Source organism: Lethenteron reissneri, chromosome 36 (assembly GCF_015708825.2).
Source record: "Lethenteron reissneri isolate LAM-NWPU_2019-01 chromosome 36, ASM1570882v1, whole genome shotgun sequence".
Lineage (NCBI taxonomy): Eukaryota > Metazoa > Chordata > Hyperoartia > Petromyzontiformes > Petromyzontidae > Lethenteron > Lethenteron reissneri.
In genome coordinates this window covers 6669475-6733032 of record NC_083814.1, presented here as the reverse complement: position 1 = coordinate 6733032, position 63558 = coordinate 6669475, and the positions used below count along the sequence as shown (strand labels likewise).

The window sequence follows — 63558 nt, the reverse complement described above, 5'->3', positions numbered from 1 at the left end:
GCATGAACTGCGTTGCGACGTCATGTTATGTCTGTTGAAGGCGAACGACACGGGGATCTGTTCCTCTCGACGAGCTCTACACGATGCGCTTATCGAAGTTTCAAATTTCGATGAAAAGCTTTCGTGACTGCAGGTGATTCATCGTCTTGGTTCTTTCAGTAAAGTCACGTAGAAGGGAAATAATAATAAAATAATAAAAATAAAACAATAAAATACAAAATAATACAAATAAAAGATCATAAAATACATTTTATAATGTTTAATTTTTATCATTTTATTAATTTCCTTCTACGTGACTTTACCGAAAGAACCAAGAAGATGAAGTGTCAAAGTTTTGTTTCTTCTGCGCATTCGTCCTCGCTGCTGCGCTTGGACGACACGACACGACAACAACAGAATGACCTGGGCGTGTATGTGCGCCGTGGGACGGAGTCGCCAAAAATAAATGAACTCATTTCGATTTTGACTTCCGTTTATTCGGGACCCCGGGGTCCCACCATGAGGTTCATTTGTTCGCCGTCGGCAAAGCGCGATCGGGAGTGGCTCCGTGATTTGTCTTCACAGGAACGCAACGTGACTTTACCGAAAGAACCAAGTATAATCTAAAGTTCAAGTTCATTTATTAGGTATAGCCCTGTGAGCCATTCGGCTCTTGAATCAGGTGCAACCGCAACAAAAAAAAAACATGAACAAGAAAACATCTTAAAGTGAAGTAAAACAATTGTTTTATTATGTTTTATTTTTATTATTTTATTACTTCCCTTCTACGTGACTTTACCGAAAGAACCAAGAAGATGAATCCCTGCAGTCACGAAAGCTTTAAATCGAAATCTTAAAGTGACTATGTGCAAACAGAAAATCCAAGAAAAGACAGCAAAATATTGCAGAAAAAGCACCGTACACCAACACTGTGTGCAAAAATCCCAGTGGGATGCAAGTCAAACAACAACCACAAGACAACTTAGATTAAGGCCATCAGTCTAACTCTGTGCTACAACAAACAAACATGGCCAAACCAAAAAAACTTTTCGAAAATCACCAAAATAAAGCCATAAAAGCAATGAAACAGTGGTCATAGGAACTGTGACCGAATTTTCACAATAAACGACGTAAACAACATGTACTACCAAACTCTGCAGCCATAGCTGGCTGCATGAGTCACTCCACAATAAGAAGAGCGCAGCATGCGAATTTCGAAAAAGAACACGGCGCGATGAAGGGTGGTGGCCTCGTGGTTGCATCGTGAATGTTTCGCATTGAAAACGTTGAAGCTTTACCCCACTGCAACATCCTGGCCTTTCCGAATGCTGGAGAGGACGTCTCGTGGTGAGCTACCATTTGTGGCCAGGTAGCTTCTGAGACAGAGCTATGGTGGGCCTTACCTGGTCAAATACAACATTTTAGTTTCGTTTCAATGATTATGAGCCTTTATAATGCTGTAAACAACATAACAGTTGCTCAAGAGAGATGTGAGTGGCCTTTGAAAAAGAGCCGTTTATCTCAGTGGGCTTTACTTCATAAACTGACGATTCAATCGTTGCACAGGTAAAGCGTGCAAGCGCAGCAGCCTTACAATATTAAGACCCAACTATTTTCACGATGCATTTACACGCTCCTTGAATGTTCAATACATCGCAGATCTTTTCAAATGTTTACAAAGGCTATGCCTGATCCGTGCAATGCACAGTCGCGACGTGGAACGGGTTTGGCAAGCTGTTCGTATGTTTTGCGGCGACACGCACGTGTGACACATGTTGAAAGTGGATGTTGGAAAGAGACTCCATTGCCAAGTGAGAGGAGCTTCTTGAGCAACACATCGGGGCCGTGATATTTGTTTTTAACCTCAGCATGGGTCCGAAGGTCCATTTAGAAAAATTGCAATAAATTCCTATGTTTTTTTTTAAGTGACTTGGGACTAATTAGAATCTCTCTCTGACGGCGTAATAGGAGTAGTAGTGGGCATAAACAATGTTTGTACCTTTGTATAAAGTCAGGCGGTCAAGCATGTTGCGTTCAGTTTGTTGTCTTTCTCCCACTCCTCCGATTAGCGTGGGTGGCTACGTACGGTGCAAAAGAAATTCAACATGCATCCTGTAAAAACGTAATTTGGCGTTTTCGTGACTGCAGGAATTACTCTTTGGTTCTTTCGGTAAAGTGACGTATAAAGAGAAAATAATAAATCATATGCTAGCATTTAATTTATTATTTTCTCTTTGTACGTGACTTTACCGAAAGAATCGAAGAGTAGATGCATCATGTACTGGACTTTCTGTGCACCCATCTCTCTTTGCTCCCCTGCCTTCAACCAGCACCTACCAGCGTGGTGAAGTATGGTCAAAACAACCAGCACGACCAGCATCGCATTGGGGGGAGGCCTTCATCCAGTGATGGATTGACACAGATGGCTGTACCTGTTACTAATATTACACGTGCTGGCACAGGGTGGGAATATTAGTTCACACATTAGCTGGGTGACCTCTCGTCACCACAACCAGCAGACTCGGCTCGATAGAAAGCTGGCAATGGCGGAGTCAGGATTTTCAGGTAGGGGGGGGGGGCAACCCCTCCAGCAATGAAAAATGATAGAGGAGTTGTTAGTAAGTAAGGAGTTGTTAGTGAGTAAGGAGTTGTTAGTAAGGACTCGTCCCTTGCTTTTTATTTGACGCGTGTGCGGCGATGGCGCAGCCATCGATCGAGGATCGAATTCGAACCGCGTCGTGTGATCGGCATCGCGCTCGCTGAAGGTGTTGATGCCTTCAGGGAAGTCGTGTACTGAATACGATTATGTGAGTCACTTATAACTGCTTTGCCGTTACTTATTGCCAATTATGGACTCAGACTATTGTCCTATCATCTCATAGAGTCTCTGGCACGTAATAATATGCTACACAGTGGCAGTGGGGGTCACAAAATGCCGATTAATTACTAATAAACCCCAATGATCCGATCGAAATTAGGTATTTCGATCGGATCATTGGGGGGGCACGTGCTCCCCCCCCCCCCACACTGGCTCCGCTAGTGGTCTCTGGTGTGGGCCAATCAGTTTCAAAGGCAATGGCAATATATTATCAGAGTATGTATTTTGTTTGCATTCTGACCACAAGCATTGTGGTTGGTGCAGACATGATTCCTTGTAAAGGGTTTCAGTTTGGTGTTTTAACATCTTAACACCTAAATTTTGATTTAAAGATTTCGTGACTGCAGGGATTCATATTCTTGGTTCTTTCGGTAAAGTCACGTAGAAGGGAATTAATAAAATAATAAAAATATAAAACAATAAAAATTCTCACGACGTTTCGACTGCAACACAAGCAATCATGCTGTGAATTTCACACCTGATGATGATTGCTTGTGTTGCAGTCGAAACGTCGTGAGAATTTGTATTGTTTTATATTTTTTATTATTTTATTATTTCCCTTCTACGTGACTTTACTGAAAGAACCAAGAATATCTTAACACCTGTTTTATTGCCAGAAAAAAAGGGGAAAACGCATATTCTCAGCAGGGGGTTTGTTCCTTATGCAACATGAAAATAGTGCTGGACCCAAATGTAATACGCCAATGTATGAATCGCGTGCACAAGGTAACTAACTGTGTTGTCCTGCAATGTATTGCTTACATCACGACAGGCAAATGGGCCTCTATGTATGTATGTTGAACTTCTTTCGCACTGTACGTAGCCGACCGTGCCAATCGGATGAACTAGAAGGCGTTATAAAGGGTGTTTTGGCCTACTCTTCCACGCTGGCCTTGGAAGAGGTGTGAGTAGCCACGCTTGACCCCGCCATACGCGACCTTCCCATCGACTGACTGTGGTGAGCACGTTTATAGTGCGGGGAGGCGGACAGACGTGGGGATGGGGGAGGGGGGGTTAAGAAACCTGCCGTGCCGTGAGAGCGAACCGGTCGACCTTTGGAATTCAAGTCCAGTTACCCACGGCAGCGTTCCGCATCCAAGATGCCGAGGCAATATTCCAATAATTCTAGATTTGAAGCTTTCGTGACTGTAAGGATGAATATTCTTAGGTTTTTTTTTCTCTTCGGTAAAGTCACGTAGGTAAAACATTTTAATTAATAAAAGTTAAATAAAAATTAAAAAAAATTATTTTATTTTACTTTTATTAATTTTAATAAAAGTAAAATAAAAATAAAATTTTATTTTTATTTAACTTGTATTAATTTAAATTTTTTTACCGACGTGACTTTACCGAAAAAAAAAACCTAAGAATATAATATTCCAATAGTCCGTGGCATTCATTGTGGAAACTGCGATCAGCGCTTTCCAGCAACGGGGTTAAGCTGACCCAAGAATGACAAAATATAATTTCGAATGTCGTAGATTGTGGTCTGCAGACGTCGCTTTTTTACTTTCATCTGTAATGTTGGATGATAAGAATAGATCATCCATTTTCTATGCTCGGCTACGGGACGCGTAACACATCACCGTAATGTCCATAATACACCATAGCATGTTGTTGTTCATTCGTAACTTGCACACGCGCTTTATTAGCTCGTGTATAAAAAGTATTTTTTTTTAAACCTGTCGTTTACAGCACTTTCACAATCCCTTTGCCGGATAAAGGCCTCCCCATGCCGTGTCCATCACAGGATATTTTAAGCCATGCTGGTCAGTGAGAGTTTGTTAAGACGAGTTGAGCCAGTACCAGTCTGTATGTGTCGATGTTGAAGTTCTTAGGGGCCGTCCATAAATGACGTCACGCGATTTTGGACAATTTTGACCTCCCCCCCCCCCTCGTCACACGGCGTCACGAAAAGTCAGACCCCCCTCAAATATGACGACACAAAGCTCTGCCCCCGCCAAAAAAAACATATTTCCATTTTGAAAATAAAACATGCTTCAAATCGCTTTAAACTATTGTCATTGTAGTGCGTATTTAATGTGGCACTGCACTCTGATGTTGTAGGAGAAAACATTTATTAAAACGTCTATTTGATTAAATAGAACGTGTTGTCTATTTTTAATTAGAAGTTGCGCATTTTGATGTGACGTCATATTTCTCAAACCCCCACCCCCCTCGTCACACATCGTCACAAATGTCTGACCCCCCTCCCCCATAGGTGCGTGACGTCATTTATGGACGGCCCCTTAAGCGCCGTAGGTAGTTAATCGTGCTAATCAAAGGTGCGGGGGAAGGACAACAACTTAGCAGTGGTCACGGTTGTCAGCTGTGACTGTGAACTGAACACAGGCTGCCAGAGTTCAACTAATCTAAACTATTTATTTTACCAGGTAAGGCCCACTAAACTGTACAGCTCTTTTTTTTACGAAGCGACTATGCCACAAATGAGAGCTCGACTAAGTGGCTTATCACGTGGAAATGTCTCGCAGCCAAATAACTCGAAACGCGTGTTTTATAAATGTGGAGGGGAAAATCGGAGGACCCGGAGAAAAATCCACGCGACCACGAGTAGAGAGCATGCAAACTCCAAATATACAGCAGCAGGCGTCAGGGTCGGGGTCGAACCCACGACCTCCTGTATACCAGGCGAGGTAGTTAACATTTCCTCGCCACGGTGAGATGTGTGGTGGGCAAACCCACCGCGTGGTGGCGTCCTCTGTTGTCAATGGTCCACTGATCCACTGCCGGATGAAGGCCTCCCCAAAACTGTCGCCATCTCTCGTGGAAACTGTGACGTGGACATCCGTCTAGCGCCTGCGATCCATCCTTTCATCGCTCCATCTCCACGGTGGAGGTGCACTGGGGCACGTTTTTCCCTCCTTTGACTGTCACTCCGTGGTAAGTCTCGGCCACCGCTCATTCTTCCCTTTCGAGCGACGCGCCCCGCTCACTCGCGAAGCTCCGCGTCCTGTGTAAGTTCTCTTGTACATCATACAGGGTGCTGCGAAATGTTTTTAACATTTATATGTGACTATCGTTGTTAATGGAAAAAGAACGGATAGTAATACACTGTAAGATGACAACACATGTTTGTTAATAGCTTCAAAAAGTCATAGAGTCTCTGCTTGTTCGCCATCGTTGTCAACGCGTGCCTGGAATCTTCTCCAGGTGGTCTCCAGAGCCCGGAGGCACATTTTTTCAGGATTTGAAGCTTTCGTGACTGCAAGGATTCATACTCTTAGGTTTTTTCGGTAAAGTCACGTAGGTAAAAAAATAATAATAAAATAATAATACATGAAAATAACTAAATTAAATCACCGAATAAAATTTAGTTATTTTCATTTAATATAATTTTATTTTATTATTATTCTTATTTTACTTACGTAACTTTACCGAAAAAAACTAAGATTACATTTCTTCAGGTTTCAAGTTTCAAGTTTATTTATTAGGTAAAGCCCTGTGAGCCATGTGGCTCTTGACTCGGGAGCAACCGCAACAAACAAGAACACGAACACAGTGCATCCTAAAGTGACGACACGCAACAGAAACATTCAGTAAAAAACAGCAACATCTTCCAGAAAAAAAACCCACCGTATATTCAGTTGTTGCACATTCTCAGAAGTATTGACATTTTTTTTAATCACCCTGTATATTTTACAATTGTTAAAGAACCCAGAATATAATGTGGATTTAAAAAAAGGGGAGAGAGAGAGAAAAAAAGGCCAAAATAATTTGTAACAAGCTTGACGTTATAAACATACCATCAGCATTAGGGATCGACGGAGGGCGTCAGAACTCGCTGCCCTACCGCGGTAGGGTTAACGAGCGGGGTCAATGTATTAAAGGTGGAGCGGTCAGTTACCTTGCCTGGAGAGTTGCAAAACATGTTGAATGGAGAGTTCTCTTTTCCGTGTGCACCTCTTCCTGGAGAAACGTGCTGAGTCGGCGGTATCACACGAGCGCATTTTTTTGGAGACGCTGCGTTCGTTGGCAGTGGTGCACGCAGCACAATGGACAATGAACTCAGCGCTCTCGTCAATAGCACTATGGCCTCAAGAGGCAACGTAGATGATAAGCGACGTTTCGGGCAATGGCCCTTCTTCGCAGAGAGACAGTGGATAATACGAGTTGGAGGCTGATTGCGCTTTGCGCTGTGGGGCATGCTGAGAATACAACGTTTGAGATATTTCCCGATTAACAGTTTTTTTTTAATTGGCACGTGAATAGTCACCTTTTGGCAGCAATTCAGTTACAGACAAATCATTTAGCAATACAAAAAAATCCGTGACTAAGTCAATTTATTTGGAGTAACACATTCCTGCGGAGGGAGCTGGTAGGAACGTTGGGTTGCTCGGTCAATGGCCAGGGTCAACGGCGGCGTGGTGTATTCCGCAAATATGCCCGACTGTGAGGGCGGGCACAAGCCGGCGTGAGTAGGTTAAACGTTGAGTTTTATAAGGGCAGCACAGGGTGACCAGCCCCTCCCCACCCAACCCCACCCCTCCCACCCCCACCCAGCCCCACCCTCCTCACCCAGCCCCTCCCCATCCTCCCCACCCAGCCCCTCCCCACCTTCCCACCCAGCCCCTCCCCATCCTGCCCACCCAGCCCCTCCCCACCCTCCCCACCCAGCCCCTCCCCATCCTCCCCACCCAGCCCCTCCCCACCCTCCCCTCACCACCCAGCCCCTCTTCCACCCTCCCCTCCTCCCACAGCCCCTCCCTCGCCACTCAGCCCATCCCTCCACACCCAGCCCCTCCCTGCACGACGGACACAATAATCCCCTGTGGGCTGGTGTAACCAGGAGGTTCCTACCAGTAAAAGTAACACTGTCAAATGTTGCTGGCACATTTGCCTGAGAATTAACAACACCGTTGTGGCATCAACACGGTAGAGGGTGCTCCTTTGTTCGTATTTATTTTCTTGTCCTTCCCCGCACCTCAGATTAGCAAGGTTGGCTCGACGTAGGGTGCGAAAACAGCTCAACATACATACATACGTCATGCGGTTTGACACATATGTAGAATGGACAATGGGAACATTTAAAAAGTTGAGTTGTTCGGAAAAATCGAAGCAAGCGGAGAGAGAGGAAGACCTAACAGAGCACGTTAGGCTTGGTGCCAGAAAGTTGTGGCCGCGACTTGAGCATTTTGACGAGACGTGACGGTGGAAACTTTACGAGGCAATCTGCCCACATGGATCGTGACGACGACGACGACACCAGAGATTGATGCCAGAAAGACGCGCGCAGTACCTGAGCATGTTGGTCACTTCCGAGACAAGAGGGGGAAAGTGAAGACAAACGGCGAGTAATGTGGACCAGCGGACACATTCGGGGCAATCTTCCCACATGGATCGTGACAACGATGACGACGACACCAGAGATTGATGCCAGAAAGGCGCACACAGTACCTGAGCATATTGGTCACTCCGAGACAAGAGGGGGACAGTGAAGACAAACGGCGAGTAATGCGGACCAGTGGACACATTCGGGGCAATCTTACCATATGGATCGTGATGATGATGGTGGTGACGATGCCGACGACATTATTCATAGCGGAGTTACGGTGAATTGAGCCGTCAATCAGCGCCGCCTTCTCACGCTCACGATGCCCGCATCACTTTCCGTGAATAAGAATGTGTTTGTTATACAGGGAGGAACAATGTTCCACACTGCCCACCAGGGATTATTTAGCTGTCTGTCTGTCTGACTGTCTGTTTGTCTGTCGTACATCTAACCTATATAATTCATTTTTTGTCCGTCCGTCCGTCCGTCAGTCCGTCCGTCCGTGTACGCTCCCTACCGGCGGATTTAGCTCTCGGACCGTGGGGTTCGGCGAGATTAAATTTTGCAGATGGGCACGCCCCCGGCCCCGCGGTAAACTTAGGCATTTCCGATTTTTCGTCTCTAAACTTTAAATCGGACCGATTATCGATTTAGTGCGATTTATCGTTATTTATTTATTTAACGCTTTACTTATTTATTTACTCTTGCCGGCCGGCGCGGACCACGGCGGTTGCCCCTGGCAACTGGTAGAGACGCGCGTTCGCTGCGGGGTGGACGCCATTTTGAATTCCCGTTAAAATATGCGCACGCATTAACACGCGATTCTGAGGTAAATTCATCAAAGTTTCACGTCCTCTTCACTCCCCTTCCACCCCAATGTGTGCAATTACTATTATAGGGTCGGTAGATAATAAAATTATAGCGATTAGACAGTATTATTGTTGCGCGGGGGGGGGGGTATTGGCCCCAGTACACACCCTCAGCCGGGTAGGCAATCTAGGCAAGGCCGGAGGCTCTGCACGGTACTAGGCCTCGACACCCCACCCGTGTCAAGCGACGACTTTGTGGTATAAACTCGATATATCCGGCGTTGCCCGGGGGGAAAATACATTTAAAATCTTCTGAAAACTTTAAAACATTACATACCAATGAAAATACAAGTGTGTAATTACTTTTAAACCCGACGCGCCAAGAATCGATTCTCTGAATCGCGAAAAGGAATCGAAGGTTGTAGATTCCTTTAGATTCGGACGATTCCCGTTTACTATAGGTTGGTTAAAGCGTGTTTAAAAAAAAAGTATTTTTAAATATTACTTATTTTTTAAGATAGCCCCCTCGAGGCTTCCAGGCCCGACAGGCCGCTACTTTCATCCGCAACACAGATCTCCTTCAAAGTAGCCGCTCCACACCGTAGCGGGATGTGATGTATCTTATATTATTACTCGGCTATTACCCGTCCAAGGATGGGTGTATTGCGGTAAATCTGAAACTTGCAAGCGAAAAGCAGACCGCGACGTGATATTCACTGCATCAATTCGTGTGCAATTTGTAAGGGCGCTGTGACACAGACTTATTTCGTTTTAAGGTGATAATCCCTTAAATTTTGATTTAAAGCTTTCGTGACTGCAGGGATTCATATTCTTGTTTTTTTCGGTAAAGTCACATAGAAGGGAAATAATAAAATAATAGAAAGAATAAATAATGTCTTCTTGGTTCTTTCGGTAAAGTCACGTAGAATGGAAATAATAAAATAATAAAAATGAAACATAATAAAATAATTCTCACGACGTTTCGGCCACAACGCAAGCAGCCGTCCTCAGGTGAAGAACAGGTCTGTCGAGAAGACAGAGACTGAATGTTCCCGACAGACCTGTTCTTCACCTGAGGACGGCTGCTTGCGTTGTGGCCGAAACGTCGTGAGAATTATTTTATTAGTTTTATTTTTATTATTTGCATTCTACGTGACTTTACCGAAAGAACCAAGAAGATGAATCCCTGCAGTCACGAAAGCTTTAAATCGAAAAATAAATAACTTTTATATTTTTATTATTTTATTATTCCCTTCTAAGTGACAATACCGAAAGAACCAATATTATAATCCCTTGTTCATCACGGCGTCCTTTTTACTTCGATGTCTCAACAGCGTGACGGAGATCGCGTGACGTGAGGGTTCTGCCTTTGTAGTGAGGGTTGTGAGGTGACGCCGAGGAGGGGGGAGGAGGCGCCTCGCCCCCCCCCCCCCCATGTGGAGTGACGTCACCCGCTCATGATTATTAATGAGGAGGGGTTGGGTGGGTGTCTATTTTGAGTACGGCACCTGCTCATGAATATTAATGAGGGGGGCTGGTCGATGTGAAGTGACGTCACGAGCGTTAAGGACATTCCTGGGTGATTATAGTATTATTGAGCGCCTTTGAACAAGGCGCTTAACATGATGAAAATAAAAATGGATGAGGAATGAGGTGAGCGCGAGAGAGGAGGGTAAGTATGGGTTAAGGGGCCGTCCATAAATGACGTCACGCACCTTGTATTTAAGAGCTTGTCTCTTGGATTTTTTCCTCACTTGATACAGTAAATCTGGCTGTGACGGTCCCACCTGATGACGGAGACTTGTGTTGCATCCGAAACGTCGTTATTTATTATTTTATTTCTATTGTTATTTATATGATTTTTATTATTTATTTTTATTTTTTACCTACGTGACTTTACCGAAAAAACCTAAGAGTATGAATCCTCGCAGTCACGAAAGCTTCAAATCTAGAAAGAAGGGGGGTGGGGGGTGAGAAATGTGACGTCACATCAAAATGCGCAACTTTAAATAAATATAGTCAACACGTTCTACTTAAATATACTTTTTAATAAATGTTTTCTACAACATCAGAGTGCATCGCCACATTAAATACGCACTACAATGACAATAGTTTAAAGCGATTTGAAGCATGTTTTATTTTTGGGGGTGGGGGGGTCAGAGCTTTGTGATGTCATATCTAAAGGGGGGGGGGTCTGACTTTTTGTAACGCCGTGTGACGATGGGGGAGAGGGGGGGTGGTCAAAAATCGTCCAAAATCGTGTGACGTCATTTATGGACGGCCCCTTACGCAGCACGTGGCAGGTCACGCGACCTCTCCGGCCCGCGTGTGATGACCGATGCGAGGATGAGGTTCCAGGCCTCCTCAATGGTTTCGCTCCATCGACCAGCCCCCCCCCCCACGTGACGACTTCGCTTCCCAGAATTGTCTCGCGGGCACTCCTCCCCCTCCCCCCTCCCCACTCACTACCTGCACGGTGGGGGGGGGGGGGTTGGGGTAGCGAGTTCCTTCACTTTTGGGTAATCGCTCACGTGCCGCTTCATCCTCGCCACGCACGTGCCTTCCTTTTTTTGTAACCAAAAGACAAAGATCCCCCGTATACCCTCAGCGGACTTTGGGGTCAAGTGCCTTTAAACGAGGGGGAGAGGGGGGGTGGCCAGGACTGCGCCCGACCGCCTTTGTCTTCCCAGTGGCGATGTTTACACACCGCGCCAGGGACTCGTTTGGCCGTGAGTCGGGTTCGTAGCGCGGCGCGCTAACCACCGCGCCACCGCTCATTTCATACCAAAAACAAAGGTCCCCCATATAGCCTTATAGCAGACGGTTGCGGCAAGTGCTGTTATCGAGCACCTATTTCGGGCTAACGAGCACCTATGCGCACTAACCGCTGCGCCACCGCTCCTTTCATAGCGCGCGCACACGCACGCACGCACGTGCACTGGCCATTCACGTGCGCAAAGGCATTGTTCTGGTCATCGTGGTCCGTGAGCCCAGGACCAGACAATTCACTTCGTCGAGTAACCACGTGGCAGAGGTGGCGTGACTTTGCCGGCTCCGATAACTTTAAGGGCCGTCCATAAATGACGTCACGCCATTTTTGACGATTTTTTTACCCCCCACCCTCTCCCTCGTCACACGGCGTCACAAACAGTCAGACCCCCCCTCCTCTCAAATATGACGTCACAAAGCTCTGCCCCCCCCCCAACATAAGACATGCTTCAAATCGCTTTAAACTATTGTCATTGTAGTGCGTATTTAATGTGGTGCTGCACTCTGATGTTGTAGGAGAAAACATTTATTTAAACATATATTTAATTAAGTAGAACGTGTTGTCTATATTCATTTAAAGTTGCGCATTTTTATGTGACGTCACATTTCTCACCCCCCCCCCCCCTCGTCACACATCGTGCGTGACGTCATTTATGTACGGTCCCTTACGTAGTCAATCACCATGATTTACGTGATTGTTCAACGTATTGGTATTTGACACATTCAACGAATAAGGGAATGATAAAAGGGCAGAGCCGATATATAAATTTATATATTTTAATTCGTACGAGCTGAATTCGCGCGTTCGCAAAAGTTCAGGGTTCCGATCCGGCAGGCTACCCTGGATAATACTGCGGGCGTAATAACCTTGATGATACTACGCGCCGTCTGTTTCAAAGCTGGACGTTCAAGACCCCGTGACGTCGTTTGCAGAAGTCGGCAATTGTGCCCCGGTGTGATAGTCCCAATTAGTCGTGTTTGAAATAAGAAAACATGACCATCAAATTAGTACAATTGGAGATTGCATCTCAACCATTGCCCCCCTACTGCACAAACTTGGCAGGAGCCTCCTTAATATAGAGTCGTGAGACTTAGTGAGGCTTTAACTGGGTCAACAATTTCGATTTAAAGCTTTCGTGACTGCAGGGATTCATCTTCTTGGTTATTTCGGTAAAGTCACGTAGAAGGGAAATAATAATAAAATAATAAACATAATTAAATTAAATTCTCACGACGTTTCGGCCACAACGCAAGCAGCCGTCCTCATGTGTAAGAACAGGGCTGTCGGAAAGACAGCGTCTGAATGAACACCACCAAGCTTGGCAGCGTAATATATAAAGAACCATGAAGATGGGTCAACAAACATAAGATATAATAGATAATCACTCATCCCATATCGAATGAAGGCGAGTTGTGACGCTAGGAACCTGATGTCTCTGGCTCCTACGGCTGGGAATCGAACTCGGGAACCTGGAATGTATCTTCACCTCTCTGGTGTGTGTGTGTGGGTGTTTTACGGGTTGTCCCGTGGTATTCCAGCACGTTGAGCGAAACGTCGGACATCATTCCGAGCAACACGTGACGTGGTACAACCCGAGGACACATCTGAGAACTACCCTACGCATCTGCGATCTCTTTCACAAACCCACACTCACCAACGTGGTGAAGTATTGTCAAACAACCTCAACGATCAGCACGTGGTGGGAGGGATCCTTCATCCGGCAGTAGCCTGACACACATATACTACGTATTATTGTATAATATAAAAATAAAAAAGCATGATGTATGTTCAACTTGATAATTGTTTTTTTACCCTTCTATCTGGCAACAAAACTGACACCTTTTTTACAAGGAGTCATGTTTGCATAGACCACAATACCTGCAGCCATAATGCAAACAAAAACATAACTCTGATAATATATGCACTGTCCTTGAAGTTGATTGGTCCACACCCGAGACAGCTTTCCTTAGAGCCTAGTCTCACATGGTGTTGGACCAGATGACGCCAAAAGGAGCACAACTCAAAGACAATGCACCATCAGAGTATGAGAGCTCGGGGTAAGCATTTACACCATTGGAACCTCATTTGCCAGTAAAAAATATGATAATTGGTTTTTTACCCTTCTATCTGGTAACGAAACTTACACCTTTTTTACAAGGAGTCATGTCATGTTGACAAATGAGGTTCCAATGGCGTGTTGAACTTCTTTAGCACCGCACGGAGCCACCCACGCTCACCGGAGGTGTGGGGGGGAAGGGCAACGAACGATCATCCGCCGCCTCTAAATGACCCTGCGATGTAAATTTATCTTCCACGTGAACCGCATTTGATGTCGCTCCGATGGAATACCTCTCGGTTTTGTTCAAATAGCCGCCGTTGAACGAACAAGAAAAACGTGAAGCATCATCGTTGCGGAGAATGTTGATAACAACAACAACAACAACAGGCGCGACTTTGTCGATGATATGTTGATGATTCGTTGATGTGTCGATGATACGTCGATGATACGTTGATGATACGTTGATTTGTCGATATGTTGATGATTCGTTGATGTGTCGATGATTCGTTGATGTGTCGATGATACGTTGATGATATGTTAATGATTCGTTGATGATACGTTGATGATACGCTGCCGAAGAGAGATACACCCCCTCGAGATGGATCCCCTCGAAAGCCGCGTCACCGATGTGCTCTCCTCAAACTATCATTTCACGCAGAGACGCAATTGTGTGGAAAGAGGCGTTGCTCACTTTGTTCAATTCTCAGAAGCGCTCGACCACTCCCCACGCCTGCATTCCTATATCTACATGCACACGCCATGCTAAATTACTCAACATCCCAAGTCGCCTGGTGTGTTTACACAGCGGACCCCGCGCCCTGTCTTAATTAATTAGTCGCTTTAATCAATACATTTCGATATTAGAAAGTCACTGGGAGCTATGCCCTTTTCAATCGATATTTATATTTTTTCCTTCATAACTGCTTCTTGTGTTTAGTCCGTTAAACCTTCTCCCGCACCTCCGATCAGCACGCTTTGCTACGTACGGCGCGAAAGAAGTTCAACAAACGCGCACACAAATATAAAGATAAAGACAAAGATCCCCCGTATAGCCTTAACAGACTGTTGGGGCAAGTGCTGTTAGTGAGCACCTATGAAGGCCGGCACGGCGCACGAGGGGGTGGGTGGCCAGCACCACGCCCGACCGCCTTTGTTTCCCTAGCGGCGATGTTTACACACCGCGCCAGGTACTCATTTGAGGCTGAGTCGACCTAGGGGAGGCCCAGGACCGGTTCAGATAATCGTCACTGGTGTTTGCCGTGAGCGGGAATCGAACCCGGGTCGCCAAGTTCGTAGTGCAGCGCGCTAACCGCTACACCACCGCTCCCCACACACACGCACACACACACACGCACACACACACACGCACACACACGCACGCACACGCACGCACACACACACGCACACACACAATCACGCACACACACGCACACACACACACGCACACACGCACGCGCGCACACACGCACACACACACACGCACACACACACGCACACACACACGCACGCACACACACACGCACACACACACGCGCACACACGCGCACACACACACACGCGCACACACGCGCACACACACGCACACACACACACACACACGCGCACACACACGCACACACACACACGCGCACACACGCGCACACACACGCACACACGCACACACACACGCACACACGCACGAACACACACGCACGCACACACGCACACACAATCACGGGACGTGCGGCGTCTATTTAACTAACCAAGTCGCCCGCGTTGTGCGCGCGATTGGATCACGATTTCCCAGCACGGAACAAGTCGGCCCGAGCCGCGTGCGCGAGCCACGTCACTTACAAGAAGACCCGAGACACGTTGTCCCTCAGCTGACCCCCCCCCACCACCAACACCCCCCCACCAACACCCCCCCCCCCTATACCTCCCCACCAACACACCCCCCCACCAACACCCACCCCCCCCATACCTCCCCACCAACACAAACCCTACCAACAACCCCCCACCAACACCCCCCCCCCCTGCACCTCCCCACCAACACACCCCCTACCAACACCCCCCCCCACCAACACCCCCCCCCCACCAACACCCTCCACCAACACCCCCCTCCTGCACCTCCCCACCAACACCCCCCCCCCCACCAACACCCCCCCCCCACCAACACCCCCCCACCAACACCCCCCCCCTATACCTCCCCACCAACACACCCCCCCCCACCAACACCCACCCCCCCTATACCTTTCCACAAACACACCCCCTACCAACACACCCCCCACCAACACCCCCCCACCAACACCCCCCCCCCCCATACCTCCCCACCAACACACCCCCTACCAACACATCCCCCCACCAACACCCCCCCCCTATACCTCCCCACCAACACCCCCCGCCACCAACACCCCCCCCCCCCTATACCTCCCCACCAACACCCCCCTACCAACACCCCCCCTATACCTTCACTCAAAACTGCTCTAGAGGAGTTGTACACCCCTAGCTGCCACTGCTATTCAGAATGGCCTGAAATCAAATGTATCCTTCCGGATGACCGCTGCAAAGTAGGATCTCGAGTTTTGATTATAGTGTGCTGATCTTTAAAGGTATATTGAATTTTTTTTTATACTGCTACTGATACTCCTGCTGTTATGGAGTGACTCATGCAGCCAGCTATGGCTGCAAAGTTTGGTCGTACCTGTTTATGTATATCGTTTATTGTTAAATTGAATCACAGTTCCTATGATCACTGTTACATTGTTTTTATAGCTTTATTTTGGTGATTTTGAAAACGTTTTGGTTTAGCCATGCTTGTTTGTTGTAGTACCGCGTTAGCCTGATAACTTTTATCAAAATTGTCTTATGGTTGTTATTGTTTGACTTGCATCCCACTGGGATTTTTGCACACAGCGTTGAAATACGGTGCTTTTTTCTGGAAGACTTTGCTGTTTTTTCCTGGATTTTTCTGTTGCGTGTTCATATTTTTGTTTTGTTGCGGTTGCACCCGAGTCAAGAGCCGCATGGCTCACAGGGTTATACCTCATAAATGAAACTGAAACTGAACTGAAACCTCCCCACCAACACCACCCCCACCAACACCCCCCCACCAACACCCCCCCACCAACACCCCCCACCACCAACACCCCCCCACCAACACCCCCCCACCAACATTCCCCGCCACCAACACCCCCCCAACACCCCCCCCACCAACACCCCCCCACCAACACCCCCCCATCACACCCCCCCTCCACCAACCCCCCCCACCAACACCCCCCCCCACCAACACCCCCCCACCAACACCCGCCCACTAACACCCCCCCATCAACACCCCCCTCCACCAACCCCCCCCACCAACACCCCCCCCACCAACACCCTCCCCACCAACACCCCCACCAACACCCTCCCCACCAACACCCTCCCCACCAACACCCCCCCCACCAACACTACACTTTCCCCACAAACACCCGCCCACCAACACCCCCCCCCCCCTGCATCTCCCCACCAATTGTGTGTGCCCATTACCCTCTCCGTTGTGTGGCGCACTGGAGATTCGCCTCCTTCCCCCTCCACAGCTCGCACCTCCACTGAGTATTATAATAATAATCATCATAATAATAATACCAACGGCAGATCACCGCTCTTCCTTCTCATTCATGTCAACCACAGCCGCATATTCCAATGTGATTATATTTTTTGTCCACAATCGCTGTTGTTATTTTTTTTTACGCGTGCATTCTGTTGTTCACTTTGGGGTTATGTACGATGCTTTCCTGTACCGACCTGTCTGGCTTCCTCTGTAATGTTCCATCATTGTCGACCCCAGCTTGGGCTGGACACCCGTGAGGGTACTTGCCTTGGAGTGCGCCTGTGATGTGGTGGCTCTACCTCTGTGGTGGCTGCGCACACGTGGCCTGTGATCCGGTACTGTGGAGGCAGCGAGGCGTTGGTGGGTCACACACGTGTTGGAAAACTCCCTTCCCGTGGCAGCCGAAGCGGTGCCATACCCCTGGCTTGCCAAGAGAATGCGGTCGCGGAAATGTGGTCTTTAAAGTTACAAACTGTGTCAAAAATAAGAATAGGGTCTACCCTTTTCTGGCAATAAAACAGGTGTTGAGTTGTTTAAACAACAAAGTAGAAACCTTCGCAAGGAATCAAGTCTGCGTTAACCACACGTGCTTGTGGTGAGCATTTCTTCATAGTTACAAAACTTTGTTGTCTCTGTTTGCGCGGGTCTTCCTCAACGGCTTGCGGCTTTGGCAACCGGATATAATGGATGTTGAGAAGATCATCCAGACCTTGACAACAACCAGCTGTCGTCTGGATGCAGGGCCCAACGTGGGTGGATAAAATTAGTCTGGGACTGGCTAGACATCATCTGGCGATTATTGTCAAGGGGAATCTTTCCAGATCCCCTGAAGGAAATGTTCGTTGGATCTCTCTGGAAAAAGCCCGCCCCTTGATCCAGTTTTAACTTGAGAACGGTCTCTAACCTGCCCTTTGTGGGTAAGGGTATTGATAAGGTAGTTGCACAGCAGTTGTAATGATCACATTTATATCCACGACAATAGTCTGAACTTGAAATTTTCGTGACTGCAAGGATCCATACTCTTTGGTTCTTTCGGTAAAGTCACGTAGGTAAAAAGCCAGAAGCAGTTGTTTCTGGTTGTAGTGGTCCCACCTGATGAGGAGCGCTTGTGTTGCGCCCGAAACGTCGTGATTTTTTTTTTTTACCCACGTGACTTTACCGAAAGAACCAAAGAGTACAGACTGTATTATTCATGCAGATGTTATGCCTCGCAATAAGTGTCTGTTTTGATATTCGAACATCTTAGCATCTCTATTATTTTGATTTAAAGCTTTCGTGACTGCAGGGATTCATATTCTTGGTTCTTTGGGTAAAGTCACGTAGAAGGGAAATAATAAAAGAATACAAATATATTTTATATAATATATTGCTTAATATTTGTATTATTTTATTATTTCCCTTCTACGTGACTTTACCGAAAGAACCAAGAATATATCTCTATTATTGTTATCAGCTTTCTATGTTTTTTCGCGCTCAAGCAGGGAAAATATTATTCTCTTGTTTAACAGCTGCCTATCCGACATCCAAGGCTGCATGAGTTATCGTTTGTTCAGGTTGAACCCTGACAAGATTGAGGTGCTGGTGGTGGACCCTCATCGTCAGAGGGTGGGCGTGTTGGGGTGTCCAACTGGCCACCGATAAACCTGGGTCTTATTTTTGATGACTGCCTGGCCTTCGAATCTCAGGTGGCAGCTGCTGTCAAGACCTCGTTTTACCGCCTGAGAAAATGGCCTAGGCTAAACATTCAGGTTCGCTCTGTAGATCTTCCTCCCTTGATCCATGTTTCGGTGACCACTCGCCTTGACTACTGCAACTGTTTCTTCACCTGAGGACGGCTGCTTGCGTTGTGGCCGAAACGTCGTGATAATTTTATTTTATTATGGCGTATCGCAGTCACTGTCGGTCTCCCCTCCTACAAAGGCCCCAGACAACCAGGGCTCTCGCGACCTACTTTCCCCTCCAGGACGGCTTCGATCCACCGGCGAGAGGACTGCTCGATGTCCACAGAGCGCACTTACACACCCACGTGGGAGGCTGTACGTTGCTTATATGGCCCCGAAGCTGCGGAGTCCCCATACATCGTCAGATTGTTAGGAAGCCACTGGAGCTGTACACGTTTAAATCTAGATTTAAAAACGTTTTTTATTAGGACAGTTTTTTGGGGGATTTAGTTTGTTGTCCTTCCCACGCACCTCCGATTTGCATGGCTGGGCTACATACGGTGCGAAAAAAAGTAAATATTCATACCTTAAAAGCTAAAAATATAACTTAAAACGTTACCTGTTCCACCTCGCCTTTACAGATGAATAGTGAAATAGTGTTGCAAAATGCATGGTTTAATATTCACTTGATAATTATTCTTACTGCCTGGTTTTAAGGGTTCGATTGGACAATGATAATTTATGTACATTGCGACTAGGTTTAGGAAAATCGCTTTTAAAGCAATAATGCTTTTTCGAATGACTGATTGAAAATGAACTGGATAGCTCATGGGATTGTTCCAGTTTCAAAAAAGTGTCATCGCGTTCTTCCAGTTTAAAAAAAGTGTCTATGTCTGCGCTATTCTGTAAGAACTGTCATCCACGCACAGCATGCAATCTTCCAACTCCCCTCCAAATGTTTCTGGTCAGAAGTTTTCTTGACATTGGCAGTGGTTCAAGTGAAGTGGTCATCTATATATATATATATATTTGTATATAAATAAACATCCTGACGGTATGATATAATGTACCGGGATCAAATTTTGGTTGCATATTATGTATTTTAAATGTGTAAAAAATAAGTCGCGTCGTATAGAATGCGTGTTAAATTAACTCGAGACTCAAACATCGCACCCCCTGACTTTGAGACTCTTCGAAAATTAACGACTGTGTCCATGCAACCCAAACTAGGGACCACCCATAGAGACACAATGAGATGCACACTCACCAAGACACACAAAGACACACACAGAGACTCATACACAGAGATGCATCAAAGACAAGCCACAGTGCGACTGTGGTCATGCAATCCAGGCCATGCACCGTCGTACAGTCAACCGTTGTCGTCTGTGCTCCACCAAAGAGGAAGAACAGAACAACGCTCTTCGACATCAGCGGCGGCGAAGACGGCGCCAGCCAAGAAGGTTGGCGAGAAAAAGACTCGTTCCACCATCAACGTCCACAAGCGCATCCATGGTATTGGCTTCAAGAAGCGTGCTCCCCGCGCCATCAAGGAGATCCACAAGTTTGCCGAGAAGGAGATGGGCACTCCAGACGTGCACATCGATACTCGTCTCAACAAGGCGGTGTGGAGCAAGCGTGTGCGGGACGTGCCGTGCCGGATCCGTGTGCGGCTCTCCAGGAAGAGGAATGAGGATGAAGATCCCCCCCCCCCCAACAAGTTGTACACCCTGGTCACCTTCGTGCCCACCACCTCCTTCACAGGTCTCCAGACCGTCAATGTGGATGAACACGTAGGCTTTCGCGACCAATATTATTCATAATCAACGTTTTTGGGTTTAGATCGCGTTATTTATAAATGTGTCGTAACCCTCCACCACCCGACACGGCCAATCAGTAAAAAAAGTGTCACGTTGACAAAGGACAATAGTTCACTCTTCAACACACCGGTGGGCTAAAGCAGTGAACTAATTGTCCTTTGTCAACGTGACACATTTTTACTGATTGGCCGTGTCGGGTGGTGGAGGGTTACGACACATTTATAAATAACGCGATCTAAACCCAAAAAGCGTTGATTATGAATGTGGATGAAAGTTAAACAATTTCAAAACATAGATGAATAAACTGTCATCCCCCCCAAAAAAAACGCCACGAATTCTCTCTCTCTCTCTCTCCTAAAGCCCCCTCGTGGCAAGCAGATCTCAACATTGGCATTCATCCCCGGAACATGTTGCCGCACGCAAGAATAGAAGATAATGAACTGGAGTAACATTGTCTAGGATGCAAAGTGTTTAAAAATCTACGAGAAGTATGCAAAGTACATTACGTGCATTCGAATATATATATCATGTGAAATACATGCACTGGAATACATTGTGTGGCATATAATGTGCTAACTGCACACGAGTGCATTAAGTAGCACACAATGCATGATAAATGTACTATACTATGCGATGCGTTATACAATGCATGGTAATTGTATTACAATTCGTTATGTATTATATAACATATATTTAATGTAATATACAACTGTTACGCGATATATATATTTTTTCTGCACATACTGGCACTGCCATCAAGGTGTCAATGCATCCATGAAACAATTATTAATATACATTTGAAGGGACCTTTGCTCACGCGGTGTTCAGCAAAGGTATCTTTATTGATGACCTGCAGGTAACGCAGCCGGTCGTACAGCAGGTAACGCACGTTCCAGAAACTCCGCACTCAGAACTCCCCACACCCCCTGCTCTCACTTCCTCTTTCTCCCCCTCCCCCCTCTCGGTCTGTTCTGACAGCCAGTCAATCATTGCCCAGGGCGTTGCCCCAGGTGATGACCGACTGGCAAGGCACCTCCAAATCTCCTACACTATCCTTGTCCTCTCTGCTTGTGAGTCCATCCCTGTCCAGGGCTCTTGCCCCAGATGCAGAGGTCGCAAACGGGTTTTGATTCCTTACCCGTACCCGTACCCGGCCGCACCAGGGTCGCAAATGTTCCCTACCCGTACCTGTACCCTACCCGAAATGAGTGACAAACGGCTACTCACCAGTGACTCACGGCCTACCCGTACCCGTACCCGGCCGCACCAGGGTCGCAAACGGCTACCCGTACCCGGCCGGGTACGGGTAGCCGGGTATCGGGTAGGGTACGGGTATCGGGTACCCGGTTGCGACCTCTGCCCAGATGATGATTGACCGGCAAGGTGTCCCCATGTCTCCAACAGTTCACCGAATTGCATTCTTCCTCTTGTCAGCATGGCTGACGTAGACCGCAGAGCAACGACTGCAATTTCACGTGCCAGGTGGTCAAGCCAGACAACATCCTGCGTCAGGAGCAGCGTGGATGTGTCGCTGCAAGGGTGGCACAGTCGAGTTTTTTTTACAATCGGGTTAAATTGTCTTTTATATTAAACCCGATCATCTGAGATTGGGAGAAATCCGGTTTAATTGGTTCTAATTGCAGAACCGCACTTCGCCAACTTCTCAACGATGGGCTTCATCCGTTCCAAGCGAAGGAACTCACTGGCGCGCCCACGATTGTGGAGGAGAAGCTCGTGTTCATCAAGACCAACCTGCCCGCCGCATTCTACGACTACCCCGTGCCCGACGGCCCCGAGTACGATATCAGCACCGACGAGGAAGCAGCCTAAGCCTTGGAGCAGAGTTTCAGTATTCATTAAACCAGGTTTTAATTCCCCGAAATCGGGTTTAATTGTATTAAAAAAAAACCTGATGCCTGCATGTCGCTGTCACGACGTCTCCTTTGTATATTTGTGGTTGGGGGCATTGCGTCATTGTATGTTGTACGGCCTGTTCTGGATGACCACAGTCGCATACTGGAGAGTTTTAAAATTTCCATAGGTGCATCGGGTTTGTGCAGTGGATGCGGTTTAGGATGGACCATGTGCTTTGTGGAAGATCAAACCACTTGTAATAATCGATGTTCTTGTAATCGTTTGCTGTATAGGCAATAGGCTCATGTGTCTCCTGCAGAAACTAGTGGCCGCTAGATTCACCACATTGAATAGAATCGTGATATTGAATACTCATATGACATTCAGGAAATAAGTATTTCTGCGTGCGCCTTCCCATTCTCATCCACAATCTACAAATATAAAACATAGAACATACTATTTACAAAATACAATTGTCCGATTATTTTTTTCGATTTAAAGCTTTCGTGACTGCAGGGATTCATCTTCTTGATTCTTTCGGTAAAGTCACGTAAAAGGGAAATAATAAAATAATAAAAATTAAACATAATAAAATAATTCTCACGACGTTTCGGCCACAACGCAAGCAGCCGTCCTCAGGTGAGTAAAACGCCAAGGTGTCACGTACACCCCGACAAAGCTAAACAAATACATGAAGTCGTCAAGTGAACAAACGTGCTCATGTGTCGTGAAATGTTGTGGTTTGCTGTCCAACACGCCGGGGTGCTGAAGCAATAATAAATTGTCGCGTTTTTGTTCACGTGGCAACTTATTATTAATTTGCCTGTGTCGTCTGGAGGAGGACACACGACACGACAACGGTAGTTTTACTTAAGCGGCAGTCTGATCACCTCCCCCCCCCCCCAATAAAAAATCGATTAAAACCACGCATAAATATTGGTCGCGATAGCCTACGTATCAAATTGCGGTTGGTTTGCCGACACAGTTTGTTCGATGTTTTAACCGTCGTGTCTATATGTAACCGGTGTAGGAGCTTAATGTTAACAAATCACACGTATAATTGCGAATGGAAGATAATGATGACCATGGATTGGACCCATAGAATCACGTGCCTGCACAGAAGGCCACCTCCACCAGCTGTGAAGTCAATTCCGGGCACAGGGCACCTAATTCAGACGCTGATGGACACTGTTACAATACACGGGTTGAGCAGTGAGGCGTTGTATAACGTGGGGTTGATTGGTGTGCATCTGGCCATAATTACATATGCACGAATGCTCCTCAGAAGAACATTTTAAAATTAGAAGGTTGCCCTTCCACAACCTTCTGGTGTCCCTCGGTGGTGGAGTCACTCGATCTTCAAGAGGAGGGCAGAACACAACGCAAAGTATCCACGCTCATCGCCTCCGGACTCGTCTTATCATTGTTGTCTTTATCAACCGGCGTGTCCCATCGTTACGATCACGGGAGGAGAGGGATAAGGCAAGCACGGTCACATCTATCTACAAGAACATAAAATACAATCTTCTTGGTTCTTTCGGTAAAGTCACGTAGAATGGAAATAATAAAATAATAAAATAAAACATTATAAAATAATTCTCACGACGTTTCTCCACCTGAGGACGGCTGCTTGCGTTGTGGCCGAAACGTCGTGAGAATAATTTTATAATGTTTTATTTTTATTATTTAATTATTTACATTCTACGTGACTTTACCGAAAGAACCAAGAAGGTGAATCCCTGCAGTCACGAAAGCTTTAAATCGAAAAATTAAATACAATATTTGGCAGCAGATACCTCTCTGTGCGTCATAACCGCTTTATCAGCAGCGTTGACGATCGCCAGTAAACGGAAGTTGATTTTCAAACAGTGTCGTGACACAGTGGGGTTTTCTTCAAGACTCATGTGGAGTTAACGTGAAGCAATTGCATGTCGCAACCCTATGACTTTGCCCTGAGCATTTGTGCGATGGCGATGATGGTCTGTGGACGATTTGTCGCTTAAAAAAAAAAACTTCCTTTCTTGTAAAAAAAAAATGTAACCCGTAAAAACAAAGTTTTTCACTATAAATCCTTTATATGAGTCTGTGTGCAAAATGTCAGCTCGATTGGATCACGGGAAGTGGGTTAAAAAACGACCGAAAGATTTGCACGGTCGTAAGCGCGCAAGCAAGCAAGCAAGTGAACTTAATATAAAGGTTTTAAAAATGGTCCAACCTCGACTGAGCTTGCGAACATCTCAAAGCGCCCATCGTCACCCGAGCTTCTTCTCTCCGCAACCTTCTCGTCAACGAAGCGCACACGCGGCTCCTGTCGAGTCGATTACACACTGGTCAACACACTTTTTCTGGCATCAGGTATTCCAACGGTTTAAAGGTAATTTTGGGGGTGCTGATTCCATATCTGGTCATCAGTTTTTGTCTATCACATCAGGTTTTTGAGATATCAAATATTGCATTTTCAATAACAACTGCAGAAGAAAAATATTAAATAAATGTGGATATCTACATAAAATGATATTATAAACGCACTATCCTAAAAATACAGCGCCATATTTTAACACTGAAGCAGTCACTGACTCGCAACAACTTGCAATCATAAGTGACGGAGTTAATTTCGGGTAAAATCAATGAAAATGGGGTATGCCGATAGCATAAAATGCGATGTGATAGAGCAAATCTGAGATCAGATTTGGAATTGGCACCCTGAAATTAGTCTAAAACAGCTGCAAAAGTCCCAGGCCAGAATTTTGTTTTTTTTGTTGACCAGTGAAATTATTAAAACGAGCGTGGCCATCAGCTGCTCGCGGAGTTGCATGGCACCCAGGGCTCACGTTGTGTCGCAATAAAAAATCACAAACCGTGTCGACGCATACGGTGTTACCCCGTATTCTCGCACAGGGGAATTCAGTTTGCAGGTCCACCATACGGCGTGCAGCCGTTTCAATACGGGTAAGGACAACAACAAAATGGTCTATTTGTGTTGTGTATCTTCCCTTGTGAATGGACTTTGTAGGATGAACGTTGAGATGTATAAGGGGCACGAGGTGACCAATAAGGTCTGAATTGGTCCGTAATAAGGTAGGCACTGATAAGGGGTTGACAGGTATGCAATAAGGGGCCGTCCATAAATGACGTCACGCGATTTTGGACGATTTTTGACCCCCCCCCTCGTCACACGGCGTCACAAAAAGTCAGACCCCCCCTTAAAAATGACGTCACAAAGCTCTGCCTCCCCCACCCAAAAAATAAAACATGCTTCAAATCGCTTTAAACTATTGTCATTGTTGCACATTTAATGTGGCGCTGCACTCTGATGTTGACGGAAAAAAACATGTATTAAAAAGTCTATTTAATTAAGTAGAACGTGTCGTCTATATTTATTTAAAGTTGCGCATTTTGATGTGACGTCACATTTCTCACCCCCCCCCCTCGTCACACATCGTCACAAATGTCTGACTACCCCCCCCCCCTAGGTGCGTGACGTCATTTATGGACGGCCCCATACAACAAAATGTCCGTGTCATTAACTAATCAGAGACGACTAATAGCTATCACAATTTCTCGTTTTGCCTTTATTTGTCTATTTAAAGTGTTACGGAATGTACGGTATGGACTGTATGTTGAACTTCTTAAGCACCGTACGTAGACAACCGTGCTACTCCGAGGTACGGGGGGAACGATAACAAACTAAACACGATATCTCGTCAGCTGACTGTGAATAAGTTAAGTGTCCTTCCTTGTTTGATGCCTCTGCTGATTTGTACTTTGTTGCAGTATCGGTGCCAGGTGTGACATTTGTGTATTACCACCAAAGTTGCACACCGAGAAATTATCCACGTTTACAATATATGGGATTTTAAGACAGCGTCTCGCGTCTTGTTCATGTCATCCTCGCGTTTGTTTACCCAGGAAAGCATCACTCGTGTGTGTCATCGCGACAATCAAGCTCTTAGCCAACTCGTAGATCAAGTCGACATCACCTGGCATTGTTATGTTCTTATCTTATCTTAAATGAATGTATATAGCGCCTTAGCCAAGGCGCTTTACACATAATTAACAAGGGTACATGTGGATGTAATGGTAGAGAGGATGTGAATGAAATAGATGAGATAAAGCAATGGGGGGGGAGGGGGGGCGAATCTGTGATGCGTGAATTCGGTGAAAGCGAAATTGACGGCAGTAGATGATGGTGAATGGATTGAATGAATGAATGGGAGATGTATACTCTTAGGTTTTTTCGGTAAAGTCACGTAGGTAAAAAATAAAAAAAATAAAAAAATAAAAAAAGTTAATTAAAGTAATAATGGAAATATTATTAACTTGTATTTTTATTTTTTACCTACGTGACTTTACCGAAAAAACCTAAGAGTATGAATCCTTGCAGTCACGAAAGCTTCAAATCTCGAAAGAATGGGAGATGGGTGCGAGCCATCCATATAATGGGAGTATCAAGAGGGAACAGGAGCGGCGGTGGTGGTTACGAGGGGGAGACTGAGGGGTCGTGGGGCGAGCGAGTGGTAACGATAAGTGAGATTTGAGCGCGGAGTGGGAACTCGGTGAGCGAAGCTGACTGCTTCATGTGGAGGGGGAAGTTTGTTCCAGTGAAGGGGGGAGGGGGCGAGAGGAGAGAAAAAGAGCGAAAGTGTGGATTGAGCACAGAGAGAAGGAAGAACAGAGAGAGACAGCAAAGATTGAGAACGTAGCCTGCCATCCAAGTACTATTATATTCACAACAAAGGCTTTTTTTGGTTCGATCGTGTAAGCATATACGTGTCGTAACCCGACACAGCCAACCAGTACGGGTTGTCACCTTGCTAGCCAGGCTGGGACCTGCTTAGCATCCGACAAGTGGCCGCTACATTCACGACGATGTTGACTTTAATGAAATTCACGCGATCCCGTGCGAGCCGCAATGTTCGGCGTAATAACCGAGCAGCAGCAGCAGCAAGGGGACATCCCCGGCCCCTTCGGGATGAGAGATGAAAGAGCGAGCGACAGGTGAAGTTACTCAGGTGACGACGACAATGATGATGATATTGCGTTTTAATTGCACAAGGAGTGCAAAGGGTTGACGAAGGAGGCGTGTGTCTGTGTGTGACCGAGTTAGGTGCGTCTTCTTAGGTTATTTCGGTAAAGTCAGTTAGGTGAAAAATTCAAATTAAAATTAATAAAAGTAAAATAAAACTTAAATAAAAATCACGACGTTTCGGAGGCAACACAAGCTTCCGTCTTCAGGTGGAACCGTCACAGCACGATAGCTGTATCACTTGGGGGGGGGGGCTTGATACAGCTATCGTGCTGTGTATCTCACTTGATACAGCTATCGTGCTGTGTATCTCACTTGATACAGCTATCGTGCTGTGTATCTCACTTGATACAGCTATCGTGCTGTGTATCTCACTTGATACAGCTATCGTGCTGTGTATCTCACTTGATACAGCTATCGTGCTGTGTATCTCACTTGATACAGCTATCGTGCTGTGTATCTCACTTGATACAGCTATCGTGCTGTGTATCTCACTTGATACAGCTATCGTGCTGTGTATCTCACTTGATACAGCTATCGTGCTGTGTATCTCACTTGATACAGCTATCGTGCTGTGTATCTCACTTGATACAGCTATCGTGCTGTGTATCTCACTTGATACAGCTATCGTGCTGTGTATCTCACTTGATACAACTATCGTGCTGTGTATCTCACTTGATACAGCTATCGTGCTGTGTATCTCACTTGATACAGCTATCGTGCTGTGTATCTCACTTGATACAGCTATCGTGCTGTGTATCTCACTTGATACAGCTATCGTGCTGTGTATCTCACTTGATACAGCTATCGTGCTGTGTATCTCACTTGATACAGCTATCGTGATGTGTATCTCACTTAATACAGCTATCGTGCTGTGTATCTCACTTGATACAGCTATCGTGCTGTGTATCTCACTTGATACAGCTATCGTGCTGTGTATCTCACTTGATACAGCTGTCGTGCTGTGTATCTCACTTGATACAGCTATCGTGCTGTGTATCTCACTTGATACAGCTATCGTGCTGTGTATCTCACTTGATACAGCTATCGTGCTGTGTATCTCACTTGATACAGCTATCGTGCTGTGACGGTTCCACCTGAAGACGGAAGCTTGCGTTGCCTCCGAAACGTCGTGATTTTTATTTTATTTTTATTTTACTTTTATTTATTTTTATTTAAAATTTTCACCTACGTGACTTTACCGAAAAAACCTAAGAATATGAATCCTTGCAGTCACGAAAGCTTCAAATCTAGAACGAGTTAGGTGCGGGCAGCGGTAGCCGCGCATTTGTGTTGTTGTTGTTGTTATTGTTGTTGCTGTTGTTGTGATACTGTCGTTGGCAGTGGTCCATGAGCACAAATGACAAATAACGCAGTCGTTAGTAACACTGCCCTGAAATGAAAATCATAGCCCATGACTGGAGGTAGAACCCCCCCCCCCACCCCCTCGTGCGTGACAACCCCCCAGCCCCCACCCCCCGTTCGTAGAATACGATATGAAGACAACGCGTGCAAAAGTCGATTTCTAAAGCCCGCAGTCAAACGTCACCAACTAACGGTCGTTATTACCTCGATGCGCTTCGAGAAATAGAAGGACACTTAGAAACTGCTCGCGATACCTTTGAAGAGTGAGTCAAAACGATCCGCAGTGAACGATTTCGAAAAGGGGAAAAGAAACGACGTGACGGGCAAAGAGCGCGTGAGAATTAAAGCATGGCGAGAGATGGAGAGAGAGACGCACGCGTGGAATTATGACACCGATGGACTGAAATAGACATTCGCGAAGTAACTTTACATCATCGGCTCATGGGGGATGTGGGAAACGATCAGGTGGGGGGGCCCCAATGTTTGATTTGAGCGATTTGCGGAAGCCAAACGTGACCGCTCTGATTAAATACAAATAGAACAACGCGTGCACGTTAATGAAAGTATTTTCGCAACACCAAAAAAAACATTGAAACCGCGTTTGAAATAAGTTTTCGTTCTTCGACACTGTTGTTGAAAACTTATCTCACGCGGTGGTTGTCAAGGGGGCCCCAACTCGCAGCTTTGCCCATCAGACACCCCCTGCCCCCCACCACGCTCGTTTTTCTACTGACTCACCGATTTAGAGAAGTCGCGCCCGATAACCACATCACATCGACTGCCGCAAATTGGGCTCGTGCAGGACACGTCAAGAGGTGGTGCTCGGCGGTCAAGACTAAAGGACGGTACTATTTGTTTTTTTCGGTAAAGTCACGTAGGTAAAAAATAAAAATTAATAAAATCACGACGTTTCCGGCGCAACACAAGCGTCCTTCCTCGGGTGGGGACAACTTAGCGAAAGCACAACCGCCTAAGTGTGACTGAGGAAGGGCGCTTGTGTTGCGCCCGAAACGTCGTGATTTAATTTATTTTAATTTTTAACCTACGTGACTTTACCGAAAAAATCAGAGAGTATGAATCCTTGCAGTCACCAAAACTTCAAATCTAGAACTCTAGGACGGAGTGGAAGCGGAGTGGGATTTCACGATGCCTCGCTCGTGCAACGCGACCCGAGCTCAGAGCTCCACGCGCCCTCTCGCTACATTCCTCTCGGGCGCTTGTTATTTACACGATTTCTCTTAACTCACTCTGTCTGTTGTTGTTGTATCCTCAAATCTTGTAACTCGATTTTAACCCACTTCCCAATGTGGTATCGACTGCAAACTTGGTATACTCATGTCATACTCATGACAATACTATATTCTATCATAAACAAATGATTTTTTTTTGTAAACAATCTTTTTTATACGTTATGTTTCGGCTTGGGTCTAATTGTCCACGGTAAACTCACGTTGGCTATAATTGACCACGGCCCCTTACGTTATGGCAAGCTTCGGGGCCACTTCATGGAGTCATGGAGTACATTTCATAAAAGCGTGTTTTAAAAAAAAGTGCTTTTTTAATATCACTTTTTACTCTCTGACGTGCAAATCTCCGCTCGTTGATTTCCACCGGACGAGAACGACTCTTGCTGCGCTGGGAACGTTCGCAATAGTCACGCGTGCCTCGATAATTTACGTTACGATTATTTCATTGTTCTAGTTCATGGGGTAATTACGATCATTTGTGGACTTTTTTAAAGAAACGATGTCACCGGATCTTTACGTCCGCATCAGAACATTTGACGGGGAAGGAAGTAACATACCCTGGAGATAATAATATATTAAATTCAACATTCGATCATCATCAGCAGCAGCAGAAGCAGCAGCCGTGATCAAACTACTGCTGGATATATAGTACGAGTGGAGCTGTTTGCGCAGTTGTAAGCGCACTGCAATATGAACGGGTTTCACAAATTCGAATACCAGCCATTGCTAACACGAGCGGCGAGTGATGACGGACGCTTGTGTTGCGCCCGAAACGTCGTGATTTATTTTATTTTCTACCTACGTGACTTTACCGAAAGAACCAAAGAGTATGGATTCCTGCAGTCACGAAAGCTTCAAATCAAGATCGGTCCCACCAACCCACACGTGATCGATTGGTGAAGTGTGGGTCAAACAATTCACGTGATCGATTTGGTGTGGGGGAGAACGTCATTCAGCAGTAGAGAGATCACGGCCGACGGTGATGACGAGTGTTTCTTTTTTAGGTGTGAAGGAACCGGCGTTCCCGGATAAATGACAAACACAATCGTCTCCTAGTCACTCGTCTATCGCTACTGCCATGGTAAATAGCGTCCCAGTGAAGTTTACTCGTTGATTCCTCCACCCATGTTGAGGACTCAATCTAGCAGACATGGACTGTCTCGTCTCATCCACACACTGTGTTAAACAACCACTCACTCACCACATTGTGTTAAACAATCACTCACTCACCCACTCACTCACCCACTCACCCACTTACTCACTCACCCACTCACTCACCCACTCACTCACCCACTCACTCATCACACTGTGTTAAACAATCACTCACTCACCCACTCACTCACCCACTCACCCACTCACTCACTCACCCACTCACTCATCCACTCACTCACCCACTCACCCACTCACTCACTCACTCACCCACTCACCCACTCACTCATCACACTGTGTTAAACCACCACACTGTGTTTGTGATAAACAACCACTCACTCACCACACTGTGTTAAACAATCACTCACTCACCCACTCACTCACTCATCCACTCACTCACCCACTCACTCACCACACTGTGTTAAACAACCACTCACTCACTCACCCACCCACTCACCCACTCACTCACTCACTCACCCACTCACCCACTCACTCACCACACTGTGTTAAACCACCACACTGTGTTTGTGTTAAACAACCACTCACTCACCACACTCTCTCACCCACTCACTCACCACACTGAAGGTCACAACAACACACTCACCCACTCACCACACTGCAGGTCACCACACACTCACCCACTCACTCACCACCCTGTGTTAAACAACAACACACTCATCCACTCACTCACCAAACTGCAAATCACCACCCACCCACTCACTCACCACACGTCTCTTTCTGCATCTTGCCTCCCACTGCTCTTTAGAACGTTTCCCAAATGCAAGAAACGCGTTGACCCTTTTCTCTTGGAAATGCACAGTTTCAATATTGCTGCTGCTTGTTGCTGGCCGCTTAACGTATTGGGCCATTAACCCTGTGCTCAGCAATCGTAATAATCACATCAGTGGCGATGACGTCACTAGGGCGCTTGTGCCAGGCTAGGTGCACTTTGAGGCAATTACGTGAAGTGTAATCATCACATTCGCGCCACACACGCACGCACGGCTACATAACACTCACACACAGGCACACGGGACTAGCGCATTATTCGTTTTCTGAACTGCAATTGTTTTAATGCGTCACACATATGAATAATACATTGCACGCTGCTCAAACGTTCACGCGAAAGTGACGTCAATGACATATTGCGTAACACCCCTGGCAGTCGTATGAATCACCGTGCATACATCTCGTGCAGACACGCAACTTCGTGTCGTCGATGTATCACTCGTCGTTTCCGAGCCACAGCTCTCCCATCGGTGGCGAGTGACGGCGCCGCGGTGGCTAGGAGATGTTAACTACCTCGCCTGGTGCACAGGAGGTCGTGGGTTTGAGCCCGACGCCTGCTGCTGTTGATTTGGGAGTTTGCGGTGTCTCTCTCTCATCATCATCACGGTGGCTAGGAGATGTTAACTACCTCGCCTGGTGCACAGGAGGTCGTGGGTTCGAGCCCGACGCCTGCTGCTGTTGATTTGGGAGTTTGCGGCGTTTCTCTCTCATCATCATCACGGTGGCTAGGAGATGTTAACTACCTCGCCTGGTGCACAGGAGGTCGTGGGTTCGACCCTGACGCCTGCTGCTGTTGATTTGGGAGTTTGCGGTGTCTCTCTCTCATCATCATCACGGTGGCTAGGAGACGTTAACTACCTCGCCTGGTGTACAGGAGGTCGTGGGTTCGACCCTGACGCCTGCTGCTGTTGATTTGGGAGTTTGCGCTGTCTCTTTCTCTCTCTCATCATCATCACGGTGGCTAGGAGACGTTAACTACCTCGCCTGGTGTACAGGAGGTCGTGGGTTCGAGCCCGACGCCTGCTGCTGTTGATTTGGGAGTTTGCGGTGTCTCTCTCTCATCATCATCACGGTGGCTAGGAGATGTTAACTACCTCGCCTGGTGTACAGGAGGTCGTGGGTTCGACCCTGACGCCTGCTGCTGTTGATTTGGGAGTTTGTGGTGTCTCTCTCACTCATCATCATCACGGTGGCTAGGAGATGTTATCTACCTCGCCTGGTGCACAGGAGGTCGTGGATTCGAGCCCGACGCCTGCTGCTGTTGATTTGGAGTTTGCGTGTCTCTCTCTCTCATCATCATCACGGTGGCTAGGAGATGTTGACTACCTCGCCTGGTGCACATGAGGTCGTGGGTTCGAGCCCGACGCCTGCTGCTGTTGATTTGGGAGTTTGCGCTGCCTCTCTCTCTCTCTCATCATCATCACGGTGGCTAGGAGATGTTAACTACCTCGCCTGGTGCACATGAGGTCGTGGGTTCGAGCCCGACGCCTGCTGCTGTTGATTTGGGAGTTTGTGGTGTCTCTCTCTCTCATCATCATCACGGTGGCTAGGAGATGTTAACTACCTCGCCTGGTGTACAGGAGGTCGTGGGTTCCATTCCGACCCCCAATTGCCTGTATGTTTGTAGTTTGCGTGTCTCTCTCCCCGTGATCGCGTAAAATATTTTTTTCCGGTTTTCCCCTCCACATTTAGAATCAACGTGCGCTTTAGATTATTTGGCTGCTATACATTTCCACATGATAAGCCACTAAGTTGAGCCATCATTTGTGGCCGGGTCGCTTCTGGAAAAGAGCTACATATCTCAGTAGGCCTTACCTGGTAAGGATAAACAATGTTTTAGTTTTACATCTGAAGATCGTTAATAGATCTTAACCTCTCCGCCCCCACCCCATCACCAACCGGCATTGACCAGTCGAACACGTAGCAGGCTGTCGCGACCGATATCATCCATAATATAGGGTTTTTGTTGGGTTAGATCGCGTAAATATATAAATGTGTCGTTATACCCGCCACCACCCGACACAGCCAATTAGTAAGGGTTGTCACGTAAACAGAACGTGCCAATTCGTTACTAGTACAGCACACCGGTTGTGTGTTGGAGAGCCAAGCCACAACATTTACAATCGAAGTATAGGGTGCTTAACAAAAATGTTAACACTCATACGGGACTATTGTTTTTAATGGACAAAAGAACGGATAAATACACTGTAGCATTATTTAAAAAATGTATGTTAAGGGCTTGTCTCTTGGATTTTTCCTCACTTAATACAGTAAATTTAGCTGTGACGGTTCCACCTGATGACGGAGACTTGTGTTGCCTCCGAAACGTCGTGATTTATTATTTTACTTCTATTATTTCTATTATTTGTATTACTTATTTATATTTTTTACCTACGTGACTTTACCGAAAAAACCTAAGAGTATGAATCATTGCAGTCACGAAAGCTTCAAATCTAGAATTATGTTAATAGCTTCAAGAAGTCAAAGAGTCTCCAACTTGTTCGCCATCGTTGTCAACGCGCGCCTCGAATCTTCTCCCGGTGGTCCTCAAAGCCCGGATGGACACTCCTCGTTGCGTTGTTGCAAGTTCTCAGAAGTGTTCACATCTTTTTGAAGCACCCCGTATTCCCAGGGCTGCACACATTGGGCGGCTTATCTCCTGGCCTTGAGGCTTGCTGCTGCTGCTGCTCTCGTTGCTGCTGAGCGGTAGCGTAGCGGTTAGTGCCCCGTGCTACGAACCCGGTGACCCGAGTTCGATTGCCCGCTCAGGGCCAACACCGGTGACGATTATCTGAAGTTCTAGATTTGAAGCTTTCGTGACTGCAAGGATTCATACTCTTAGTTTTTTCGGTAAAGTCACGTAGGTAAAAAAATGAAATTACGACGTTTCGGAGGTAACACAAGTCTCCGTCATCAGGTGGGACCGTCACAGCCAGATTTGCTGCATCACTTGATGCAGCAAATCTGGCTGTGACGGTCCCAGCAAATCTGGCTGTGACTGTCCCACCTGATGACGGAGACTTGTGTTGCCTCCGAAACGTCGTGATTTTATTGTTTTATTTTATTAATTTTAATTTCATTTTTTTACCTACGTGACTTTACCGAAAGAACTACGAGTATTATCTGAAGTGTTCACGTATTTTTTTTGAAGCACTGCGTATTGACCTGCAGCAGAGTAAAAAAAAAACTCTGGCCAAACAACCCCGTGGTTAAACAACCCGCCGCGGCCAACAAACGAAACGAAAACGAAAACCCCAGCACGAAAATCGTGCGGTCATCATTGTCATCGACGGCGTCGAACGGCGATGATCGCTCCGTTGGCCGTGTGAGCGCGGCAGAGGTGTGGACTCGAGTCATGTGACTTGGACTCGAGTCAGACTCGAGTCATGAATTTGATGACTTCAGACTCGACTTGGACTTGCATAACAATGACTTTGTCCCACCTCTGAGATGTGGACTCGAGTCATGTGACTTGGACTCGAGTCAGACTCGAGTCATGAATTTGATGACTTCAGACTCGACTTGGACTTGCATAACAATGACTTTGTCCCACCTCTGAGGTGTGGACTCGAGTCATGTGACTTGGACTCGAGTCAGACTCGAGTCATGAATTTGATGACTTCAGACTCGACTTGGACTTGCATAACAATGACTTTGTCCCACCTCTGAGATGTGGACTCGAGTCATGTGACTTGGACTCGAGTCAGACTCGAGTCATGAATTTGATGACTTCAGACTCGACTTGGACTTGCATAACAATGACTTTGTCCCACCTCTGGAGCGCGGTGTCGCAGCACGGCGCCACTGCTGGGGTGGACTGAATGCTCAGCGGCTTCGTCTCGTGTGGCGGGGGGTGGGTGGTGCCTTCGCTCGCTCCGCTCTGCCCCGCGATGAATAACCGCGGCGATGCAGCCAATGGCTCTTTGCGCCCGCAAACCCCGACCCGCCCACCAACCCACCCCGCCACCTCCACGGAGACTGTCACACGCCACGAGTTTCGCATCACCACGCCCGCGTGATGAAGTCCACTTGCCGCTTTTGATGATGATGATGATGATGCGTTTGTCGTTGTGGCAGCAATCGTCCCCTCCACCTGCTCCCGTCGACTTTAAAATGCGGCAGGCCCCTCCGAGGCACGCCACAGAGCAACCTGAACGCGACTCAGCGCCGACCTCACGCGTTCTGCGAGGTGGTTAAACACGCCGAGGGTTTACATTTCAACTCGGTAACATAGCACAAGCTCACCGTGTGTATTTGTTCACACACTCGTGTGTGTGAATAACGGACAATACACCTTACTGCTCGAAGCCTCAAGATACATTTAAAGCGTATAACTTAATCATTTTAGTCCACCACGCACCGTCATTAAAAGACACATCGATTAACTCGCGGTGACAGCTGAGTGACACCCGACTCATCGGCGTGAAAGGTACCGGGAGCCACAGGCGTTTTGTCGAGGAATTCCAACATCGGGTCGGCTTGAGCCGTGCACAGATAATGCGAGCTCAGAACCTCGGCGCGGACACAGCAACGCCGACTCCATCCGCGCGCCGCCTCGCGCTCCGAGCCCGCAGCGCGGAGCTCGCAGCGAGGAAGAGACCGAGCGCGCGTGCCCGACGTTTCGCGGCAGCACCAACCGCGGCACCGCCGCCCCCCGTGCCGACGGCGAGGTCGTCGCACCCGAGGGCGAACGCGAGGCGAGCCGCCCAGGGGCTGCTCAGATTGGCGGCCCTGGCGCGGTTCTCAGAAAGCGTTTCCGAGAATTCTCTCCGTGATCCGCCCAGCTTCGAGATGACCCACACGAGTCGCAAGGCACCACCCCACGCACACGACGCGCACGGGCTGGAGGCTGCCGCTGCTGCTCTTGCTGCTGCTGCTGCTGGTGATGATGATGGTGGTGATGCAGGTGCCAGCCCTTTTGCCGGAGCTAACGGCGGCGGTGACGATGACGAAGGTGGCAGCGCAGACGCAGGACGCGCCGGCTCGGGCGCAGTCGAGGACTTGTGGTCGGGTCTTGCGGAGATCGGAGCGCTGCCCTACCACTGGCAGATGCGGAGGCCGGGCGCGGCTTGGGAGAGCATCCCGGCTCGCGCGCAGGAGCTCCTCGAGCGAGTTTTCTGCAACCCCGAAAACGACTCAGCGCAGCTGCGCACCGAGTGAGTGTCTCGCGCGCGGCGTGAGACGCCAGCCTACAGAGGCGGCGGCGGCACGGAGAGAGGGAGGGGAGGGAGGGGAAGGGGAGACCCAATGCGCTATCTATGCAGCGTCTCGAGCAGGGCAACGTGGGGATGGCACTGTTTCGTGACTTTATTAAGGAGCGCGGTCTCGTGTTTTGCGATTAAGGATTTCAACGTCTCGCGTTTGCGCGCATCGCTACTCTTGAAATATTGTTGAGTTGGTTTTTTTTACGACTGAATTCGCAAAGAAATTGCTCTTCTCCTTGTTGTTTGGGTCGTTCGGGAAAGTAACGACGTAGGTTCAAATTAATAAAAAAATAAACAAAAACCACGACGTTTCGATCACAACACAAGCGATCGCCATCAGATCGCTTGTGATGCGATCGAAGCGTCGTGGTTTTTGTCTATTTTATTTGTATTAATTTGAACCTATCTACGTCGTGACTTTACCGAAAGACCCAAACAATATGAATTCCTGCAGTCACGAAAGCTTTAAGTCAAGATTTGCTCTTCTTGTTGTCTTGTTTGCCGACTCCCTGCAAATAGACTCTCTGAGTCTCTAGGGCCGTTCTGATCTCATCGACAAGAGCGCGTGTGTTGTTGTAAGTTTATCGATGAGAATAACACCCATTGATGATACTAATAATAGGGCATTGTCTTAAAGTATAAATAGCCGTAAGAGATTACTCGGAAGGGACATCGGAAGTAATTCTGTGATATCTGCGTCCGCGGATCGTTTTTTTTTATCGCGGGCGTGTCGCAATGCTCTGCGAGATTTCCAAATAGATTCTTCATCTCAGGACAGTGGCATAGATATTAGTGGCGTTTGGGGGACAAACCGACTGGACGTATCTATTTATATATTTGAAAGCAATATTGCCAGTTCAACACGTAGGCTTTCGCGACCAATATCATTCATAATACAGGAGGTTTTGGGGGGGGGGGGGGGTTAATCGCGTCAATATGTAAATGTGTCGTTAAACCCGCCACCACCCGACACAGCCAATGAGTAAGATCTGGCTGTCGCCTGATGAAGCTAGTTGTAAGTAGTAGTAGGTTTTTACCCTTTTAAACTGGTACAAAACTGACGCCTTTATTCAAGGCATCATGTTTGCAATAACCACAACAGAAGTAGTCAAAAAAGCAAACAAAAAGAAGCAACTCTGATAATGATAATGATATGCACTGTCCTTGAAGTTGATTGGTCCACACCCGAGACGGCTTTCTTTAGAGCCTAGTCCCCATTGGTGTTGGACCAGTTGTAAGTACCGGCGAACTGTCGTCCTCCGATTGTAAATGTTGTGGATGTACTCTCCAACACACCGGTTAGTGCTGTACTAGTGTATTAAGAGAGTACACCGACGGTCGCCGCCCGGATGGATAGGCTCCGCTGTATCAGCCATAAGCCAGTCAAGTCAAGTGTTTGGTAGTACGTGTTGTTGACGTCGTTTATTGTGAAAATTCGGTCACAGTTCCTATGACCACTGTTTCATTGCTTTTATGGCTTTATTTTGGTGATTTTCGAAAAGTTTTTTTGGTTTGGCCATGTTTGTTTGTTGTAGTACAGAGTTAGACTGATGGCCTTAATCTAAGTTGTCTTGTGGTTGTTGTTGTTTGACTTGCATCCCACTGGGATATTTGCACAGGGTTGGTGTACGGTGCTTTTTTTGCAATATTTTGCTGTCTTTTCTTGGATTTTCTGTTTGCATATAGTCACTTTAAGATGTTTTCTTGTTCATGTTTTTGTTTGTTGTTTGTTGCGGTTGCACCCGATTCAAGAGCCGAATGGCTCACAGGGCTACACCAAATAAATGAACTTTGAACTTTGAAGTGGGATCATCTGGGCCAAAGTTCAGGGGCGGAGCTTAAGGGTGCTCGCGGGGAACCGTCGGGAAGGTTCTGAAGGGGGCGTGTCTAGAGGCGGGGCGTGTCTGGAGGCGGGGCTTGACTCCACGTGGAGGGGTTATAAGGGGAAGCAGAAAGAGGCTCAAGGTCAGTGTGGAAGTCTGTAAGCGGGGTCACGTCTCGCGCCTTCAGAACGCCAGCGGCCACGTGGCGGTCCGAGGGTTGACTGCTTGAAGAACGGAACGAATTTCGATGTAAAGCTTTCGTGACTGCAGGGATTCATCTTCTTGGTTCTTTCGGTAAAGTCACGTAGAAGGGAAGTAATAAAATAATTAAAATTAAACATAATAAAATCATTCTCACGACGTTTCGGCCACAACGAAAGCGGCCGTCCTCAGGTGAAGACCAGGTCTGTCGGGGAGACAGACATAATTATTTTATTATGTTTTATTTTTATTATTTTATTACTTCCCTTCCACGTGACTTTACCGAAAGAACCAACAAGAACGGAACGGTTTATATACGAGAAGGAGCGTGGAGCTGTTGTTCAGCCGACACAGATATAAAGAAAGAAAGACACGAGTCAACGTTCGTCGTCGAAGTGTTTTATTACACTAGTAACGAATTCGCACGTTCTGTTTACGTCACACACATTACTAATTGGCTGTGTCGGGTGGTGGCGGGTTTAACGACGCAGTTATGTTTACGCGATCTCACCCCAAAAAACTATATTAGCAATAATGCCCTTTGTAATCATTAAAATTGAACGGGAAAGTTAGCAAGCATTGTAAGACAGGGTGACATTGCCATTCTCACACATATTATGCACACGATATTGTGCTGCTGCTGTCAAAAATGTATCCAGTTCAGTGTCACCGAGTCTCAAGATGTTTACAGAATTTCTCAACTCGTGTTTTAAGGCAAACAGTCCTTAATATACGATAACGCGTGTTTGCCCAAAGCGTTCGCTAAGTTAGTGTTGCATGTTGGGTGGAGTGGTGGCGCGGTCGTTTTTGCTGTGAACCTGGCCACCTGAGTTTGACTCACGGCCACGGCCAACATCAGGGGCGAGTGAGATGTGAACCAATCCTGATCCCACATCTCCCTCCCCCCCATCGCCAACCCGCACTTACCAGCGTGGTGAAGTATGGTCAAACGGGGTTGAAGATGCCCTCATCCAGCAGTAGGTTGACAAAGAGCTGTAAATTATTAACGTTACCAAGCCTAACTATATAATTTGACGTTGAATAAAAAATATACATTTTGATTTAAAGCTTTCGCGACTGCAGGGATTCATCTTCTTGGTTCTTTCGGTAAAGTCACGTAGAAGGGAAATAATAAAATAATAAAATAAAACTAAATAATTCTCACGACGTATCGGCCACAAGACAGTGTCATTCAGACGCTGTCTTTCCGACAGACCTGTTCTTCACCTGAGGACGGCTGCTTGCGTTGTGGCCGAAACGTCGTGATAATTATTTTATTGTTTTATTTTTATTATTTTATTATTTCCCTTCTACGTGACTTTACCGAAAGAACCAAGAAGAGAAAAAAAATTATACATTTAAATGTATCCGAATTTGTTGAATTTGAAATAGAAAGTTACTGTACTCTCAATTGTATTTATTGGGAAAAGCATAAGAATCGTTGCCCCCTCCCACAAAACGAAATGCCTTGGCAGGAACCCTCCTAGAGAGAGCCACGAGACTCGGTGAGGCCTCTTACCGGGGACACAAATGTGCTCAGATGTTTAACGCGCGTCGCATCGCACGTGTTCACATCTTTACACGCTTTCATTTAACTCACTCTGTCTGTTGTTGTTGTATCCTCAAATCTTGTAACTCAATTTTAACACACTTCCCAATGTGGTATCGACTGCAAACTTGGTATACTTATATCATACTGATGACAATACTATATTCTATCATAAAAATGTTTTTTTTAAACATTCTATTTTGAAATGTTATGTTTCGGTTATGCCAAAACCTTACTAATTGGCTGTGTCGAGTGGTGACGGGTTTAACGACGCATTTATATTTACGCGATCTAACCCAAAAACACCGATATTATGAGCGATAATATATTCAGGACATTTTTTTTAAATTTAGCAAATGCTTTTGCACGTGACTTTCACGCAGTTAGTGCGCCAGATAAATACAATTATCATGAGATAAATGACAATGTCGGGTTCTGCTAGCATATGACGAGAGGGCTTGAGGAGAGAGAGTTCGTGTAGCTTTGCTGTTCCTCCTCTGCTGAAGGAGCGCAGAACACAGTGGGTTTACTCGATGGCCCAGAGTTTTTGTTACATGGCCACAATCTCACCACTGTGACTTGTCCTTAATTTTCCATTCATGTATGTATGTTCAAGTTCAAGTTCATTTATTAGGTATAGCCCTGTGAGCCATTCGGCTCTTGAATCGGGTGCAACCGCAACAAACAAAAAACAAAAACATGAACAAAAAAACATCCTAAAGTGAATACGTGACTGAGTGCAAACAGAAAATCCAATTAAAGACAGCAAAATATTGCAGAAAAAACACCGTACACCAACGCTGTGCGCACAAATCCCAGTGTTGAACTTCTTACGCGCATCGGCCTGCTGCTGACGTTCCGATGCGGTCGATGTTCCCGAAGGGGCTGCAAAAGTTGCTGGTCGGTAGGAAGTAAATAAACATGAAAATCTAAATGTTGGAATCTGTGTGCGTGGCTGGCTCCAGGAATGGGATTCTGCCTCTGGACTTCGCCACCATGGAGGCGAGGAATCCTTCTGGAGACAAATTGCTCGCCCGGCGCCTTGAGAGCTCGCGTTTCAGGCCCTACCCCTGCCGTTTCTACCGCAGGGACCAGAACCGCTGGCTCCGGCTCGACGAGGTGAGGCACCCAAGCACCACACCTGGCAACGCTACAGTACCGGCAGCAGCAGCAACACCCAACAGCAAAGACAAAGACCCCCCGTGTAGCCTTGACAAACTCTAGGGACAAGTGCTGTTATCGAGCACCTATGAAGGCCGGCATGGCACGGCACATGAGAGGGTGTGTGGACAGCACCATGCCTGGCCATCTTAGTCTCCCCATCGGCAAAGTTTTGCATAACGTACCAGGTACTCTTTTGGAGGCTGAGTCGACCTAGGGGAGGTCAATGACCGGTTCAGATAATCGTCACCGGCGCTGGCCGTGAGCGGGAATCGAACTCGGGTCGCCGGGTTCGTGGCACGAGGCACTAACCGCTACGCTACCACTCAGCCACAACAATAAGAGCAGCAGCAGCAGCAAGACCAGGAGATAAGCCGCCAAATGTGTGCAGCCCTGGAAATACGAGGTGCTTCAAAAAATGTTCACACTTCCGAGAATTTGCGAACAAGTGGGAGACTCTTTGACTCTTTAAAGCTATCAACATGCATTTGTTATCATGTTGCATTGTATTAGTTCTTTTTTCATTTAAAAACTAGTCCCATAGAAGTGTAGACATCTTCTTGGTTCTTTCGGTAAGGTCACGTAGAAGGGAAATAATAAAATGATAAAAATAAAACATAATAAAATAATTATTATATTATAATTTTATTATGATAAAAATGATAAAAATAAAACATAATAAAATTATTATTATATTATAATTTTATTATGTTTTATTTTTATTATTATATTATTTCCCTTCTACGTGACTTTACCGAAAGAACCAAGAAGATGAATCCCTGCAGTCACGAAAGCTTTAAATCGAAATGTAAGTGTCGACACGTTTTTGAAGCACCCTCCATGAAGCACGTGGGCAGAGGCTTAGCTGTCGGGTGCGCAGGCCGTGCAGCGGCGTTGGGGCCCACAGGCCGGAGGGGCTGATGCCGCAGGGCTGTGGAGGCAAGGGGATGAAATTGGACAAGCGAGGCGCCAGGGTAGCGAGATGTTCACTACCTCGCCTGGTATACGGGAGGTCGTGGGTTCGATCCCGACGCCGACGCCTGCTGTATATTCGAAGTTTGCGTGTCTCTCTCCCTGTGGTCGCGTGGATTTTTCTCCTGCACATTTAGAATGAACGTGCGTTTATAGTATTTGACTGCTATAAATGTCCACGTGATAAACCAGTTCGTTGAGTTATCATTTGATGCCAGGTCGTTTCTGAAAAAAAGAACGATATAGCTCAGTGGGCCTTGCCTGGTAAAATAAAAAAAAATATGTTTAGTTTCGTTTATTTAATTCCCTGAAATCAGGGCCCGTGTCAATTTCACTCACTTTGCCACGGCAAATACAGACCGAAAAAACCCATCACTACGGTCCATTAACAGTATAAATACACGTTAACATTTACAGCACTTTGTCAATTCACTCGTGGATGAAGGTCTACCCGCACTGTGCTGGCCACGGGGGATGTTTGACCTTACTTCACCGCGCTGGCCTGTGCGGGGTTATTGAAATGGCTGGACGTTTCACGTTTCACTGGCCCATAGAGGTTAGCCGCGGCCGGGTATCGAACTGACGGGATCTTATCTTATATAGATTTACATAGCGCCGAAGGTGCTTTACAATAATCATAAAATTCTGCTTAAGATGATAGTGGTTGAAGTACAGAGTGGGGTTATTAAAAGTGGTGATGTAGTTGTGGTGGCGGTTAGGAGGGCAGAGGTGGGAGCGGTTAACGAGGGGATTCAACGTGATAACCACTGCGCCACCGTTCCATCCATATCCTGTGATCGCGGTACGAATGGACAAGCGTGCACGTGCGTGCGCGTGGGTAACAACAGAAATTAAATATGTTCCGTTCGTACGCAGGTAGTTGTATCGTTTCGTTTTTACCCTCCGACAAACGATTTCACTTCTGCTTCTGCAGCTGCCTGAAAGAGAGATATCTGCAAATCGCTTCTCTTTTGTTGAAGTAGACGGAGAGAAAAAAAGCAAAGTTTCTTTTCTGACACCGTGGCTTTTCCTTTGGGGTGGTGGTGCATTGTTTCTTTGTTTCTTTTTGTAGACGTCTACCAGCATCGTCACCAGTTCCGTGGCAGCTGGAATCTTCAACCTGGGCCAGTGGCCCCTGATGAGGATGCGCCCGGAGTTCGTGTCGTCCCTGGCGGTGACGCAGCATTGCGACGCGTAAGTTCGCACACATGTTTTTAAATAATTATTATTATTTTACCAGGTAAGGCACCGCTGAGCTGTATCGCTCTTTTTCAGAAGCGACCTGGCCACAAACGATAGGCCATTTGACGTGGAAATTTATAGCAGCCAAATACTCTAAACACATGTTTCCAAGTGTGGAGGGAAAAACAACTGGAGGACCTGAACATGCAAACTTAAAATGTACAGGCGTCAGGGTCGGGATCGAACCAAGGATCTGGGTTCGATAGCAACCCTGAGGATCTCCTGCACAGCTAGTTAACATCTCCCCTTTATCCCAAGCCCCTGCTTGTCCGCAAGTGTCCGTTCGACTGGCGATGTCTGGAAAAAATATCGACGGAAAATGCCGATCCGAAAAAATACAAAGAGTGCACGTCGTTAGGGGCGATGGTGTCCGATGCTCAAGAAAAGTAACGCGAGTGGCAACCTATGATCGGAACGTGTCCAAGATGACGTCCACCCAGGAGACGGAGCGGTGAAATCAGCTCGTACGCAGGCGCGCAGTGGATTGGATTATTTCGTTGCGGTATCGTGAGTTGGCAGCAGCTTGGGGAAGCCTTCATCCAGCAGTGGATTGACCATGGCTGCTGATGATTGGCAGGGGCATCGCAGGGGACGCAAAGGGCTGGGTGCTGTCCGCTAGCCGCAGGGCAGGGAGGTGTTATGGTGTAGGGCTGAACGTTCAATCGATTTCAAATCGAAATCGCAATTGAAACAATGTGATTAGCAAATCGCAAAGGCTGCAATTTTTTTGCGACTCGAAAAGTCCTACTACTTTCTTATTGGAATTGTTTTATTATTTATTATTAGAACTTTACTTATTTAACTTAACAATTGTTCCATGTTTGAGTGTTCTATTTCAATTAAACATTTTCATAAATACTTGTTGGAAGCAATTAATATCTTTTAAGTTCTCATCCTTGCATTACAATATATAGAGCAGTTCATATTTGATGGTGTCATGTGCTAATGCTCCATCGCATGTTTTAAATCTATTACACAATAAATATTGAACTGAAGCTTGACTTAAAAAAATGTAATCGCAAATCAAATCGCGATATCTGTCAGAAAAATCGCAATTAGATATTTCCCCCCAAATCGTTCAGCCCTACGTATGGTGCTTCTGCTGCTGGTGATGTTGTTGTCGGGGGGGGGGGGGTGTGAGATAAGCTGGGGTCATGAACCGAAATCCCTCTGAGCTTTCCGAAAGTCAGCCCGCCTGACTTGGCAAGTTCTGCTGCCGACTGCTGGCACGCATGCCACGCCTGCCACGTGACAGCCACGTGACAGCCGTTGCAGCAGCAGCAGCAAGCCTTGTGTGCAACTTCTAAAGCCTCGGTTTGTTTACCTTCGCTGTAGCCTTGCACTCCATTGGTTCTCAATCGTATTTTTGTTAGTTTATAACGTTAATACATACACAGAGTTTGATGAAACAAAGTAGTTATATCTTCTTGGTTCTTTCGGTAAAGTCACGTAGAAGGGAAGTAATACAATAATAAAAATCATGTTTTTATTTTTATTATTTTATTACTTCCCTCCTACGTAACTTTACCGAAAGAACCAAGAAGATGAATCCCTGCAGTCACGAAAGCTTTAAATCGAAATTTAAAGTAGTTATACTTGTGTAGGGCAGTAGCGAGTGACGTCACGTGGTGGGCGTCACAGAACGTGACGTCAGGCGGCCCTTGGGGGACGGTGACGTCATGCCCCCGGGGGTATTTAAAGGGGGACCCGGGAGGCTAGGGGAGGCTACTCCGCCCGACCGGCCGAGGTTGGGGTAGTCTCGGCTCGGGGCAGGGAGTGCGTGATGCACCCACGGTTCAAAAGGACCGCTGCTTCAAAGGGATCGTTGTAACGTACGCATCGGAGCCGTCGACCGAAATTATTTTTTCTCACACTCGTTGGTATTCCGTGCGATGGACATCACGCGCGCTGGACGCATTGACAAGTCTTAACGCGCCATTGTACGCCAAGAGTTTGTGATGAAGAGCTTCACGGCTCATCGGATTTCTCCACGATAAATAAATTTGCCGATTCAGGCCAATGGAGCGAACACAATGATCCAGGCTGACGGAGCGAACGTAAACTGTACCGATATACTAATAAAACATACCAAATGAGATGGTATAAACACGTGAAAAAATTTATTGACCCCCTGTTATTCAAACTGTCGTTCGAGGCCTCATTTCCCCTATTTGTACAGTGTCCTGCCGCGCTGTCTCGTTTAGACGCTTGAGACATCAGTTTAACACGTGGCAGGCTTTCGCGACCAATATTATTCATAATCAACGTTTTTGGGTTTAGATCGCGTTATTTATAAATGGATGCAATTACCAGCGAAACGTCGTACTCAAATTGTAAATGTTGTGGTTTCGCGCTTCAACACACCGGTGGGCTAAAGCAGTGAACTAATTTGTCTTTTGTCAACGTGACACTTTTTTACAGATTGGCCGTGTCGGGTGGTGGAGGGTTACGACACATTTATAAATAACGCGATCTAAACCCAAAAACGTTGATTATGGGCTTGAGACATCATCGCGAACGCAACAAACTCTCTGCATTCCGATGCGAGCGATGTGCCTGGGAGTAAAGTCTCAGAGTGGGTTAGAGCAGGGGAAGTCGCCAGCGCAGACATCGTAGGTGGAACAATGTTCTTTAGACAAGAAGCATTCAGTTGTATCTCCATTGTATTTATATTGTAACTCCATTGTATCTACACTGTATCTCCATTGCATTTATATTGTATCTTCATTGTACCTACACTAACGCTATTGTATCTCTATTGTATCTCAACTGCATATTGTATTTCTTATGGTATCTCCATAGTATCTACACTGTATCTCGATTGTATCTCGATTGTATCTCGATTGTATCTCCAATGTATCCCGGTTCAACTCTGGCAGGCCGCGCTGGTTATCACTACGGGAGCGATGACCGTTAGATTCCAAGAACACAGGATGAGTTGTTACTATCCTTTGTGCAAGCACTTCCAAGAGTTCATGAACAGTGAGCCTGGTGAAATTTGGGGAGCGCATCGTCAGTAGTGTACCTTTGGTTCCTAGGGTGTTTCGGCCTTTCACACTATACACCCTGCCCAAAGGCGGCCAGCGACAGGGTGATCAATCCTATTAGTCATAGGACTTGCCTTGTTGATAGCCAACATCCCATGGGACTATGCATGGCAGGGGCGTCCTCCTCCCTGAGTCAAGCATTGTTGACCGCATACCTCCTGGCCCTCTCACTTTGGGGCCCAGCTGTACATGCCGCCTTTCTTTACAGTGGGCATTAAATACCCCGCCCTGATGTCGTTCAAATTATAAAACGAGCAGCCCGTTGCGACGTCACGCTCCAAACCAAAGCTCGATCGGTAACCTCCGCGAAATTCTCAAATGTCCACGTCCTCCTGTATATCAGGCGAGGTAGTTAACATCTCGCCGCTATGGTGATGCAGGGCCCACCACGGCAGCACTGCCCTGGCGCCTGCCCTGCGAGCGTCACCAATCTGAATTCAATCAAAGCTCGATCGGTAACCTCCGCAAAACTTCTCGAATGTCCAAATTTTACACCGCCGCGAACGACTCCAATCTGGGATTACGCGGAGCAAGGTCGCCCCCTCCCGCCACTACTGTGATGTGGAACGATCCACGCGCTGTGTCCGGAGAAATATCGGTAGCAGCAGCAGCAACAGCAGCACTCGCCTTCTTCCGTCGTGCCGACAGGCTTGCTTGGGCTGTGAGAATTGTTCGCGCCAATACCAAACGCACTGAATTGTCTCCGTTCTTACGATTATTGTTGTTATTGTCTAAGCGGCCATATCGCCGCAATCAAACGATACGGTGGAGAAATGCTAACGACCTCGCCTGGTCTACAGGAGGTCGTAGGTTCGATCCCGACCCTGACGCCTGCTGTATATTTGGAGCTTTCATTTCTCTCTCCCCCGTGGTCTCGTGGATTTTTCTCCAGGGCCCTCCGGTTTCCCCCCTCCACATTTAGAATCAACATCACGCGTCCAGAGTATCTGGCTGCTGTAAATTTCCACGCCACGATGAGCCACTTAGTCAAGCCATCATTTGTGATGTCCAGGTCGCTTCTGAAAAAATTCCTATAGATATATATATAGCTCAGTGGGCCTTACCTAGTAAATAGTTGAACAGTTACTCTTTGTCTTCTTGGTTCTTTCGGTAAAGTCACGTAGAAGGGAAATAATAAAATAATAATAATATAACATAATAAAATAAAAAATTCTCTCGACGTTTCGGCCACAACACAAGCAGCCGTCCTCAGGTGAAGAAACAGAGCTGTTGGAAAGACAGCGTCCCAATGTCTTTCCGTAAAGTCACGTAGGTAGAAAAAATAATAGATCACGACATTTCGATCGCAACGCAAGCAATCGTCATCAGGCGGACGAAGCAATCTTCATCAGGCGGACGATTGCTTGTGTTGCGATCGAAACGTCGTGATCTATTATTTTTCTACCTACGTGACTTTATCGAAAGAACCCTCCCCCTCCTCCCCCCTTAACTTGTATTTAAGAGCTTGTCTCTTGGAATTTTGCCTCACTTGATACAGTAAATTTAGGCTGTGACGGTCCCACCTGATGACGGAGACTTGTGTTGCCTCCGAAACGTCGTGATTTATAATTTTACCTCTATTATTTTTACTTTCATTATTTATTTTTACCTACGTGACTTTACCGAAAAAACCTAAGAGTGTGAATCCTTGCAGTCACGAAAGCTGCAAATCTAGAACCAAAAAAAAGTTATTTAATACAAAATAGTTTTATGTTTTAAATAACGAAGAGACCCTCCCGCTAACGACGAGCGGTGTTATCCCACGCGTTGTCGCCTCCTCAGCCCCTCCGCTGGCGCCGCACCGCCGTATCCCGGCTGGCCGGACGCTGCCGGATGCTCGCAGCCCTCGACCTGGGTGCCCATGGATCCCGGCGCGGACTTCGTGCGCGTGACCCTGGAGCCGGCCGAGCGGGCGTACCGGGCCGCGTACCGCCTCTTCCACCAGACCGTGTCGGAGACCAAGGCGCTCGTGCTGAGCATCGAGCGCGTGCAGAACCCCTTCCTGTGGGAGAAGTATTGCAGGTGACACGCGCGGCACCGCAGACACGCGCGGCGGCTCGGGTTCGTCCGGGTTGACGCTCGCGTCGACAGCAGCGGCGCATTGGGAACGTGGAATTGTTTCTCGTCAACACGTTCGTCATTCTTGATTTGAAGTTTTCGTGACTGCAGGAATCCATACCCTTTGGTTCTTTTGGTAAAGTCACGTGGGTAGGAAAATAATAGATCACGACGTTTCGATCGCAACGCAAGCAATCGTCATCAGGTGGGACAACCACAGCAAAAAAAACTGCTGAATTAGGCGAGAGATCTGCCGTGGTACGAGGTTATATAGTAGGCCTCGGCAGTAGAGGGGGAGAGAGACGGGGGGGGGGAGGAGGCGGGGCAGAAAGTGGACCCCGCAGCAGCACCCGGGTCGTCATTGACGCCGTGTTCTGTCACCACGCCGGTGATGCTTTGCCTACCACTGCAGCACTGCCCGAGCACCTCCCTTGGCACCTGCCCTGCGAGCGTCACTAATCTGAATTAAACCAAAGCTCGATCAGTGACCTCCGCGAAACTCGTCCGCCCGTCTGAACCCGCCGCCGTGCGCCGCCTCATCCCGTGTCGCTCCCCCCGCGCCTCCCCGCAGGAAGAAGGCGTTCATGCTGCGCAAGCTGCCGCAGATGCCCGAGCGCGAGCTCGAGCTGAACCTGTTCCACGGCACGACGGCCGACACGGTGCCCGCCATCTGCAAGCACAACTTCGACCCGCGCCTCTCGGGCAAGAATGCCGCCGTCTACGGCAACGGCAGCTACTTCGCCACGGCCGCCAGCTTCTCGCACGGCTACGCGGGGCGCGCGGGACACGCCGGGGACCGCTACGTCTTCATCGCCAAGGCGCTGGTCGGGCGGCACGCCGTCGGGCAGCCGGGCCTGCGCAGGCCGCCGGCGCTGTGTCCCGACGACCTGGCCAGCGACCTGTACGACTCGTGCGTGGACAACGCGGGCAAGCCGAGCATCTTCGCCATATTCGACAGCGACCAGTGCTACCCGTACTTCCTCATCCGCTACCGGGTGATCGGGAACGAGGTGCGGCTGTGAAACTCGCCTTCTCTCGAGCGCTTCTCGTTTGCCGTTGCCGCCGCGACGGGGTAGCGCAGGGGAGCGGGGTCGTCCGCGCCGCACACGTTACAATAGGCGCCGTCCCCTTGGTTGTGATCGAGGAAGCAAAGGAAGAACATGGGGAGGAGGAGAGACTGCTTTCTGCAGGTGAACTATTGAATATTTTTGTAATTTTACCAGGCAAGGCCCAACTGAGCTCTCTAGCTCATTTTTCAGAAGCGACCTGGCCATCACAAATGACAGCTCACCGAATACTCTTGAACGCACGTCGATGCTAAATGTGGAGCGAAAAACCGGAGGACCCGGAGGAAAATCCACGCGACCACGGGGAGAGAGAGAGAGGTGCGCAAACTCCAAATATACAGCAGCAGGCATCAGGGGTCGGGATCGAATCCACGACCTCCTGTATGCCAGGCGAGGTAGTTAACATCGATAGCAAAGGTAGGTGACGGCAAGCTTCGTCGTCGACCAATGTGCGCGAGCACTTTGACGAGGCCTAAGCGGGCACGAGCGTACAGCTCTCCCGTCTGCCGCCGGCGGTGCCGTACCGCGCGTGGTCATCGACGCGCGGGCGGGTGGGTGTCATCGGAAGCACTGTGACGCCGGCCTACGAGACAGCACCGCGCGACCTCGCGGGTCTCGCGAGATCGAGCTTGGGTGTTTTGGTGGGGTGGGGGGGCGCACAGTGCACGGGTGGGCGACCACCACCGTGCACAAACAGGATGCCATGGGTTTTGCGAGGACGATGCGTTGGTGGTGGGCGGCGGAGGGTTAGTGGAGCAACAAAATCCGCATCGTTGCTGTACTTCTACGCCGGGCTCACCTTCACCGACCCGCACTGACCAAGCGTGGCGAAAAGTGGTCAAACAGCCCCCATGACATGGCGGGGGTTGGGGGGGGGGGCGGCGAGTGGGCGGGGGGACGCGGGAGGGGGGGACCATCGTGATGCAGTGTAATGACAGCGGGGCTGTGCGTGTTCAATTTTGCGTTGTCCCCCGCTCCTAAAGCCAAAGTGACGCTGGATGCTGTCTCGGACGCTGGCATCGTTGCACCGACGCTCGTGGGCGTGGGTGCGCGCGTGTGACTTTGGCCACGCCGATGGGGAGGGGTGGCACGGTGGTTGGCACTGCGCGGCGTAATGAAAGCGCACGACCCCAGGTTCATTTGGTGGCCACGGCTAAAATCGCCGGCGAGTGAAGGCTCACATCGAAGCCGATGTTGAGCCTCCCCCACCACCCCCACCGCTCAGTCGATTCAGCCTTAAGTAGGTACCTGGTGTAAAACATCGGCACTGGAGAGACAAAGGCGGCTTGGGCATCGTGGCGGCTTTCATACGTGCTCTCGAACAGCACTTGCCCAGCCTAAAAAGGCCACGTGGAAGGATCTTTGCCTTTGTGCGTTGAGGTACCGACCTCAAGGATAATGATATGAGGCTGAGAAAAAAAATTGATATGTCCATGTTTACAACAGCTAGACTGAAACTTAAATAGTCACTTATAATACGGTGGAGATGTTGACGTTTTGAAACGATACTTTCGGTTTTACTACAGTATTGACTAACCCGACCCTTGACCCGGGCAAGTACTGTGTACCTACGTTAGTTTATAAAATAACATTGATATAAATGACAAACTTTTTTTCGACGGTCGTACAATCATGTGTGCGGCATTTCGTTTAACAACTCCAGAGAATGATATGCCATTTCATAATGAAACTTTGTGGTTTGTTAACCATCCCAATTCCCTGATGCCATCACCCTGATACACAAACACCTATCGATGAAAAAAGAATAGCCTTTAACCCTTTTCTGGCAATAATACGGGAGGTGTTGAAATGTTCAAACACCAAAGAGACACAGCCTATTTGCAAGGCATCAAGTTTGCATTAACCACACATGCTTGTGGTTCAACCAAGCTTGAGGTTAAATAGTCCCATCGATACAAACACCTCTTGATATGTAAATTATTTTGTCAAGGCGCTCTTCCCCCTCCAACTCAGCTTAAATATACGCTGCCAAGCCTGGTGGTGTTTCATTCAGACGCTGTCTTTCCGACAGACCTGTTCTTCACCTGAGGATGGCTGCTTGCGTTGTGGCCGAAACGTCGTGAGAATTATTTTATTATGTTTTATTTTTATTATTTTATTATTTCCCTTCTACGTGACTTTACCGAAAGAACCAAGAAGATGAATCCCTGCAGTCACGAAAGCTTTAAATCGAAAAACACCGAAAGTTAATTTTGGATATCTCCCCTACCACACAAGGAGCCCGTTGCTAACGAGTCCGCCATTCAGCGCTCTGTTCCACGCTCTACACGACTCGCAGTGGCGTGACTGTCGTGGTGTGCAGGCGGTGCAACTGCCCCACGCACCGGGCTACGAAAAGAGTGGGAAATTGACAAGGGGACCCTCTCCGTCCCCCCCCCCCCCCCCCATTGAATTCATTCCACCACGGCCCCATGGCCAGAGGTCGCAACCGGGAACCCGATACCCGTACCCTACCCGATACCCGGCTACCCGTACCCGGCCGGGTACGGGTACCTGTTTGCGACCCTGGTGCGGCCGGGTACGGGTACGGGTAGACCGTGAGTCACTGGTGAGTAACTGTTTGTCACTCATTTCCCAACGGATTATCTCTTCTCACAATTCAAGTCCCTAGAATCAACCCACCCGCGCCTGCAACATGGCTTCATCCCAGAGGTCGCAATCAGGTACCCGATACCCGTACCCTACCCGTACCGGTCGGGTACGGGTAGGGTACGAGTACGGCCGGGTACGGGTACCCGTTTGCGACCCTGGTGCGGCCGGGTACGGGTAAGGAATCAAAACCCGTTTGCGACCTCTGCCCATGGCCGGCCACGACACCCATTGCTTGTGCACTCCTCCTACTGGCGCTGTCTCGCATCTTGTGATCGTCATGTTCAGGGTTCCGGAGCCGCACGCGGCTCTTTCAGGGCCGTTTCGAGACGTTATTTTATTAACTGCCGTCTCGCAATCACCACAGTGCATTGCTGCTCTTAAAATATTTAGGGTTTTTTTTGTTTACCGAATCCGACAACTAAAATGTCTCTTCTTAATAATTTTGGTTTGTCGACCCCCGGTCTGGTCATGTTTCAAACACTAATTAAATGCAAAGCGTGCGTCACTTTAAATGGTAACATTCAGAGTGTGTGACATCAGTTTCAAGCAAGGCACACAAAAAATGTGTAAACAGCACACAGCCATTGTGCACATGCAACAACAACAACAAACCCCATCAGCAATTTCCTTCCCGTCATGCACACACATGGCTGTGTGCATTTGACACATTTCTATGCGGTTTAAACTTGTGGTTTTCTGCGGCCTACGCTATTTTTCCGTAACGATACCATATCGGCGCAAATGCACAGGAAAGGACGCTGACTGTTGAGCACACAGCGAAACAATCGTGAAATGTCGGTAACTTAATGCTGTGTCTAATATTTCCTGTCAGTTCTTAGACATTGAACAAACAAAAAAACCCCAAGAGGTATTATTGTCTTCATGTGTACCATCTAACAAGTAGTGCGGTGGCTTTATCAGTTCAGACGGGGCGAAAAGCTGTCCCTATAGCACGAACTTAGCTAAGGTATTCAACACAGCTTGTCTATGAAAGCTGATTAGAATTAAAATAGATGTTTATTTGACTTTATTTCCTTAACACTTTGAGTCTACATAAGAATAAAAATACACACTACGATGCCATCCCTAAATATGCCTCGGCATGTCAATACTATTAATATTTATATTTAAGCATGTTGTTAATTGCTGTTTAATAATTGGATATTTAGGTATAAACTTTACTGACTTGTGTGAAATAAAGTTTAATATTTGGAACGGTGAACAAGTCTTTTCGTATATTATTTTTACAAATAAATTTGTATTCTTATTGTAGTGGGTCCAGCAGAGTCACAGACGTTTCTTTTAGAGGCAACACTTTTATTTGTAACACCGTAACACAAAGGGGCAACTTCTCCTTTGCCAGACGACAGCGAGTTACTGCTACGAAGGGTCGATCCCTCACTCGGGTCTCCGACCACGCGTTTGACTCGTAAGACCGAGAGCTTCTGCTTGAGACGTCGAGCTTCCACCTTGTAGATGTTGAGCTTCCCGCTTGTAGGTGTTGAGCTTCCAGCTTGTAGATGTTGAGCTTCCAGCTTGTAGATGTTGAGCTTCCAGCTTGTAGATGTTGAGCTTCCCGCTTGTAGATGTTGAGCTTCCAGCTTGTAGACGTGGAGCTTCCAGCTTGTAGATGTTGAGCTTCCAGCTTGTAGATGTTAAGCTTCCAGCTTGTAGATGTTGAGCTTCCAGCTTGTAGGTGTTGAGCTTCCAGCTTGTAGATGTTGAGCTTCCAGCTTGTAGATGTTGAGCTTCCAGCTTGTAGATGTTGAGCTTCCAGCTTGTAGACGTTGAGCTTCCAGCTTGTAGGTGTTGATGTTGAGCTTCCAGCTTGTAGATGTTGAGCTTCCCGCTTGTAGATGTTGAGCTTCCAGCTTGTAGGTGTTGAGCTTCCAGCTTGTAGATGTTGAGCTTCCAGCTTGTAGATGTTGAGCTTCCAGCTTGTAGGTGTTGAGCTTCCAGCTTGTAGATGTTGAGCTTCCAGCTTGTAGATGTTGAGCTTCCAGCTTGTAGATGTTGAGCTTCCAGCTTGTAGATGTTGAGCTTACAGCTTGTAGATGTTGAGCTTCCATCTTGTAGATGTTGAGCTTCCAGCTTGTAGATGTTGAGCTTCCAGCTTGTAGATGTTGAGCTTCCAGCTTGTAGATGTTGAGCTTCCAGCTTGTAGATGTTGAGCTTCCAGCTTGTAGGTGTTGAGCTTCCAGCTTGTAGATGTTGAGCTTCCAGCTTGTAGATGTTGAGCTTCCAGCTTGTAGATGTAGAGCTTCCAGCTTGTAGGTGTTGAGCTTCCAGCTTGTAGATGTTGAGCTTCCAGCTTGTAGACGTGGAGCTTCCAGCTTGTAGATGTTGAGCTTCCAGCTTGTAGATGTTGAGCTTCCCGCTTGTAGATGTTGAGCTTACAGCTTGTAGACGTTGAGCTTCCAGCTTGTAGATGTTGAGCTTCCAGCTTGGAGATGTTGAGCTTCCAGTTTGTAGACGTTGAGCTTCCAGCTTGTAGATGTTGAGCTTCCAGCTTGTAGACGTGGAGCTTCCAGCTTGTAGATGTTGAGCTTCCAGCTTGTAGGTGTTCAGCTTCCAGCTTGAGACGTGGAGCTTCCAGCTTGTAGGTGTGGAGCTTCCAGCTTGTAGGTGTTGAGCTTACCGCTTGTAGATGTTGAGCTTCCAGCTTGTAGGTGTTGAGCTTCCAGCTTGTAGGTGTTGAGCTTCCAGCTTGTAGATGTTGAGCTTCCAGCTTGTAGACGTGGAGCCTTTAGCTTGTAGATGTTGAGCTTCCAGCTTGTAGGTGTTGAGCTTCCAGCTTGTAGACGTTGAGCTTCCAGCTTGTAGGTGTTGAGCTTCCAGCTTGTAGATGTTGAGCTTCAAGCTTGTAGATGTTGAGCTTCCAGCTTATAGGTGTTGAGCTTCCAGCTTGTAGACGTGGAGCTTCCAGCTTGTAGATGTTGAGCTTCCAGCTTGTAGATGTTGAGCTTCCAGCTTGTAGACGTTGAGCTTCCAGCTTGTAGGTGTTGAGCTTCCAGCTTGTAGATGTTGAGCTTCCAGCTTGTAGATGTTGAGCTTCCAGCTTGTAGATGTTGAGCTTCCAGCTTGTATATATTGAGTTTCCAGCTTATAGATGTTGAGTTTCCAGCTTGTAGGTGTTGAGCTTCCCGCTTGTAGATGTTGAGCTTCCAGCTTGTAGGTGTTGAGCTTCCCGCTTGTAGATGTTGAGCTTCCAGCTTGTAGGTGTTGAGCTTCCAGCTTGTAGATGTTGAGCTTCCAGCTTGTATATATTGAGTTTCCAGCTTATAGATGTTGAGTTTCCAGCTTGTAGGTGTTGAGCTTCCCGCTTGTAGATGTTGAGCTTCCAGCTTGTAGGTGTTGAGCTTCCAGCTTGTAGATGTTGAGTTTCCAGCTTGTAGATGTTGAGCTTCCAGCTTGTAGATGTTGAGCTTCCAGCTTGTAGACGTTGAGCTTCCAGCTTGTAGGTGTTGAGTTTCCAGCTTGTAGATGTTGAGCTTCCAGCTTGTAGATGTTGAGCTTCCAGCTTGTAGATGTTGAGCTTCCAGCTTGTAGATGTTGAGCTTCCAGCTTGTAGATGTTGAGCTTCCAGCTTGTAGACGTTGAGCTTCTAGCTTGTAGATGTTGAGCTTCCAGCTTGTAGACGTTGAGCTTCCAGCTTGTAGATGTTGAGCTTCCAGCTTGTAGATGTTGAGCTTCCAGCTTGTAGATGTTGAGCTTCCAGCTTGTAGATGTTGAGCTTCCAGCTTGTAGATGTTGAGCTTCCAGCTTGTAGACGTTGAGCTTCCAGCTTGTAGAATACAGCGACCCAGATCCCTCTCAGGGACCCGCCTTATATCCCCCTACGGTTGGGGCCGCTCCGCCCTTAGCCCCGCCCGCCTTCCCGAACATTCTCGTTCTCTCTTGATCCTTCTCAAGAGCTCTCTCCGGACACGTGATCACCTCCTAGTCCCCCCACCTGGGGCCCCCTGTGTGGACTCTCCGGATCACGTGTCTACGGGGTCAACCAGAGTGGCACGGCCCGGGGCAACCCTGCCCCTGGGCTAACGCTCACCCCCTCCTCCTCGTGGGAGCCCCCACCACACACTGTGCGTGGTGCCCGCACTATCCCAGTGCTCGCCAAGCCCCGCTAGGGCTGATGCTACACACAGCCACACACACGGTGCTGTCCACGCTAGGGCTGGTGCTACACACAGCCACCCACACGGTGCTGTCCCCGCTAGGGCTGATGCTACACACAGCCTCCCACACGGCGCTGTCCCCACTAGGGCTGTGTCACACACAGCCACCCACACGGCGCTGTCCACGATGTAGAAACATCGAACGGCACGACCCTTCCGCACTATACAGTGACATCCCCGATGTCACTACATCATTATTAATCATTTGCAACCCGCTGTGAAGTTTAATGGCCTTTTCTCTCCAGTGTTGAACGAAGAAAGTTTTATATTCTTAGGTTCTTTCGGTAAAGTCACGTAGATATAATAAAAATTATAATAAAAAATAAAGTGAATACAAATAATAAAATAAAAAATAAGAACAAAAACAAAAAACACTATTGTAAACTGGTTCTTAATTGGAGTGAGTGCACTTGCAGTCTGTAATGTAGACTTATTCTTGGTTCTTTCAGAAATAAAAATAAAACAAAGTTTTTTTCAATCAGTGTGTGTTACATATTCATCATAGGCGGAGTTTGACTTCGATGTTAATTAATTTATTTATTATCTTCATTTTGAAAATAAATTAACGCTACTGAAACTAAATTAACAAAGGTGTCCAGTTTGAGCGGGGGCGTTGCCTCCCCACAAAAAACTGATATTTTTCGTCGAGTGTTGATGGCATCTGCTGTGAGATTTGACAAGTCGAGTCAAGTACGTTTTCGGTGAACACGTGGCGTCTTTCCCGGTGTAACAGGCTAAAATAACTCCTGCCCCGATTAAACCCGGGTATAGTTTGGCCCAGGCCAGCGTATACCCGGGGGGATAAAGTGTCCTAGGCTCAACTATACCCCCCGGGGGTTTAAACTAGACTGGGCCAGACCATACCCCCCCTCCAGGCCAGAATATGCCCCATGTGGAAGTCCAAACAAACTTCAATCGATATCTAAAAAGCGTATAAATGGAAGTGAGAATCTCAATTTGATCAATTGAAGCATTTTTAGGGTTAGGGTTATTGTTATTAAAGTTTTTCTGGTTGAAGCAATCAAAGTCTATGTGTTTACAGTTTTAAATAAAATGTTTGAAAAATGTAGTAATTCATGTGTATATCGCGCAACACTATTACTATCATGGGGTATGATTTGGCCTAGAGGGGTATAATTTGGCCTAGGCCATAATATACCCCAGAGTATTAATTGGCCTAGGGCAGGAGTCGGCAACCTACGGCTCCGGAGCCGCATGCGGCTCTTTACGGGCTGCTTCTTGACGATGAGTACGTATGTACTCAGATGCATTGCAGCTCTTGAAATACTGAATTTTGTACCGAATTGGAAAGAAATGGCTCTTCTTGTTATTTTGGTTGCCGACCCCTGGCCTAGGGCATAATATACCCGGGTATAATCTAGCCTAGGCCGTTTTAACCCCGGGTATACTACGGCCTGGGGGTATACTACGGCCTTTTACACCGGCACAAATCTGCCACCCCCAAAGCGCCAGCAAAGGGCGAAGAGAGTGAGCCCAAAGAAGTGCGGAGAGTGGTGCACGCGTGGTAAGCAGCACTGAGAACCCAGCAAGAAGAGCGCGCAGAATTCGAGAGCACGCGCAGCTCTAGAGAAGTGTTTGTGTTGAACTTCTTTCGCGCCGTACGTAGCCAACCGCGCTAATGGGAGGTGTGGGGGAAGGACAACCAACGAAATGCAAAAAAATCAGTTTTAACGAAATTAAAAGTGCACAGCTCCCATGCAGTGGCCTCCTAATATCGGAAGGAAGAGCGTTCCAGACGGCCGCAGAAGCGCGATGCGGTGGCCGTATGTGTACGATGGTTCGCCAGAAGCCGCCGCTGCTGAGAGGACGAGACGCAATGTTGACTGTTTAAGGACATTGAGTGGGCCTTGGGGCAACACGCGTCGCTGGGAGGCAGAGAGGGAGGATGACGCCTTCGTCCAGCAGTGGATAGATGATGGCTGGCAAGGGGATTTAGTAGTTGGTCGTCGGCGAGATTGGTGGTGCTGGTCCATTGGGGACAGGGCGTTGTGCAAGATTATTGTTTGTGAGATGACAGACGGCATGCGGACCAGACATGGAACTGTAGCGAGATAAGATCAATGTGGACATTGAGCTACAGTGGGATGAGAGAGTAGCGTTAAAGGAAATATAGAGATTAGAAGGGTGAATTCGCTTATAACAATAGGTTTTACCATATTCTTGGTTTTTTCGGTAAAGTCACGTAGAAGGGAAATAATAAAATAATGCAAATATAAAACAATAACAATTCTCACGACGTTTCGACTGCAACACAGGCAATCATCAGATGTGAAATGATGATTGCTTGTGTTGCAGTCGAAACGTCGTGAGAATTTTTATTGTTTTATATTTTTATTATTTTATTATTTCCCTTCTACGTGACTTTACCGAAAGAACCAAGAATATGAATCCCTGCAGTCACGAAAGCTTTAAATTAAAATAGGGTTTACCCTTTATAGCAATGAAACAGGTGTCAAGTTGTTAAAACACCAAACCGAACCCTTATTCAAGGAAGGGTGTTCTTCTGTTAGGGGGCAGTGACCCCGTGTGTTGGTGTTAAATCAACTTGTTGCCTCCAAGTGCACGACTGCGACTCAGCTGAACCTACTACGTTATTACTGGTAGGAACCTGCACCCCCCACCCCCTGCTCCCCCCACTCTCTGCTCCCCCCACTCTCTGCTCCCCCCACTCTCTGCTCCCCCCACTCTCTGCTCCCCCCACTCTCTGCTCCCCCCACTCTCTGCTCCCCCCACCCCCTGCTCCCCCCCACTCCCTGCCCCCCCCACTCTGTCCCCCCACTCCCTGCTCCCCCCCCTCCCTGCACCCCCACCCCCTGCTCCCCCCACTCTCTGCTCCTCCCACTCCCTGCTCCCCCCACTCCCTGTCCCCCCCACTCTCTGCTCCCCCCACTCTCTGCTCCCCCCACTCCCTGCTCCCCCCTCTCCCTGCGCCCCCCACTCCCTGCTCCCCCCACTCCCTGCTCCCCCCGACTCCCTGCTCCCCCCACTCCCTGCTCCCCCCGACTCCCTGCTCCCCCCACTCCCTGCTCCCCCCACTCCCTGTTCCCCCCACTCTCTGCTCCCCCCACTCCCTGCTCCCCCCACTCCCTGCTCCCCCCACTCCCTGCTCCCCCCGACTCCCTGCTCCCCCCACTCCCTGCTCCCCCCACTCCCTGTTCCCCCCACTCTCTGCTCCCCCCACTCCCTGCTCCCCCCACTCCCTGTTCCCCCCACTCCCTGCTCCCCCCGACTCCCTGCTCCCCCCACTCCCTGCTCCCCCCGACTCCCTGCTCCCCCCACTCCCTGCTCCCCCCACTCCCTGCTCCCCCCCCTCCCTGCTCCCCCCACTCCCTGCTCCCCCCGACTCCCTGCTCCCCCCACTCCCTGCTCCCCCGACTCCCTGCTCCCCCCGACTCTCTGCTCCCCCCACTCCCTGCTCCCCCCGACTCCCTGCTCCCCCGACTCTCTGCTCCCCCCACTCCCTGCTCCCCCCGACTCCCTGCTCCCCCGACTCTCTGCTCCCCCCACTCCCTGCTCCCCCCGACTCCCTGCTCCCCCCGACTCCCTGCTCCCCCCACTCCCTGCTCCCCCCGACTCCCTGCTCCCCCCACTCCCTGTTCCCCCCACTCTCTGCTCCCCCCACTCCCTGCTCCCCCCACTCCCTGCTCCCCCCACTCCCTGTTCCCCCCACTCCCTGCTCCCCCCGACTCCCTGCTCCCCCCACTCCCTGCTCCCCCCGACTCCCTGCTCCCCCCACTCTCTGCTCCCCCCACTCCCTGCTCCCCCCACTCCCTGCTCCCCCCACTCCCTGCTCCCCCCGACTCCCTGCTCCCCCCACTCCCTGCTCCCCCCGACTCCCTGCTCCCCCCACTCTCTGCTCCCCCCACTCCCTGCTCCCCCCACTCCCTGCTCCCCCCACTCCCTGCTCCCCCCGACTCTCTGCTCCCCCCACTCCCTGCTCCCCCCGACTCCCTGCTCCCCCGACTCTCTGCTCCCCCCACTCCCTGCTCCCCCCGACTCCCTGCTCCCCCGACTCTCTGCTCCCCCCGCTCCCTGCTCCCCCCGACTCCCTGCTCCCCCCGACTCCCTGCTCCCCCCACTCCCTGCTCCCCCCGACTCCCTGCTCCCCCCGACTCCCTGCTCCCCCCACTCCCTGCTCCCCCCGACTCCCTGCTCCCCCCGACTCCCTGCTCCCCCCACTCCCTGTCCCCCCCCCACTCCCTGTCCCCCCCACTCCCAGTCCCCCCACTCCCTGTTCCCCCTTTAACTCCGTTCGCCGCCTCCTCCATGGTGGTAGAGACGCCGGCGTCAGCAGCCTGCAGGGCGAGTTGACAGCTCCCCACCCTCCCCGTGCCTCGCGGTTCCCCCCCCCCCCCCCCCGGGCACTTTCGGTCGCGTGCCGCGTCACCGGTTTCGCGGCGCCCGCGGCCAGACAAACAAGGCGAGCCGGAGAGAAAGTCGGGCGTGGCTGTGCGCCTGATTGGTCGGCGCTGGGTTACAACCACACAGATCATACTGGTAGGAACCACCTGGTTCCACCAGCCCACAGGGGATTATTGTGTCCGTCCGTCGTGCATCCAAAAATGGGAGGGGTGGGGCTGGGTGGAGAGGGGAGGGTGGGGAGGGAGGGGCTGGGTGGGGATGGGAGGGTGGGGAGGGGCTGGGTGGGGAGGGTGTGGAGGGGCTGGGTGGGGAGGGTGGGGAGGGGCTGGGTGGGGAGGGTGGGGAGGGGCTGGGTGAGGAGGGGCTGGTCACCCCATGGTGCCCTTATAAAACTCAACGTTTAACCTACTCACGCCGGCTTGTGCCCGCCCTCACAGTCGGGCATATTTGCGGAATACACCACGCCGCCGTTGACCCTGGCCATTGACCGAGCAACCCAACGTTCCTACCAGCTCCCTCCGCAGGAATGTGTTTAGTCGGTGCTGGGTTGCGACCACACAGATGATTCGTCGGTGCAGGGTACAACCTTCTCGAACCCACTAGCAGGTTCTAGAGGCTTCCTGATGGGGTCTTCTATGACCCTTGCCCCAGTTTCTCCGCCCTGCCGACACGCACGTGTATATGCTCACTGGCGTGTGGACTGTTTGTCCACCGCAGTTGCCGCTGCTGGGCAGCAGCCGGCGCTATTACACTACACAATCACACAGAAGATTAGTCGGTGCTGGGTACAATTACATTGTGGTCCTTGCCCACGTATCGTTGGTTCAATGTTAGTCTGGGTGTGGTCTGGGACTGTTTTTGTTTTGCTGCCTCACCCAAGATTGCACTTGGTGTTGAAAAATGATGCACATTATTTATTACTATTATTTCTTTATTTTAGCGACTTGCTTAACTTCCCTCTACTTTCCAGTCCTTTCGGCTTTTGCTTTTTTATTTCTTATTCATGTAACTTTCTTTTCCAGTTACATCGGATTCCTCCAGGCAGGGGCGGTTTCTTCATTAGGGCGATTGGGCGACGCACCACCAATGTCATTCAACCACAGAGTCACGCTAGCCGTCAGTGTGCCTCAGGATATAGTCCAATCAGCGTCAAGTCACGTTCTGTGGAGTACCGCCTCTTTTTGGGCGATTTCACTCCGGCTGAGAATCGCCCCGAGTGGCCCCATAGACTTACATTCAAAGATGTTTTTTTTTTCGAACGGGGGGCGCTGCAATGCATTCTCTATGGCTTCCGGGAGGGCTCGCACTAACGTGCTTACATCTTCATACGTAAGCACGTTTCATTCAACAATATAATTTGTCGCCACCTAGTGGAATCTTTAATAAAATAAACTTGAGTGGATTGTATTAACAGTGAGTATAGAAACAAACAAGATGTATTGTAAGAGTCACTTTATTTTTCATTAATATTAAAGAAGTGAAGTTGCCTTTACATGCTTAAGCTGTTAATTTATCCATTGCATGGATGGACCTTATCCTTATCAATCATCCAGACATTTGCCCCCGCTGAGAGATTTTGCAGGAGCCGCCACTGCCTCCAGGATAAATACAGGTTCTGTTTCCGAATTGGCACCATGAAACACAACAATGGGATGCATGCCATATACATTCGGGACTTAGGACCATCATCATCCATCATCACCCATCATCACCCATCATCACCCGTCATCACCCATCATCACCCATCATCGATCCACTGCTAGATGAAGGCTTCCCCAAGCAACCACCATCTCTCACAG

General features: G+C 48.2%; 1 protein-coding gene across 3 annotated transcripts; it reads left to right on the top strand.

Moving 5' to 3' along the window:
* The first annotated feature begins 35712 nt into the window (after nucleotides 1-35712).
* On the top strand, nucleotides 35713-54435 carry LOC133351224 (protein mono-ADP-ribosyltransferase TIPARP-like). 3 transcript variants are annotated; one of them, XM_061566302.1, is made up of 6 exons: nucleotides 35715-36453; nucleotides 37171-37420; nucleotides 42007-42160; nucleotides 44247-44368; nucleotides 49246-49485; nucleotides 50093-54435. In XM_061566302.1, exons 1-6 carry the CDS (start codon nucleotides 36171-36173, stop codon nucleotides 50541-50543), a joined length of 1500 nt encoding a protein of 499 aa, XP_061422286.1. In that variant the 5' UTR covers nucleotides 35715-36170; the 3' UTR covers nucleotides 50544-54435. The 3 variants fall into 3 exon arrangements, with proteins under 3 accessions (XP_061422285.1, XP_061422286.1, XP_061422287.1); XM_061566303.1 differs by having other exon boundaries at nucleotides 35719-36489; XM_061566301.1 differs by having other exon boundaries at nucleotides 35713-37420.
* Nucleotides 54436-63558: the final 9123 nt, after the last annotated feature.

What these genes read in the sequence shown, in the direction of transcription:
- LOC133351224 (XM_061566301.1), top strand. Translation starts at nt 36,762, where the DNA reads ATGCGAGCTCAGAACCTCGGCGCGGACACAGCAACGCCGACTCCATCC. An exon ending in TCAGCGCAGCTGCGCACCGA is followed by an intron (nt 37,421 to 42,006) that starts GTGAGTGTCTCG and finishes GGCTGGCTCCAG; the next exon opens with GAATGGGATTCTGCCTCTGG. An exon ending in GCTGGCTCCGGCTCGACGAG is followed by an intron (nt 42,161 to 44,246) that starts GTGAGGCACCCA and finishes TTCTTTTTGTAG; the next exon opens with ACGTCTACCAGCATCGTCAC.